The sequence below is a fragment of the Felis catus genome, chromosome F1, assembly GCF_018350175.1.
Source record: "Felis catus isolate Fca126 chromosome F1, F.catus_Fca126_mat1.0, whole genome shotgun sequence".
NCBI classification, from domain to species: domain Eukaryota; kingdom Metazoa; phylum Chordata; class Mammalia; order Carnivora; family Felidae; genus Felis; species Felis catus.
Window position 1 is genome coordinate 35,522,248 of NC_058384.1, and position 60,948 is coordinate 35,583,195.

The 60,948-nt window shown below is 47.4% G+C and overlaps 3 protein-coding genes across 5 annotated transcripts in view; 2 read left to right on the forward strand and 1 right to left on the reverse strand.

Moving 5' to 3' along the window:
* Positions 1–18,402, forward strand: part of PIGR (polymeric immunoglobulin receptor) — a 19,173-nt gene extending 771 nt beyond the window's left edge. For both annotated transcript variants that reach the window (XM_006942944.4, XM_045048915.1), the window contains exons 2-11: positions 7,897–7,993; positions 8,938–9,282; positions 10,651–11,304; positions 12,584–12,916; positions 13,482–13,805; positions 14,736–14,910; positions 15,258–15,379; positions 16,020–16,151; positions 16,275–16,333; positions 17,348–18,402. In XM_006942944.4, coding sequence (XP_006943006.3) covers positions 7,951–7,993; positions 8,938–9,282; positions 10,651–11,304; positions 12,584–12,916; positions 13,482–13,805; positions 14,736–14,910; positions 15,258–15,379; positions 16,020–16,151; positions 16,275–16,333; positions 17,348–17,443 — 2,283 coding nt within the window. In that variant the 5' untranslated portion in view covers positions 7,897–7,950 and the 3' untranslated portion in view covers positions 17,444–18,402. The remainder of the gene's footprint in view (positions 1–7,896; positions 7,994–8,937; positions 9,283–10,650; positions 11,305–12,583; positions 12,917–13,481; positions 13,806–14,735; positions 14,911–15,257; positions 15,380–16,019; positions 16,152–16,274; positions 16,334–17,347) is intronic.
* A 5,395-nt stretch (positions 18,403–23,797) lies between these two features.
* On the forward strand, positions 23,798–38,986 carry FCMR (Fc fragment of IgM receptor). 2 transcript variants are annotated; one of them, XM_023247654.2, is made up of 8 exons: positions 23,800–23,964; positions 31,175–31,510; positions 32,262–32,393; positions 33,342–33,567; positions 34,993–35,123; positions 35,499–35,654; positions 35,903–35,961; positions 38,274–38,986. In XM_023247654.2, exons 1-8 carry the CDS (start codon positions 23,928–23,930, stop codon positions 38,448–38,450), a joined length of 1,254 nt encoding a protein of 417 aa, XP_023103422.1. In that variant the 5' UTR covers positions 23,800–23,927; the 3' UTR covers positions 38,451–38,986. The 2 variants fall into 2 exon arrangements, with proteins under 2 accessions (XP_023103423.1, XP_023103422.1); XM_023247655.2 differs by lacking the exon at positions 31,175–31,510 and having other exon boundaries at positions 23,798–23,964.
* Positions 38,987–40,663: 1,677 nt separating this feature from the next.
* Positions 40,664–44,622, reverse strand: IL24 (interleukin 24). The gene is made up of 5 exons (XM_003999450.4): positions 44,444–44,622; positions 43,260–43,322; positions 42,440–42,598; positions 41,667–41,741; positions 40,664–40,747 (listed from the first exon to the last, which is right to left on the reverse strand). The coding sequence occupies exons 1-5, from the start codon at positions 44,612–44,614 to the stop codon at positions 40,664–40,666; spliced, it is 552 nt and encodes a 183-aa protein (XP_003999499.2). The 5' UTR covers positions 44,615–44,622.
* Between the last annotated feature and the right edge of the window lie 16,326 nt (positions 44,623–60,948).

Below are 60,948 nucleotides of genomic sequence, written 5' to 3' on the forward strand. Positions count from 1 at the left end.
GCTTTCCACGTCCAGCTCCCTGGGGAGGGTACGCGCAGCTCCTTTTTCGGAGAGGCTCGGGGACCCTTTCCGGGTTCAACCTAGCTTTGTTCCAGGTGATTCCTGCCACACGGAGGCATGATGTGTGTCATCCTATCACCTTGCCCTCGCCATGGTGGGGCAAATGAGGTCCCCCCGGGGTAAGTGGGCAAGGTGGGCAGAGCCGCCTTCCAGGCACAGACGGCATTCTGCGTCCTGATGGTCTTGCTGGCCCTGCAGCCAGGAGGCCCCCCTCCCCCCCGTGCTCTCCCGCTGTCCATCCTGACGGCGTCCCCAGCCGGCCACGGAACCGTCGTACGCAAGCTGCTGCACTGTGCGAGCTCCCTTCCCGGCACCCCCAGCTCCGCTTATGTAACTGCCCCCAGGACTGGGGCCGCCTGAGCTGCTGGTGCTGTTTTGCACCAGAGCCTCCGCCATCCCTCTGCCTCTTCACTGGGGGGCTTCTAGCTTCTTCCACCTCTGAAGAGGGGATGTGCCCATTCATGGGTTAGGGTAGAAGGCAGCGATCTGCCCACCGGAGCCAGCTCCGGAACCCTTCATCCATCCGTCCTTCTCCTTGGCCTTGGATGTGGAGATGTAGCAGAGAGAGCAATGAACCAGGAGTCAGGGGAGCCGGTAGCTCTGTAATCATTGCCTCTCTCTTAGCGCCTCTAGACCTCAGGGGCTGTATTTTATTGACAGCGCGAAGATAGCGGCTGGCACGTGGCAAATCCACTTTCCACGGGCTTTCGCAGCTTCCTCTCGTCCCCTCCTGAGACAAATCCGGGTGATCGGGCCACATAGGTATCACAATCCCTTTATAGTCGAGGAAACGAAGACTCCCGAGTTAATGTGAGTGGTGTAAAATCACCCAGCGAGTGTGAATGATAACATTTTGGTAACAGTCATTGTAACATGGTCACGGGGACATTTTGCCATCACCTAGAAAACAAAATACCCAACTTAAAAAAAAAAGAGAGAAATATTATGCATGCAGGTGCTCAGCAGAGACCCTCTTCACATATGTCTTGCCCTCTCTCTGGGTTGGTTGGGGTTGGGATTCCAAAGTCACCTAGAAAAAAAATTTGGGGCAATGTGTCTGGTTATCGGAAACAAACATGACATGACTTACACATAGTAGATGCTAAATAAATAGCAGCCATTATTATTTTTCAGGAAGAAATTTCTCTGTTGGCACCCACCTCTGGGTTCAAGTGTCTCTTCCCAGGAACTGTCTTTCCCGTGAAAAGTGGAGAGGAGAGAACTGGACTAACTTCTTTAAGAGTGGATTTCCTGCTCCCTCCTCTCCTGACTGCTCCCCTCAATGTCAAGACCCTCCTGGTGCAGCGTAGTGACTTAGAGCTTATGCTTTTGGTCCAGAGAACCTGAATTTGAATCCCATGGCGGTTGCTTACCGACTTTGTAACCCTGGGCAAATCTCATACTTCTCTGTGCCTCAATTGTCTCATATGTGAAATGGGTTGCCCGTTTTATTCTCCCTCCCTAGGGTGGCTGCAAAACGTTAAGTGAGGTTAACACATGTAAAGCGCTGGAGAATAACTCTATATGTGCTGGCTCTAATCATATCGCCTGCTTCTAACCTACTCTCTTCCTTCAGGCCATGCTGGTCCAATCTGGGTAGCTCGCCCCCCGTCTTCAAAGGTTGCCCAGTGAAGAGGCTTCTATTCCCCTGTCACTCTAGGACGTGAAAAAGAGAAGACTGTGCTGATTTTATTTTTATTACTTTTTTTCTTTTAGAGAGGGAAAGAGAGAGCACACGTGCCAGTGCGGGTGGGGATGGGAGAGGGAGAGAGAGAGAGAGAGAGAGAGGGAGGGAGAGAGAATCTTAAGCAAGCTCCACACTGAGTGTGGTGCCCGAGTTTGATCCCATGACCCTGGGATAGTGACCTGAGCCGAAAGCAAGGGTCGGACACTGAACTGACTGAGTCATCCGGGCACACGGACTGTTTTGATTTTAGAGAGGCGTTGGGAAAGGAACTAACATATTTTGAGCCCGACACCATGCTAAGGACTTTACATATCTATGTTGTGGCCTTTAGTCCTTATAGCGATTCTCTATACTAGGTACAATTGTCTCCAGTTTACAAATGAGGACTTGAGGCTCAAAGAGTTTAAATCCCCTACCCCCAGACCACACAGACCCCGCGTGCGAGAGCTGATAACCAAGCTGCAGAGCCCATGATCTGTGCTGCTCTCCAAGCGCCCGGCAACCATGAAAGTCAGGTGCGCAGACCCGCACTCTCTTATCCTTAAACTGACTATTGCCTCCTACAGTTGAAGGGCGCTTTGTACTATAGAAAGCACTTCCATATGCATGTCCCGTTATCCCCTCCATCGTCCTCCACCCCACAGAAGCCTTTGTCTCTAGAAGAGTTGAGGGACGGTGATGTTCATTTGACAGATGAAGGAGTTGAGCCGGCATATTTTGCCCAAGTGGTAGAGCTCTTCTGGTAGCCTGTGACAGGGCAGGACTCAGGACCTCTGGGTTCTCTTCCATCCTCCAGGCCCCTTTTCATGCAACTGTCCCTGGCGAGCCCAGAACCAAGAAGGCATTTGGGAAGGTGAAAGAAACCAACCCTGACTCTGCCCTTCCCACACAGGGGATGGCGATGTGACCATTTCCGATCCCATCGGGCTTTGCTGAGCAGCCAGGACTTGCCAGACGCTGCGATGCAAGCCCCTCTGTGTGGGGGAGGCCGATCTCAGCTGGCCCCTGCCTTGCAGAGCTAGCTATCTGAGAAAGCCTGTGAGATACGCATCTGTGCATCAAGGCAGGATGGGATGGAATCAATAATAGGGTTCTAAGTTTTTGCAAAAAGGGCATCTGGAAATCCATGAGGCTTATTCCCAGAGCTTCATGGAGCTGGTATTTCAAATGTTTAATTTCCGCTTAAATTTTGCTTTAACGACAGGGATGGGAATAGAAAGTCTTGGATCTTTCCAGCTCGCACATTCTTTGATTCCCTTGGCTGTTCTCTCCCCATCTTCTTGCCCTCTAATGGGCAAGAAGGGAATTCTTATTGCTTCCCTGAACGTTTCTTTTGCTTGGAGACTGTCCCACAGTCCGGGGCTTACATAAACTACATAAACTCTCATAAACTCCCACTTGTCATTTCAAATCCGAGGCCCTTCCAAAGCACACAGACCGCTCTCCCTCCCTCAGTGATAACGCAGTTTCCGGGATCACTCTAGTATGTGCTCAGCTCCACCACTCAAGGGAGATTAAAGGGGTGGTCCCGAATGGACTCAGGCAGTGCCTCTCCTGGAGGCAGGGGAAGGGGCCACTCAATCCAGGCCAAGGAAAGCCTCATCCCCAGCCAGGCCAGCTGGTCCCCACTTCTCTGAGCTCCAAGCTTCTTGCTTCTCCAAGTTCACACTCATGGGAAGTTGTCAGAACCTGCCAGCTTGGTTTTATGTCCCCGTAGTGCGTGCTGTCTGTCATCTCTGAAGCCCCGGGGGCTGTTATGTACTCAACAGATGAAGAGCCCTGGGGCCCTCTGTTATGTACTAAACAGATGAAGAGCTCAGAGTGACTGAAGCATGTGGTTCACCAGCAGCCACGCTAGGACTCGGTCTGGGAGATCCGTCTCCCTCTGAATAGAAAAGGAAACTATGAATTCGATGGGCAAAGGTTTGGACTCCAAGCCAGTAGAGCTGAAGTTCAGCCACTCTAACCGAAGGGGAGCCAGCCAGAGTAATTTTATAAGGAGACAAACTCTGTTCTCCGGCCCAGCTGAAAATCCTGCCCCAATCCACAACTGTGTGGGCATGTTATAAATATGTCAGAGGTAGTAACTGGGTAACATGAGAATGATTTAGAATATCCTAGCCTAGCTAGTAAAACCAAACAAAACCACTCCTCTTTAAGTGGTTTTCTCATCTTTAAGGATGAGAAAAAATGCCTTCATCGTGATATCCTAGCCTATGTAGATCCCCAAAGGACAGGTCCCTCTGTTCATCCAAGGAGTGATAATAGGGTAGTGATCCAATTCTGCTGTGGGTCTTGGGGCCAAGCATCTCTCTAACCTTTACATCTCCCATTTACAACACGACGATCTACCTCTTGAGCTGCTGTGATGATGAAGTCATATAAGAAAAGCAGTTAGCAGAGCATCTGGTGCATGGTAGGTGGCCAATAAATATTATGCTCTTTCCTTCCGCAACTGCTTTAAACCAACTCCAACCACCATGACTGGGGCATCCCTGAGACCTGATGCGCTTTGGGGGGAATGTCTGGTTTTGAGAGGCAGGGATCTCTAATGATTCTCAAAGCCCAGGACCCCTTCAGCTTCTAGCAGAGAAAGCGTGCTTCGAGTTTAGTTTTGGACAAAGACGGTTTCCTGCTTCTCCGAGTGGGGGTGCCCTTGCACGCCCGTGATCTACCCTGCAGCCAGACTGTGTGTTCCTCACCAAGGTTACTCTCGGCCAGGTTTGCCCTTCCAGCTAGCTGTGCATGCCCGATGCTTTCATCCCTGGCCCGAGGCTGTGCAAAGCGTAAAGGGTCCACTTGCATATCCTCTCTCCGGGAGGCCATTCGCAGCCATCCAAGCATGTGACAAATGAGAGGAAGCCTGGAGCAGAAGTGGGGACCCCCACTTGGGAAAACCTGGCCTCTGCCTCTCTGTGACCCAGAGCAAATCGCTTTGATCAATCCAGAGGAGAAACTGCACCCCTCAACTCAGCCCATGGGAAGACCCCTTCCTGTCTCACAGACATATTAGGGAGATTGCTTATCTAGAGATGAGAAGAGGAACCAGAACCAAGGAAAATACTGCTGGCTTAGGCTCTTAAAGCATGTGGCATTTTGTCAGTGCACCCAAAGCCGGTGCAAATGGCAGGTGGTAATTTCCCTGGGATTCTCCAGCCAGCACATTCCAAGCCTTCCAGAGGAGACAGACTTCCCAGCCTTCTGCCACCTGGTGCCACCTGGGAGTCTCTCTCATGGTGACCTGTAGTGTCCACTCCGGGTTCCCCCAGTCAGCATCTCCTGAGCATTTGGCTAAGGACCTACCCCAGAAATTAACCATTGGCCTGGTGTGGAAGGTCTGGGGCAATTAACTGGAATCAAGAGAACCTCAAGCTGTCACCTGACACCCATGTCTGTCCCCTCCTTCCCTAACCCACTCTCCTTACTCTTCCAAAGAACTGGAGAAACAGAATACCTTTGTCTCCACAAGGAAATAAAAAGGTTCCTGGCTGGGAAATTCCCCCACGGAAAAGAAATAACCAAGATAAACAACTCTATTGCCTTTGGCTCAGGCTGGTGAAGGGAGTCTCGGGGAGCGGGAACAAGGGTGAAGGTGGCAAGGGGAGCCTGAGAGATCACTCCCTGGGCTCCTAACTGCTTAGAGCTTCCTTATCTTTATGGGTGCTCATTATTGCCCTGTGCTTGTTGACATGGTTTTCTCCCTTAATGCTCCCATTGTCAAACCACTCCAAAGGTTAAACCTGTTGAAATCCTTGGGAAAGTGGGACTCCTCTGTCCACCTCTTTCCTCCTCTGGGCCTCAGTTTGGGTCCTAAGACTGAACCCTGGGACCCTCAAAGCGCACTCCCTGCCCCAACCCAGGGCTACATCCACAGATGTGGCAAGGTTTGCATGCACTGAGCCCTCCAACTGGCCTTATCTTGGATTCTCCAGCTTCATCTGTCCTGAACCACAAGGCAGGATAACGGAAGCCAAGTCCCTGGGAAATCTTGGGCCTATCACTCAGCATCTCAAGATCTTGATTCTCTTATCCATAAAATGGTTGTAATTATATCCATTCTGTTTTAGTTAAAGGGAAGTTATAAAGCCCCAGTAAAAAGATAAATGGCAATGCTTTGATAAGCAATGCGGGCTCTACGAGTGACAGGAATGAGCACGAGGATAAGCCTGCTGCCGCGTTGAGGCGCAACGCGGAGCATTGGGAAAAGTGAAGGGCTTTGACTTTGGAGTCTGATGAGGTTGCGTTCAGATCTTGCCCATTCCCCACCCCTCACCCTGCCCACCCTCACACTTAACTCCTTAGGGAAAGCACTTAAATTGCAGCTTTCATTTCTTCCTGTGTAAAATGTGGAGAAGGACATCCATTTCAGAGGGAGATATTCAGTTTATTTTTATTTATTTATTTATTGCTTATTTTCATTCTTTAATTTTTTTAAGAGCAGCTCAGCATATTTTCACAAACTTCAGGAAACTTTTAGAGATATACTAAGTGTTTCTAAATAAACAATTTTATCTGTGTTTGGAGGATGTGGCAGCCTTCGGTGTTGTGAAGTCAAATTCTATGATTTTCTTCTACCACTTAACATTTCTTTTTTGTTGTTGTTGATACAAGATAACATTTTATTTTATTTTATTTTATTTTTTGTTTTTGTTTTTTCAATATATGAAATTTATTGTCAAATTGGTTTCCACACAACACCCAGTGCTCATCCTAAAAGGTGCCCTCCTCTATACCCATCACCCACTCTCCCCTCCCTCCCACCCCCCATCAACCCTCAGTTTGTTCTCAGTTTTTAAGAGTCTCTTATGCTTTGGCTCTCTCCCACTCTAACCTCTTTTTTTTTTTCCTTCCCCTCCCCCATGGGTTTCTGTTAAGTTTCTCAGGATCCACATAAGAGTGAAACCATATGGTATCTGTCTTTCTCTGTATGGCTTATTTCACTTAGCATCACACTCTCCAGTTCCATCCACGTTGCTACAAAGGGCCATATTTCGTTCTTTCTCATTGCCATGTAGTACTCCATTGTGTATATAAACCACAATTTCTTTATCTATTCATCAGTTGATGGACATTTAGGCTCTTTCCATAATTTGGCTATTGTTGAGAGTGCTGCTATAAACATTGGGGTACAAGTGCCCCTATGCATCAGTACTCCTGTATCCCTTGGGTAAATTCCTAGCAGTGCTATTGCTGGGTCATAGGGTAGGTCTATTTTTAATTTTCTGAGGAACCTCCACACTGTTTTCCAGAGTGGCTGTACCAATTTGCATTCCCACCACCAGTGCAAGAAGGTTCCCGTTTCTCCACATCCTCTCCAGCATCTATAGTCTCCCGATTTGTTCATTTTGGCCACTCTGACTGGCGTGAGGTGATATCTGAGTGTGGTTTTGATTTGTATTTCCCTGATGAGGAGCGACGTTGAGCATCTTTTCATGTGCCTGTTGGCCATCCGGATGTCTTCTTTAGAGAAGTGTCTATTCATGTTTTCTGCCCATTTCTTCACTGGGTTATTTGTTTTTTGGGTGTGGAGTTTGGTGAGCTCTTTATAGATTTTGGATACTAGCCCTTTGTCTGATATGTCATTTGCAAATGGGAGATATTAAGTTTAAATGAGATAATACACATACATTATTTAACACAGTGCCTGGAAAGAGATCATGGTAAGACACCACCATTGTTACATTTACAACTTTAATCCTTACCAGGCCTCCTTTATGGGTCTCAGTTTACATATATGAACACACCATAAAAGATTCCAGGGATGTAGGGAGCACAGCTGAAACAGAGAGATGGGGCCACTCGGTAGTAACCAATCATCCAGCAAGTTGTTCCTGAGACCTTATGGGTCTTGCCCAGAACCATGCCTCCCAGACGGGGATATAGAAACAATGGCACCTGTGTCCCCATCCCCAAGGAGCAGGCAGCATAGTTGAGAAGACAAAAATCTACACACGACTATTAAGGAACAAAAAGTACTAGGGGATAATGGGACTTTGAGCCGTAATGGGGAAGGCGGAGCCATTCATTCCTTCAACAGAATTTATGTCAGTTACTGGAGCTACAAAACCAAACAGGTGTTACAGGAACTTTAAGGCCAACTTAGTCTTGGAAGACACAAGAGCTTCATATTTTGTGCTATTGTCTTTCAGCTTCCCACGAAAGAAGTTGGCCTGGGTGGCACAGCCCCGTGAGAGCCACCAACGATGAAGCTCTTCTTCTTCACCTGCCTGCTGGTGGTTTTCCCAGGTGCGTCTGTCAGGCCCCAGCCCACCTCTCCAGGATCCATTTCCCTGGGAGCACTAAAATCAACCCTATCCGCAGGGATGCCACTCTCAAAATTTGCACTCCCTCGAGGAGGAAGTCTCACAGATGATACAGAAAGGTCATGTCTGAACATAGATGGATGACCAAGTGTTGGGGGTGGACAGGGACAGGAATGGCAATTCCTCGCTTCAAGGCCAGGAAGTCTGGTGAAAGGTCTTCACCAGAAGGGGGAAAAAAAAATCTTGACCTTAAACCAGGCATCTCTAAGAGTTGTTATGGAGTTTGGGGGAAATGACTTAATCCTTCTTGGCTGTCAGTATCTTTGCTGGGGGAAAAAAAAAGGATCTGCCAAGTGTTGTTAGAAATATAAGAAAATAATAGATAATAAAGGCAATGGCATAGCATCCTACAAAGTGGCTTTTTTATGAAAAAGGCTATCATTAAATAAGTTTGCCGTTCCATTGTCCTTACAGTGATTAATTTTTTTTTAAAATTTTTTTCAACGTTTATTTATTTTTGGGACAGAGAGAGACAGAGCATGAACGGGCGAGGGGCAGAGAGAGAGGGAGACACAGAATCGGAAACAGGCTCCAGGCTCTGAACCATCAGCCCAGAGCCCGACGCGGGGCTCGAACTCACGGACCGTGAGATCGTGACCTGGCTGAAGTTGGACGCTCAACCGACTGCGCCACCCAGGCGCCCCCTTACAGTGATTATTTTTAATGAGTTACAGTTAGAATTTAATACTGATTAATCCATCTTTATACCCAATCACAACAATTATCCAGCTGTAGTACATAGCAAATAACCCGCTGAAGGTACATGCATCAGGAGGAAAATTTCATCTCCTCGGGGTGAGCCATCAGGATCCTTTCAGCAGGCTTTACCTCCTCGGGCCTCAGAAAACCTGTCTTCTCTCCCCACAGTGGTCTCTATGAAGAGTCCCATATTTGGTCCCCAGGAGGTGAGCAGTGTGGAAGGTGGCTCAGCATCCATCACATGCTACTATCCGGCCACCTCTGTCAATCGGCATACCCGGAAGTACTGGTGCCGGCAGGGAGCCAAGGGCCGCTGCACAACCCTCATCTCTTCGGAGGGCTACATCTCCAAGGATTATGAGGGCAGAGCCAAGCTCACCAACTTCCCCGAGAACAGCACATTTGTGGTCAACATTGGCCATCTCACCCGGAATGACTCTGGACGCTACAAGTGTGGTCTGGGCATTAGTAGCCGAGGCCTCAACTTTGATGTGAGCCTGGAGGTCGGCCAGGGTAAGAATCTAGGCTCCTTGGGCTCCTTTGGGAAAGTGAGAGGGGCTCATGTCGGGAGCAACTGGAGGGCTTCAGGAAGAATTTCCTCAGAGGGAAGCGCGTCTGGCCTGGGATGGGAAGGCTGTGTGTCCTCCTTCCAGAGGCAAGGACTTTACATAATAGAACATGGAAATGAGACCTATAGGACCTACTTGGGGGTGGTGGGGGGACTTTTTAGGTCTTCAAGGCCTATCACATTTTAGGACTTTACTAAGACTATAGCTTAGAAGAGCATCAGGAGGAAGAGATCTGTCACCGGGTTTGTGGCAGGTGGAGCAAAGGGGTTTTGAACTGAGGGAGGCAGAAAAGGCAGGGAGAGATTTGTAGAGATTCTTAAATTCCTGCCATTGTTGCACCCTTCAGATCAAGACCTTACGACACCAGAAGGCTTCTTTCAAAATGCATTTCTTACCTGGGATCCATTAGTCCATCAACACCCTCAGCGTAAATTAAATGATCAGTTCTTGCCCAGAGACCAGGGCTCTGAAGGAGTGGGCCACTGACCAAGCCTGTTCTAACTGAGAAAAGAGAAAAATAAGAAAGATCTTTCTGGCCAGGTTCAATGACCAAGGCGTATTAGATAATCAAGAAGAAATTAAGAGAGAAAGAGGTCTTAAGGGAGGAAAACTGGAGGGGTTCTCAAAGATATGTTTTGCTCCTTTGGGATGTGCCTGTTATTATCTGTGGACTAAATGAAGAGTTCATTCAGCTGGCCATGTAGAGTCATAAAATGGGAGAATTTTAAGAGCTGAGGAGAGCTTGGAGTTGACTCTATACAGGATGTCCAGAACACTGGAGACCATGAGTATACATTTCAAATGGCAAAAATTCATTCCTTTACAAAGCAGCCCATTCCATGTTTGGACTGTTATAAATTTTAGAAACTTCTATCACAACACACTGAAATCCATCACCCTCTACTTATATTTATTCTGTTTATTTCAGCACACGTTAATTTTGGCACCTATGTATAGGCAATGTGCTAGGCACTGCAGGGGAGTCAAACGTGTGTAAGGGATGTCTTTGCTCTCAAGGGACTTCCACGCTGTGGGGAACATAATTAACTATATGCAAGATCAGATGTAAAAGAGATACAGCTATAAATGTCAAGAGAGCACAAAGGAGGAAGAGAGTAGTGTCAGTTTAGGGAAGGCTTCCCGGAGGAGACAGCAATGAGGCTCAGTCTTGGAAGACATATTCTGACAGTGTCCCTCCGGGGAGGAGAGCTCTGAAGGTGAGAGGCACACCCAGGCCCTCACTGGGAATGCTGACCGGCCCTATGTTTCAAGAGAGTGAAATCACAAATTGCCACCTGTCGTTGTCTTGCAGGTCCTGGGGCCGGAGATGACACTGAAGTCTACATAGCTGACTTGGGCAGAACAGTGACCATTAACTGCCCTTTCAAGTCCGAAAATTCTGAGAAAAGGAAGTCTGTGTGCAAGAAGACAGGCCAGCTCTGTGTCCTAGTCATTGACTCCAATGGGTATGTGAACCCCAACTATAGCAACAGAGCAGTCATCGATATTGATGGTACCAGTCAAGTAACGTTCAGTTTCGTTATCAAACGAATCCGGCTCAGCGATGCTGGGATATACGTCTGCCAGGCTGGGGATGATTCCAGTAATGATAAGCACAATGTTGACCTCCAAGTGCTGAAGCCTGAGCCTGAACTGCTTTATGGAGACCTGAGGGGCTCAGTGACTTTTGGCTGTGCCCTGGGCTCTGAGGTGGCAAGTGTGTCCAAATTTCTGTGCCGAATGAGCAATGAGGAAGACTGCGACGTGGTCATCAACACCCTGGGGAAGAAGTCTAAGGATTTTGAGGGCAGGATCCTGCTCACTCCCAGGGACCAAGGCTTCTTCAGTGTGCATATCACCGGCCTGAGGAAAGAGGATGCAGGGTACTACCTGTGTGGAGCCCACTCTGATGGCCAACCTCATGAAGGCTCACCCACTCAGATATGGCAACTCTTTGTCAATGAAGGTGAGACCTGAGACTGGGAGGGTAAGAGTCATCCCAGCAGGAGGGCACCTGGCTCCCACCCTATGAGTCTATCCAGTATCGATTAGTCAGTTGACGATGTCTGCTCCCTGACAAACTCTGAACTGCATGTCCCCATGGACAGCTGGACAGAAGAGCTAGAAAACATGGCCTCTGCCTTGTGTTACCTACTACCTATTACTTGTGTAATGACAAATTAGGTTGTTAAAGGCCTTTCAATGGCTTGTCTGATTAATAGAAAGGAGAGTGAAGCACTTGACTGAGGCAAAACCTGTAGATCATTTGGGTCTCTGAGAGCCACAATAAGGACTTAGCATGGAACCCTGGGCTTGCAGGGGTCACCTGTCCCTTCTCTTTGTCTTTTGAGCAGAATGGCACCTCATCCTTCACACTCAAATGGGAGAAAGTTTGGCTTCTCTTGGTCTCAGAGCTCTCCCAGGAAGGCAATGCCCCAGCCTCTAAATTTCCTCCTCAACATCTCATAGGGTTATTTTTTATTCTGCACCATCTGGCCTACTCAGCTGTACTTTGGCAATCCAGGAGGGTGGTGAAATAATTAAATCCCTGCTCCCTTTCACCTGGGAGCATCCCGTATAAAGTTACCCTCATGAGAAACAGCAAACCAGTACTTGCAGTTCAGTGTCCCTGCTCTTGTGACCTTTCCTTAAGGGGCTCACATTCTCTGCCCATCATTTTTATACCCAGCTCAGTCCTCATCACATTCTTCAGCATCTTCATAGCTCAGCATCCCCACTGAACCTCAGCTTTGGCTTATTGGAGAATGGCCATCCTTTTCTGAGATGGCCCTCAGGGTCCTAACCAATTAAACCTTCTGTGCTACATAGTTTATATTTTAAATCATACCATTCTAAATTTATTTTCTTAATTTGGAGAAAAACCATCTGACCATTTTTATGGTATGAGCTAATAAACTGACAAATAGTTACATAGGGAGAGATTTTGTAAGAAGCCCAAGGAGTTCAAGGACTGATGGCCTCTCCTTAAACTCCTTCTATTCTCTGCCCAGAATAAGGTGGGAAAAGAAAATGAGATGCCCAGGGTAGTAGTGAAGATCACTGGAGTCTGGTTGGATGGCTCCAGCCATAGGCTCTGTGACATTAGGACAGTCTTTCTCATTTTCTAAGGAGAGTGAGGTAAATAGTCTAAACCTCACTCCCCACTCTGGCTGAGACCATGCGGAAGAGACTGCCAAGACCATGTTGCTGATGTTCTGAAATTCCATCTCTGTCTGTACTTTCAGAGACCACGATGCCCCAGAGTCCCTCTGTGGTGAAAGGTGTGGTCGGAGGCTCCGTGGCAGTGCTTTGCCCCTACAACCCTAAGGAAGCAGATAGCCTAAAGTACTGGTGTCGCTGGGAAAACACTCCAAATGGCCGCTGCCAGCAGCTGGTAGAGAGTGAGGGGCTGGTTAATGAACAGTATGAGGGCAGGCTCGCGCTATACAAAGAGCCAGGCAATGGCACCTATACAGTCCTACTCAACCAGCTTACCAATGAGGACGCTGGCTTCTACTGGTGTCTGACCAGTGGCGATACTCGCTGGAGGTCCACAGTGGAGCTCAAGATTGTCGAAGGTAAGAGCTGAACTGGGGCAAAAGAGAGGGGAGGCATCCCCAGGATCATCCAGTCAACAGCGACATCACCCGGAACCACTCTTCTTTCTATCTCATCTCATGCTGATGGGACAGACCTCGGGAGAGAGCCCCCCTGCCGAGATGTCATGTTTTCATAATTGTAACAACCACCCTTTCCTGAGAAAACCCCACACTCACCAGACCACCACACATAGAACCTTTTATTATCAAGAACGTTGGCTTCTTTCACAGTATACATGGCATCAGCTGAAGTAGAGTGCAGCTCTTTGTATGGAGTCTAGAAGAGAAGAGAGGAACAAGGAAAGCAAACTGAAGTCAAGAGTTTGTGTTTTATGATAGACTAGATTAATGTATGGGGGTCATCAACAATAATCATTACATAGGTACATGATTGCATTCTTTATGTATTCAGTATCATGTATTTACTTATAATGCTATCCAGAGAGGACACGGGCTGTGGACAAATGTCCTCACCACAGTCACTTCCCTGCAGCATTACCAATGCCAACTTGTGTGCCTATTTCTCCCTCCCTCCCTGCTCCAGGAGAACCGAGCCTCAAGGCACCCAAGAACGTCACTGCTTGGGTGGGAGAGACTTTCAAGCTCCCCTGCCACTTCCCGTGCAAATACTACTCCTATGAGAAATACTGGTGCAAGTGGAGTAACAAAGGGTGCAAGACCCTGCCCACCCAAGATGATGGCCCCAGCCAGGCCTTCGTGAACTGTGACCAGAAGAGCCAGATAATTTCCCTGACCCTGAACCCAGTTGCCAAGGAGGATGAAGGCTGGTACTGGTGCGGGGTGAAGGAAGGCCACCGATACGGGGAGACCATGGCTGTCTATGTGGCAGTCGAGGAGAGGGTAAGGGGTAAGTCTCTGAGGGCGAGGCTTACGCCCCCCCCCCCCCGGGGACATCAGAGAAAGGCTCCTGCCTACAGGCTTCTCCAACAGGGGTGGCCTTTAGGTTTGGTTATAAGAGACTAGAGGCAGGGGGAGATTTAGCCTCTATATAGTCTCATTTAACCCTCTAAAAAGAGCATCTGAAATAAACATACTAACTAAAAATAAATAAATAAATATTAATAGGTTTGCCATATGACCTCAGCTTCAAGACAAGTCCCGTAGTTGTCCCTTCAGGCCATTTTGAAGCCCTTTCTATGGGAGAGACGTTCTATATACAGAAATTTCAAAGTCACTACCACATGCAGTATGCTCTGCCAAAGCCTACTGTCAAAAGAGGACCAGATATCTTCATGTACAAGATCTGGTAAAGAAAATTAAGGCAATCCCTTCTAGAAAGTTTGCGTCTTAAGTCTCTTTTTTAAAATGTCACATAAAATGTTTTATTCCTAATGAGGGTGTGATTAGTCCCGCTAGAAATCCTACTGTGTCTGGGTGCAGCTGATCTGGTTCACTGAGGGACCCATTGCCAAGCTACCACCAGGGGGCAGCACTATTGCACCCAGTCCTGTGGTCCCTGGACCTTGGGCAGGGTTTCAAAGCTGAGAAAAACTTCCGTCTCCAAATGATAGGTTAGCCCTGAAACAGAGCCGGGTCTATGCCATGGATCCTTGTAGATGGACATGGATTTGGTGTGAACAGGACAGAGATCATCTGACAAGCTAGAGAGGACCATCACTCCTCTCTTTCTAGTGTCATCCTGGACTCCACTCTAACAGCCTTGAGATCTCACCCTGACCCTGTGATTGCTAATGAAGTCCCACTCCACGGATTCCCTAACTCCAGGGAGTGAAAACTGACAAAGAACAATCATTCAGTCCCACTCGTCTTTCTCTAGGGTCCCAAGATGTCAGCCAAGTGAGGGCTGCTCCTGGTGAAGAGGAAGTAGAGTCAAGTGTCAGGAAGACTGAGAACAAAGTGATTCAGGATCCCAGGCTTTCTGTGGAGGACAGACCAGTGAAGGATACTGGAGACCCCGCTGGTGAGAGCAGAGCATCCGCAGACACGGACAGGTGAGGACAAGGACCTCAGGTTGGGCCATGGGGACCATAGAGGAGAGCCTGTCTACCTGTCAATAGTGAAGAAGGCTTCACTGTCTTGGCTTGTGCTCAGGAGGGTCCTCTGCCCTTCTCATGTGGCTGGAGTGGCATCCACCATTCAGTTTAATTTCCCAGGCCTGGGACGCAGAGAAGGCCCAGTCTTTGCTTTTGCCGTATCTGAGAAGTATCCTTCGAAGAGTAGAGCTAGGGGGCCACGTCAAGAGAAGGGACTGAAAGAAGGAGCTAGTGAGACTCAACCTGTCAGCACATCCTGGGACCCCAGGTCTCCCTTCCAGTGACTAATTCAGTCTTTCTTCCAGCTCTGCAGAACAAGGCAGGAGCTCCAAAGTTCTTGTCTCTACCCTAGTGCCCCTGGGCCTGGTGCTGGCACTGGGGGCCGTGGTAGTGGGGGTGCTCAGAGCACGGCACAGGAAGAATGTTGGTGAGTGCCTGAGATCCCTTGCCCCCCATCTCCAACCCTGAGCCCTTGGACCTCTGTGGGGTTTTATCTGCCCTTCGTGTGTGTGGGGCGGGGTGGGGGGGTGCTACTACAGTTCCTTCTCTTTCATAGGTTCCAAGAAAGGGTTCTGGGAAAGCAGGATGGGGAAAGATAAGCTCCTACCCAAAATGTACATTAAAGTGTTGCTATCTCTGGAACATCATCTCTGATGGCTCGGGGTTCAAGTTTAGAGGCAGGATTGGCAGGGGGAGGAGCTCAGGAAGAACTACACTTCTACCCTAGTTTGAGAACTGACTGATTATATGACTTTGGGTGTCCCCATTTCATGCCTCAGTTTCCTTAGGGCTCAAGGCAGGGATAATAATAACCACCTCACTGGGCTGATGTGAGGACAGAATGAGACACTGTGCGTTGAAGGGTCAGGGTTTGTTGAGTCTTGATTATCTGTGAGAAGGGATGGAGAAGGAGACTGATCATTTCCGTTCTTTTCTGGGTCAGAGTCAGAGGTGAGCAACCTACCACACTGCCCCTTCCAGCTATCCTTTGGGGCTCCCTCAGAGGCAGCATGTCCTGCTCACATTTGTCCTCTGTCCCTACACCGACTCCTCTTTCTCCTGGACAGACCGGATTTCGGTTAGAAGCTACAGGACAGACATTAGCATGTCGGACTTCGAGAACTCCAGGGAATTTGGTGCCAATGACAACATGGGAGCCTCTCAAGTCACTCAGGAAACATCTCTTGGAGGAAAAGATGGTACGTCCCTCACTCAAGGGAATGCTCAACCCCTGGGAGGGCAAGAATTATACCTGACTCTGCCTCTGGGGTGGGAATATGAGGCTGGTGAAGGCTAATCCCCCCACCTTGCTCTTCACATAGAGTTCAGCGCCACCACTGGGAATACCATGGAGACAGAAGAACCCAAAAAACCAAAAAGGGTAAGAGTGAGGAGGGAGATGGCGGCCCCACTTGTGTGACAAGGAAGTGCAGCATGAGGGTCTGTAGTCATATCTCAGAGTTGGGGCTGATGTCAGAATAGGGAAGATAGTGTCAACTTTTTGAGAGCAAGATGTATCCTACTGGTCGTGGTGTTAATGTGGCTGAGGTGCAGGAGATGAGCTGCATTTATAGGCTGTGAACATGCAGCGGGGAGGGAGACTGGGGGTTCAGAAGGAAGTGCGCAGAAACTTCAGCCACAGAATAAGAAAGGTTAAATGTCAAATACCAGTGTCTTCCTGAGCTGTGGAACCTGTGGACTTCAGGCCACGCACCCTCCCTTGAGAGTTTGCTCTCAGGACCAGCCTTTTGCCTGAGTCTAAAAGACATTTGCTGGCAGCAGGCAATTTGATAGTCACTAGAAGCCCTTCCCCACTCCAACCACATGCCATATGACTTGAAATCCTACCAGAGGTGACTTCTGACTCTGGGTCACATATTACCCTCCTCCCACTCGCTGTGCCTCCTTAACCCCAGCGTGTAAATGCTTGCTACCGTATCTACTCTCCCTTGAAGCAGCAGAGACCCTGAATCTGGAACAATTAGGGGAATAAGCTAGTCCTGAAGACGGGCTTCCCCTCCAGCCCTGTGTCGTTGCAAAGCTCCATCTTTAAGATAGTGGTCCTGTGGCTGATATCAGCCTAGACCACCTTGCCCATGTACTGTGTGGGCAGAGCTTCCGGGGACAGGCCCAGGCAACAGGGGTGGTTCCACTCCATGTGTCGGAAGGCGGTAGTGAGACAGAGGGAGATATTTTTAGAAACTGCAACTTTCCGTTTCTCAAAATGCATCATTGGTGAGCATGGGGAGCTAGATTAAGAGCAGCAGGTCAACACAGTCTGGAGTTGCTTAAGCCAGGATTATGTACTCAATATATTTAGTGCCTACCCTCCCTCTGACCCCCACCCGCTGAGCCAACACCCCAAACACTGACTCCTGTCCTGTTGCCCCCTTAGTCCTCCAAGGAGGAAGCTGATATGGCCTACACTGCCTTCTTGCTCCAGACCAACAACATGGCTGCCGACGTCCAGGGGGCACCCAGTGAAGCCTAGGCACCAGCTGTGCCCTCCCACCATCCATGACAATCACCTTCAGAATCATGTTGATCCCCGGGGCCCTCAGATCCAGGGTGCCTCGCTGCGTGCCCCCTCACTGCATGGGATTCTCAAAGGGATTCTCCTCCTCACTCCACCCCTCCTTCTCTCCATCTCCCCCTCTCTTTCATCTTTTCTTCTTTCCTTCATTGAAAATACATAGTTGGATATTCACCAGAACCAAGGCAGCCTTCTAGACACTGGGACAGAAAGGCCGTCACCCCGGCCAGCAGCATTTTTGTAAACATCACGGAATCCTTGGAAACTGCAGCTCCTCTTGGTGCAGTTATACTCACCAAGACCTGAAATCCTCATCAGGTCTACTCACCTCTGCCCATAGTGGGAGGGAAATCATAAACTGTCTGGAGTCCTGGGGCCTTAGGGATCATGTAACGTGGGTTTACATACAAGGAATCACAAACACACGTGCAAACCTTTCACACGTGAGAGGTAAAGAGGTTTGCTCAAGGGCACCATGTAGCATAAACTAGTGTCAAAACCAGGTTTGGTACCTCTACCTGTCCTCTTGACCAGGAATCTCTCTACAAGGACCCTTGCACTCCTGATGGAGGCAGAGTTCTAGAATAAGGAGGAGGAGGAAGAGAAAAACGTAATGGAGACTAGTCTTTCGCAAGCCCCACCTCGGGGAAGAGGACTCTTTTTCTGTCACTCAAATGGACCTAACGGGATAAAAGAGTAGTCAAATACGCATAAAGCCACTTATTCGAAGAGCTCTGAACCAAAGGAAGGAAAGAGGGTGTTTGATCATGCTGGGGAGGGGCTGATCTCCAAAGAACTAAGGTTTAAGGTCTTTTTCCCTCTGAGCTCTGTACTTCAACCAGCACCTACCAGCTGAAACTTGCTTCCAAATCAAAAATGTGATTTAATTAATAATTAAAGACCATGATTGCCACCAAGGAGGCTCAGACTGCATTTGTCCCCATACCTTCTATTTCCCAGGTAACCCTTTCAGGGTGTTTTGCTTTGGTAACCACTTTCAGGCACTCTAGGCTGTGTGCCTAAACCAAAGTTCCCCCCACCTCCAACGCTAGACTGAAGGGGGCTAGGAGACTGCCTATAAGTGGGACCAAGATGATCAATAAAAGAATTGTTTGGGGTCTACACCAATCGTCAAGAACCTGAAACTCTGTGTTACAGAACTTAATTAAGACTATTTATAATGGAATAAACTGAAGGCAAGTATAACTGTGCTTCTCTTAGGCATTAAGAAAAAATCTTGGTAAGTATCCATGGAATTCTTGACCTTGGATCTTATATCTTCCTGGGGTATCCTTACAGATAGAGAGGCTATTAATCAAAACTCAAGTAACCAAATGAGTAAAATCCTTCCACAGAAATTTCAGCTAGAAGCTAGTTAAATGGTAACTTAGCTTTTAGAATAATTGACCCAAAGTCTCTTGGAGGACAGTGATTAGATAAAGGACCCCCTTGTCTGCCAAGGCCATTCCTAGGTTCTGGCACTAAACCTAATCATATCCTATCAACCCCTCACACCACACCAGACTCTTCCTCAGGGCTTCTGTGTATCAGAGTTCTCTCTGGGAGAAAGTTCTTCCCAGGCTTCTATCCTGCCTGATGTGGGGAAGAGAATTTGCTTCCACCTGGGCCTTGATCATACTGCTTCTGATGCTTTGTGCTTCCAAGCCTGCCCTTGACCAGACTCAGATTTCAGTCCTCCTTAGTCTCCCCTCCTGCTCTACATGTCCAGGCCTGATTCCTGGACCCTGACCTGGATCAGAGTCTTGGGCTGCACTCTGGCCCAGAGAGATGGTCATCAGGAATATTTATTTCTCTCTGTTCTCTGTAATGGGGATGCATATTTAGCTTCTTCTGGAATGACAGCAAATCATTCCAGGAGAACCAAAACTACAAGGTGCATCAGAACCTATGTTTTCCCCCTGGAAGCTACTCTCCGACCAAAGCATCTTTCCTGGGGCAGTAAGATTTAGATGCAGCTTCTATATTAATGCCAATAACCTGCAAGCCAATCCGGAGCTCAGGCAGCCTATCCCATCCCCTAGAATCAAAGACCAAGAAATGCCACTAAAGTCGTAGACGATCCTGTATTATTCTTAACTGATGTTATAAACTGGTGGTCAAGTATAATAATGTACTGCCCAAAGCCCACCTGAAATCCGTCTATGAATAAGGAAGCTGGTCTGTGGCTGAAATGGGATATCTAATAACTTAAAAGCAATTTTAAGGGGGAGGGTTTTAGTTTCCTAGCCTGCTATAACAAACTAGCATAAACTGGGTGACTTAAAATAACAATAACTTAGTCTTTCACAGTTCTGGAGGTTTGAAGTCTGAAACCAAGATGTCCGCAGGGTTGGTTTGTTCAGGAGGCTGAGAGGGGGAAGCTGCTCGGGCCTCTCTCCTCACGTCTGGCAGCCGCCCACAATCCTGGGTGTTCCCTGGCTCACAGCTGCATCACTCCCATCTCTGCCCCATCCTCACGTGGCCTTTTCTTGATGTGTCTGTCTGTGTCTTCACACGGCCTTTGTACAAGGACCCCTGCCATTGGATTTAGCTTCCCCCCATCCTGTTTGGCCTCATCTTAGTGAATTACACCCACAGAGTTCCCATTTCTAAATGAGGTCATATTTTAAGGTTCCAGGTAGACATAAATTTCAGAGGGACACTATTCAGCCTAGGCCTTGGGAGTAACAATCGACTGTGGGGTTAATGATAAACCAAATAGCAATGATCAGTGCCGAGCAATGACTCAGAGGACTACTTAACTGTTTCTGATGATTAAAAAAAAAAAAAAATCTTCCTCAAGTTCTTGAATTATTTTGATTTTTTTTCCTTTAAAAAATCCATTAGGTAATAATGATTACACATTACTAAGGCCCAGTAGTGGCCGAGAATCTGCTTACAGCAGTTGATTTTGGTTTGTAAAGCTATATATATACATATATACATACACATACAAACACATATACACATACATATACATATACATATACATATACATATACATATACATACATATCGTTTGTCTAAGACTTTCCCAAGAGTCAGGACAGAACATTTGTCCTAAGAGCAGTAAATGAATCTGGTCCCCAAAGCAGAGAAACAAGTACAGTCCCCTCCTCACCAACCCCACAAGCTTCTCTGAAACAATGAACTCTACTAGAGAGTCTATATAAGAAACATAATAAGAGATCATCTTAGAAAGACCACATATCTAAGGGGCCACCAAAAGAAAAGATATAAAACAGACCAATGGCTCCCAGCTAGCTAGGGTGCTGAAATAGGAAGGGAAAGAAGATGGTCAAGCTCTTAGATTCCAGGAGTTCTGAGGGCTTGGTAAGCCTCTCCTAAGGCTGATAAAGAAATGGGCAGCCGACCCACCCTCACTGGAGTCAAAAGTCTTTGATTAAATGTGTGGAGGTGAATATTCTAAACTCCAGATTTTTGCTGATAAATCTCATTAAAATTCATCCAAAATCCTACATATTTGGGTTCTAACCTTAGAATATCAATAGAAGTGTGGCCATATTTAGGTAAGAAGTCTTACCATTTCTTATAGCAGAAGGCCATGAGTAGGCTCACAGTAAAGGTTAACCTTCCCAAAGCCTTGTTCCTGTGGAGTGGCTCAGTCTGGGTCAGGCAAGCCTCTCGTCCAAGTTCTTGGAAAGTGGGAACCACAGGGTGCCTGAGCCGGGTACCTTTACCTGAGTGGGCTCCTTGGTGAATCTGGTAGGTGAGGGGATGCTCATGATCTGTCTTTGCGGAGAGTAGTGTTGGGTCCCGGGGAGGGCCACTTAGGATCTCAACCCTCAGTCTGGAAAGGCCCAGAAGATGGCTGTTTCGGAGGTCCAACAGCCTCCAGGAGGTCAAAGGAGGGTGATGTTACAACCAAGCACAATCCATAATGACAACTTTCACCTTAACGGAGACGGCTAATCTCCACTGAACTCACACTATATTCCAGGCATCGTATCAAGCCCTTTGTGATGCTTACCTCAAGCAATCTTCACGGCAACCTTATGAGAAATATTTTTCTTATCCCATCTGTAACATAGGGAGGATAATAAAAACCCAAGTCATTATGGGGACTAAATGAATTCACCTGAAGGACTTAGGACAGTTCCCAGTGTATCTGGCATTATTTATTGTATCCACTTCCCTGTCATCAGACTCTGAATTTTTTCCTATTGCGTTCATCCCTTCTGGTCAAGCGTTGGCCCCAGAGGATGTTAGGCCACTGAGTCCCCTGCCTGTCAGTGGGCTTCAGCTTTTCATATCTTTTCCCAAGTGGGAACACCAGGGCAACACAGCAGCCCTGTGAGTCAGAAAAGAGAAATAAAATTTGGTTGGTGAAAAAAGAGGGAGAAGAGAATGAAGACAGTAAACTCCTCCACTTAGCCAGGGTTCAGCCTTCCCTTGGGGACCCAGCCTACCCTGAGACCTTGGGGTAGAGACTGGAGGTAGAGACTGGATCGCCCAGGTCTGGGAGTTTTGATTCCTCAGATTTCAAGCGTTCACTTCTGACCCAGGAGTTCTGAGACCCCCCAATTCCCGCTCGTAACAACCCCAGTGTGATGTTACTAAGGGTTTCATCTGGGCCACCCGCGATGTGAAAATATCTCATTCCACACATTCCCAACACTGCAGCCACAGCACATCCAGCCCACGTCTCCATAGACGCACGTGTGCACGCACACAGCATGTTCACACTCACAAGCCACACACACACACCTACCCATCTTACTCCCACATTCTTACACCCACAGTCACACACCCACCCACCACAGTCATTTATTCTCTCTCTCGCCAAGGCAGTCCCAGGTCTTGAGCCGAGCAGATGGCAGAGCCCAGCTGTGGAACAGCTGTGAGGAATTGGGACGAGCCCTCCAAGTAGGAAGGGTGGAGGCTGACCAGAACCGAGGCCTCTGGGAGTCACTCACTCTAACCAGAGGCCTGAGGCTGCCCCCTGACACCTTGGCCCAGTTGGTGGTTGGAGGAAATCAGAACTGCAGCGGCCCTGAGCTGATGGAAACCCAGATAGGGGTGGGCAGGACAGGCTGCCTGCCCCCCACACACACTTCCTCTGCACCTGCCCTGAGCCTCGCGTTTGACTTCTACTGCGGATGTTGTCGTTTTGTGTTTTGGAGAGCATGTGACCAGTCTGGTAAGAAAGGGGGTGGAAATGGCCTGAGTCCTCGGTGCCCCCGAGAGGCTGCAGCCCCTGGAAATGAGGAGGCTGGCCAGGTGCCTACAATGTAACCACCGGGAATGAAGCCCTGGGGATCCTCTGATTAAGTAACCGCTCCATGCTGCACCTCCACATTTAAAAGCCCTTCAAGCCCTTCCATGGCCATGGTTTCTGCTGGGCCTCATGAAAGCCCTGTGATGTAGGCAGGGCAGGGACCACCCCTATTTATTAATGAGGAAACTGAGGCCCGAAGCTAAGAAGCACCAAACCAGGACCAGAAGCCATGTCTTCGGACGGGAACCCAGAGCTCTTTCTGTGATACCTTGTGATTGATGGCCTCAGCATATCTCCCGTCTCCATCAGTCACTGGCCCTTTCCCATAGACCCTCGGGGGGCTTGGAGCCTAGCTCTGCCAGGCTGCTGTGACTTCAGACACTGTCACGTGATCGTCTGGCATGCCTCTGTGGCCACTGGAAGGTTGCCTGGGCCCCGGCCAGAGGGCAGCACCTTCAGGGGCAGAGCTGGGAGAGATGAAGGGTGGTTGATCTGAGGTTCTGGGCAAACTGTGGTTAATTAAGACTCCAGGAACAGTAACCTACAGAAGGGAATGCCAGGCTCATTGAGTCCCACCCTCCTTTTCTAGATAAGGAGATCTAGGCTCAGAGAAAGGGAGTGAATTCCTCAAAATCAATGGTTAGTATTCCCATATGGTAGGTGCACAAAATTATTTGCCAAGTAAATTCAAGGGCTACAACCAGTATCTTCTGACTTCAGGACTAAGTTTCTACCCATGCAGTCCTCCTCAGATGGAGAAAATTGGTGACAAGTCTCTTTTATCCTGAAGACAGGGATAAGGCAAGTGACTCTGTCTCAGAAGTCAATGAATATTCATAATGCATGGGAGGCCCTTCCAAGAAAACATGCCCAAGGCTAAGAAACATCATGCCTGAGAGCTTCTAATAGCTTTTTGGAGCTACCTACCTAGAGGCCCTTTGAACCCTGGTGACCCATTCGTGCTCAACATAACATATTTTCTCAATTCCTAACTTCCGCTGTGGTTTGCTGGTATTTTCTTTTTTAGTCTAAAACTAGTTAGCAAACAAAACAAGTTGTCATTTCCTCATTTTCAAGTCTTGCTCCTCGTGGGGGCCAGAAATCTCTTTCAAGCTCCAGATTGTAAAGGGTTCCTGGGTGAGCAGTGGGTCCCTGTCCCCATCTCCAGGGGCTTTTGGATGGGACGTTGCTCTGGAAGGAGCCATGGACCTCTGGCTTTGGTCACTTTGCTTCCTGCCAGGTAAGTGCCCTGGGAAAACACCTTGGACATTTTATGAGGTTGAATTGTCCACAGGTAGGGGAGTTGCTGGCCATCTCTAGCCCTGATGTTCCTGGATGGATTTGTTTGCAGATAAGTACCCAGGGCAGGATAAGGATAGAGACCATGTGAAGTTCTGGACGTCCTCCCCACTCTCTGTGAGTGCCCCGCTCTCCGCTCCAGACACATCTCCTGTGAGGCTCAGGTGTTGACCCACTAGTGTTGAAGGCATTACCTCTCCTAGGCATATTAGTTTGATAATATGGGATCATAAAGCAAGTGCCTCCAAATTTCTTTCTTCTTACCTCCACATTCTCTTTCTTTGGATCTCTTTCACTGCTGATTTTCAACTTTCAGCTTTAAACGAGGACTCCTTCATCAGTTCAGTAACCCTAATCCATTCCTCAAGTTTAATATCTTCAGCCCTGTCTTCTGAATCCCAATAGCTGCCTTCTGGGAACCCTCACTTTAGCCTCCCACCAAGAGCTGAAATGCAACATACCTAGCACCATAATTCAAGTTCCTTTTTGGCCCCCATCCAAACAAGCTATTCTATCCATCTTAACTATCTCTGATATCAGGTGCAAATGCCAGAATGATTTTTTTTTACCACCTCTTACCACTTATTCCCACCCCGACTTTGACCCAATTAATGGCCAGTTCATGTAATTTCTGGATTAGCATGACCGGGATAAGCAGCCTCTACTAGAGAGGTAACAGAGGGAATGGAAAGGAACAGAACTCAAAGTCATCTCATAACTATCCCACTTCCTCCAAACTGACCCACTGGTGAATCCAGATTACTCTCTCTAATGCTTGACTCTAATCATAGGATCGCCCTTCCTAGAAACCTTCAATGGCTCCCACTGCCTACAAACTCCTACCTTGTGCTCCTCTTTTACCCTCTGAGCTTACCACACTCCCCTGCGCTTCCCTAACCTCCAGCCAAAGAGGACTCCTCCTTAAACATGTGCTGGACATTCCTGTCACCATGTTCTTACTCATGCCATTCCTTCTGCTGATAACATCCTTCCTCTCCTCTCCACCTTTTATGAGCCCTTCAGAATTCACTTCAACCTCCACCTCCTTGTACGCTTTCCAGAGCCCTGTGTTCTGAATCCCAAGAGCTGACTTCATTCTGCCTTATATTGTGACTTGGCATGTATTCACTTTATTTTGTTGATTAATTGGTGAGCTCCTTGAAGGTCAAAATGATTTTTTATTCATATTTACTTTATTTCTAATGGCTTGAATATGGAAGAAAGTCAAATATTTGTTGAGTCAAAGATTGAAACACCCTAAAAGTCCAAGGAAATGCAATTTTAATTAAATGTCAGACTCTGTGAGAGGACTTATGTCAACACAGTGGATGGTTAACTAAACTTAGGCTTGAGAAGAAAGAGTGGTTCAGTGGGGGTAGAAGATCTCTAAGAGTTAAGGGTACTTGAACTGCAGCACTGTAGTCTGTCCTGAGCAATACCACCGTTCTAGCTGGGCCAGAGGGGTCCCTGCTCTGGATCCAGTCCATCTCCCTTTGTGCCCATCCTCAGAGAGTGAGGAGTTCACAGGCCCAAGGGGATTGTCCTCCTCAAGCCCACACTCATATTCCCTCTTCTAGACCTCGAGCTCCTTGTCCAGATGACTCTGGGCCCACTTTCAATGACCATATAAGCCTCCATACTGGGTCTTCTATCCTAAAATTCTATCTTATTCTATAAAAGACTGTTTGGAATGAGATGGGTGGAACTAATACATGAAACCTGGATTATCTGCTATACATATACTAGGACCCTTGTGGTGTTGGCAGGAGTTGGGATGAGAAAAGAAGGGGAGATAGGACAGATGCTAGGAGTAGGAAACTTGGAGACATTCTTCCCACATAGAAGTGTTTTATTTATTTTTATTTTTATTAAAAATTTTTTTAATGTTTATTTATTTTTGAGAGACAGAAAGACAGAGCATGAGGGGGAGCCGGGCAGAGAGAGAGGAAGACACAGAATCCAAAGCAGGCTCCAGGTTCTGAGCTGTCAGCAGAGAGCCTGACACAGGGATGAAACTCATGAACCATGAGATCATGACCTGGGCTAAAGTCGGACGCTTAACCTACTAAGCCACCCAGGTGCCCCCAACACAGAAGTATTTCTGAGTGGACATCTAAGGTGTGTGAATTTGTCAAGATGGGTCATAGGACATACTTTACTCATCGGTTTATTATCTTGATTTATGATTTTAAAATATTTAGACATATGATATTGGGGTCTTTATTGGTATTTCTGCCCCAGGTTGTACAAATATTGGAATAGTCCTTGTTCCAAGAGCCCAGTGCATGGGGCACAAACCATAGACCACATGGCCCTATGGGAAGTTCCACAATAAAGCAAAAAAGTATTACATGATGTAGGCTTTTTCACCTTGACCCATAAAAGTAATAATACATATGCGTGATGTTGTGACCCAGTACATACACACACACACACACACACACACACACACACACCCCTAAAATTTATTCTTTTTTTTTTATTATTTAAAAAAAAATTTTTTTTCAACGTTTATTTATTTTTCGGACAGAGAGAGACAGAGCATGAACGGGGGAGGGGCAGAGAGAGAGGGAGACACAGAATCGGAAACAGGCTCCAGGCTCTGAGCGGTCAGCACAGAGCCCGACGCGGGGCTCGAACTCACGGACCGCGAGATCGTGACCTGGCTGAAGTCGGACGCTTAACCGACTGCGCCACCCAGGCGCCCCTATTCTTGATTATTTAATATAATATGGGAATGAGTTTTGGGTTTCAGCAGTTGGGTGGATGCCGGTACTCTCTTCTGAAACAGGAAGAGCTTAGACAGAACAGGTTTTGGAAGAGAAATCAAGAATTCTTTTTTTGTTCGTCTATTTGTTTTGCCATGGTAAGTTTGAAATACATCTTAGATATTCAAGTAGAGTCCAAGTGGCGGTATCAGAAAGGTGATTCTAGAGTTTAGAGGTAAAAAAAGACAAGACTAGAGATGAATGTTCTGGAAAAAACTACATACAGTTGGCATTACAAGCCATGGGAGTAAATGAACTAATGTGGGGAGAGGAAGGGAAGACTGAGAAGAGACCAGGCATAAGTACCAGGCCTTAGGGCAACCCAATACTGACAGGTGGATAGAGAAGGAGGGGAAAGTAAGGAGATTGAAAATGAGCAGTCATTGTGAGTGTGGTGTTAGGGAAGCCACGAAAAGTAAGCATTTCAAGGTGGGAGGGCTCAATTCCCTTACAGGCTGCCAAGAGGGCAAGTAAATGAAGACAAAGACATCGAATGTGGAAGCTAGGAAATGTTTGCTGACCTTGACTAGCAGTTCTAGTGGAATGTTGGAGACACAATTCTGACAGGCATAGGTGGAAGAAAAAGTGGGAGGTATGAAAGTGGATTCTGTGACCTTGATGACTCATCTGAGAAAGAGAACAGAAGAGGGGTGGCATCTGAAGGGGAGGCAAAAGGTAGATGGAGGAGTTTTTCAATATGGCCAATATCAGAGCAAGTGTGTAAGCCATGGCAATGATAGCAGAGAAGAAACCAAACGACACGGCGAGGAGAGAGGGATCAGGGTGGAAGAGAAGTTCTAAAGAAGGTGAGCAGGTTGGACTCAGGACACAGGAAGAAGAACTGGCTTTGGGGAGGAGGGGGGACACTCTATTCATTGCGACAGGACAAAAAGCAGACAGTCTGCCTGGACACACATGTTGGTGTATGTGGGAGTAGGAAGTTGAGTAGAACGTTTCTCATCTTTTAGAAAAGTTCACACTCCATCTGGTAAACATAAAAGTCTCAGGGGCGCCTGGATGGCTCAGTCAGTTAAACGTCCGTCCCTTGGTTTGGGCTCAGGTCATGATCTCACGGTTCATGAGTTTGAGCCCCGCATTGGCCTCTGTGCTGACAGTGTGGATCCTGCTTGGGATTCTCTCTCTCTGCCCCTCCCTCATGCTCTCTCCCTCAAAAATAAATAAACACTAAAAAAAAGTTGCAGGCCAGCTTCCTTCTTCCAGAAAGAATTCTGCTGTGACTTGAGTTGCGAGGGTTCTCATCAGCCGGAAAACCACTGCTCAACAGAATCCAAAGTCCATCTTCAAGGCACCACCCCCGCCAAGGCCTTTGGAGCATTTACCATAATTTCCATCATGGAAATGATGTATTTTTCTCCCATGTTCCAAACGTATGTATTTATATCTAACTATATATCGAGAGTGACCTTTTAAATCACCTATACCCCTGTCCTTTACCATCGCCACTGAAAATCAAGTCACCAAGTTAGAGATTAATGTCACTTACTAAGTAGCCTCTTTAAAACACCAATATTAAAGGGGTTGGGTCCCTTAGACACCTACTTCCACCCCTCCTTTTATTCCCCAGAATCATATGGAAATATAGTTATGTAGTTCAGAATTGCAAAAATTCAAGGACACCCGGGAAGCTTATTTTAAAATGCAGATTCATAGGCCCCACCCTAGACAGATGTAATCACCATGCCAAAGGGTAAGATCAGGTCACCAGCATCCTACTAAGTTCCTCCAACATGCCTCATATGCACACTGGGCATAAATTCGAAACCAGGAAATTACATCTATCTTTTCTCTCTTTGGGAAATCTGCTTTTCTAAACCCTGGTTGCGGGTTAGAAGCTACTGTGAACTCCAAGGAGAGCTGGGGTCTTGTCCTTTCATCTCACCAACTAGTGCTTCCTTGGGAGCAGAGCTCAGTGTACCCAGCAGCTTTTCTTGTGCTTCGTCTGTCCAGGGTTTACACAATAAGGATGCCTTGCTTTGTCTCTTCTGGCTGCTTTAATAAAACATCATACATAGTGTGGCTTAAACAATAGAGTTCATTTCTCACAGTTCTGGAAACTAGAAGCCCAAGATCAAGGTGCCGACAAATACCGTCCTTGGTAAGGGTCCTCTTCCTGGCTTACAGACAGCCACCATCTCCCTGGGTCCTTACATGGCTTCTTCTTGTGTACATGGAGAGAAGAGGGACACTAATCCCATTATGAGGGCTCTACTAACCTCATCTAACCCTAATTACTTCCCAAAGGACTCATCTCCTACTACCATCACATTGAAGGTTAGGGCTTCAACACGCGAATACTAGGGGAACACAAACATGCAGCCCACTGCAGGGGATCTGGGTAAGCCAAGGGTTTACCAGAAGCTCATTCCTGAGCAGAGTGAGGTCACTCGAAGTGTCTGCATAGGTGATGACCTCTCTTTGCTCTGTCTTGCTCCTGCCCATATTGTAGCATCTTGCTCTTGGGAAAGCAGCATTCATGCCCCTTGCTGGCTGGGTTGGTCCAAAAATACATGCTCACTCTCAGATGCTGGGCTTTACACACAGGTGTGGGCTGTCTGGACACACAGGGTAATTCCCCCACCCCCTTGATTGGGTCTTTGTCTTTTGAATGGGTCACCCTTCCATTGCCACGTTCCAGTCATGAGACTGCCTCACACACCTAGGGTTCCAGCAGATTTGAAACAGCATTGGATTATTTGTGTGAAAGTTTCCATGTTAGATGTTACATGTTCTGGCTGGACCCTCCTCTTATCCCTACCATGTTAACACCAGTTACACTCTTAGACTTGAACACGCTCCTGGAAACGTTCCCCCTTCCAGCCCCTATCCCCCATTCTCATACTCCCATGGTTGTTTCTACCTCTTCACTGGTGTCCGCACTCTCTGCTCCCCCCGGAATGTCCTCTTCAGCTCTCTCTGCTTGTCCAGAAACCTCAAGCCCTGCTTCTTTCTTTGACTTTCCTTATCTTACTAAACTCCTTGGAGCTATTCTTAATGTGTGGTCAGGGGATGAATTTCAAGAAGTCTGTCAACTTCTCTCCATGAACATGCCATGTTCTCTCTCATATCCCAGCCTCTTTGAGCGCTGTGCTCATTGCCTGGAAGAGTCTTTTCTTCCTCTACCCAAGTTCCCTGGCCCCACTCCCACACACGTACTTCACCCTCTGCCCCTCTTTCCAGAAATATGCAGACACTTACCGGGACCCATTTAGTTGATAATTAATCATATTTGGACTTACCTTCCTTTTCCATCTGACTCAACTGTGTTAGATCTGCCTTCTCTCGGCCAAAGCATAAACATATTGTATTGTATTGTATTGTATTGTATTGTATTGTATTGTATTCTGTTCTATTCTATTCCTCCCTGCTCCCACCCTCCCCAACACACATACAATGTGTATACACCTGTGCACACGTGCACACACACACACACACACACACACACACCCTTGCATTCCATCTGCGTTCCCTCATTCAGTGAAGACCATCATTCTCTCAGTTGCCCTCCACACTCAGTCTTTCAGGTCACAACTTAGACTTCACTTCTTCCAGAAACCCTTCCTCAAACTACACCATCCCTTGGCAGCAGCCTGGATCCAGTTTCTCTGCTCACTGCTTCCAAGCCTCCCTGTATATCTCGGTTGTGGGGTGTATCGTATGACTCTGTAGTGAGTGTCCATTTGTGGACCACAAGAATGTGTCCACAGAATGATTCATTCTGTGCAGGGAGGGATGCCAGCCATCTTCCTGCCACACAAAAGGCATTCAACAAATGCTTTAAAAAAAATGATTTAACAAACAAAACCGAGGGTGAGCAGTCGTTTTGGCTGAATGGGTCTGAGCAAAACAAAACTAGACAGGAAAGCTGTTGCAGCAAAATCGCACTGTGCCTCCCAACACCGCCCTGAAATCAGTTGGGTGCTATGTGCTGATTGGGGTTGCTATGGCATATCATCTCTCCGGCGTGGGACAGAAGTTTTGATAGTAGTTTTGACTTCTTAGGGGTTTGGTAACTGAGATCTTAGGGGTTTGGGTTCGAATGAGGGTGAGGGTTATGTTAAGGTTTGGGCTGAGAGAGGTCCAGCTGGGAGTCAGGCTTGGGCAAAGGGCTAGGGAAGAACATGGAGCCAGACTGAGGAGGTACATAGGGTTAGGGATAGGAGGAGGTTGAGGATGAGGCTAGGGCTAGAGATCAGGAGAAGGTCGAGGCTAAGGTGATCTGAGGCTTGGGCTGATGACGGGGATAAGGCTGAAGCTAGAGAGATGAGTGTGAGACTGGGCCAGGGCCTGGGTTGGAAATAGGGCTGCAGTTGGGGATGTGGTTGGAAATGGGGCTTCCTGTACATTAACTCCCTCTCCCTGCAGTGGCTGGGGCTCTGAGGAACCTCCCAGAAGTAAAGCTGGAGGGAATTCTGGGTAGCTCCATTACCATTGAGTGCCCGCTTCCTCAAAAGCATGTGAGGTTGTATCTGTGCCGGGAAGTGGCTGAATCTGGAGTATGTTCCACCGTCGTGTCCAGCAAGAATTTCGTCAAGGAAGAATACAAGCACCGAGTCACCCTGAAGCCATATCCAGATCAGAATGTGTTCCTAGTGGAGGTGACAGAGCTGACCAAGAGTGACAGCGGAGTCTATGCCTGTGGGACAGGCATGAACACAGACCGGGGCAAGACCCAGCAGGTCACCCTGAGTGTCCACAGTGGTAGGTGCCCCCCCATGGAGGCTCAGTGCACCTAGCAAATGTCACCACCCGGGAAGGCTGGGAGAACCACTGAACTACAGAAGTCCTACAGACTGTCATGCTATTACCATGCTAGCCAGTCCAAAGATAATTGGGATTTGCATAGTTGAAACCTCATACAGTGAATTAACTTCACAGTCCCCCAAATTTCCGACCCAAACCATTTGAAAGGAACAAATAAACGCTCTCCTTGCGTTGTATTCTATCCGCACTCCCCAAAGTCTGAGGGGAATGAGGGTTTAAGGTAGAGGAGAGGCTCTGAGATGGGAGGAAATTGGAAGCAAAAGGACATAACTGCCTTACATAGCTGTCCCATGAGACATAGCAGGGATAACTATCAAGGAAAGACAGTCATTTTTCAAGTCACATTTGTAGGTCACACTTGGTATTTTATGAACTGATCCTTTCCATATGTCTCCCAAATCCCACCTTTCTCCATTCCTCTACTGACTTCTTAACTCCTATGCAACCACTAATTCAACAGCCACTCTAAAATCCCAGTGGCCAGTGAGCAAGGGTGGAAGAGCATTTCTTTCAGGGAACTCTCCAGCCCATTCTTTTTCTGCTCTTCCTGGTGGACTCTGGCCTCGTCCTCCCACTGCCATCCACCCTGGCTGAGTCAGCTTCAACTCATACCAACATTCCTTCCTGGGGTCTCAGTCTCTTCCGAGAGCCCCCCCCTCCAGTGTATTTATTCCCTTTGCCTCGATAGAGTATGACCCATTCTGGGAAGACGAGCTGATGCCTGAGCCTCCAAGATGGTTTCATAAATTTTTACATAGACCGATGCCCCCTTGGTTCAAGATGCCTGCACATGCTGATTCTCTTGAATTCATACCTAAAGGTCAGTTCACCAAAGCTGAGGTAGGAGAGGTGGGGGCGATGATGTGGGGGCATTGTGACAGTGGAGGGGGGAATATGTGTTCAGTTCATGGAATGGTTGGCAAAGCACAGCTGAGTCTCAGATGTGTATTTCCTTGTCGTGGGAGACGGTACTTCCCGGAGATTAGCATCCTATGTCCTTCAAGCCCATCCCAAAGCCTGGTCACTTGGCACGAATTGCAGAACTTACACATCACCACCAGGTGGCACCACAAGTAATGCTCCATTCACAAAACCCACCTCTTTTATGAATGACTTGGGGAACCAAGACTGGGCAGATCTTTTCCAGCCAGAGATGGTCATGCCTCCTGTTCCCCACAGGGCTGTCTTCATTTTCTGGCATACAGTGATTTTAACAACTCTCTTTTGCAATAAAAAGTCGGATGATTATACTAATGGTACTTTTACATTTCCATACCTTTTCCTTGTTTTAAATGCATCTTTAACATGCAATTATCTACATGATATCTTCGCATCTATCTTGTGAGGTAGATACATCAATTGAACATTGTGACACTACAGGACTTTTCTGCGTGCCAAGAGGGATCATTTAACTGAGCATATCTTATACCCAAGGTTGTGGGATGGAAGAGACCAGGCAAGCACGCAACTACAGCATAAAGCAGAGTGGGGATGGAACTGCAAACAGGCCTTTTCCCAGGATCAGAGGAGAGCAAGCTCTTCTGCCTGGAAAGTCAGGGAAGGCTTCCTGTAGGAAATGACATTTGAAGCAAATATACATAGAAGGTACTAGGTGGAGAGGCCATGCTAAGAAGGCATTTCAGGCCATGAGGACTGCAATAGAGGGAGTCTAGGGGAAAGGAGAGTATGTTCAAGAAAGGGTGACCCCATCCTACTGGTGACTAGAATGTATATATGGAAGGTCACTCTTTCCCGCCATCTCCTGCAGCTACCCCACCAGCTCAAAGGACTGAGGCTCCTCCAGCAACCCACCCCTCCCCCACCACCCGAATCTCTCACCACCTTCAAGTTTCCAGAGCATCTTCAGTAGCAGTTACCAAGCCCCCAACCTTCCTGCCATCTACCACCACAACCTCAAAGACCTCAACTCCGGGGGTGCTTCGTAGGCTCCAGACGGCCAGCTACAACTACCACAGCAGGCTTCACAGGCAGAGGTAAGAGGTCTCCACCATCCAGGATGGGCTAGAGGTCAGGCAAAGTAGCCTAGAGTTAGGAGATCCATTGAAATCTTCCTGCAGTGTCCACCAACAGAGACCCTTCTTGTGTCTAGGCTACCTATGAGTGTAGCGCATTAACTTAGTCCAATAACAAGAACGCACTTGTCAATGCCCCAGCAGGACACCCTGTAGAAATGAGACCCAAATCTTTTAGTCATTCAGCGTTCATTCAAATCTATTTTGATGGGGAACTAAATAAGAATAAAATTAACAATAAAACTGATAACTACTAAATTCAGCTTCACTGTTTTACTTTTTCAGTGTGGCTTCTAGAATATTTAAAATTACATATGTGACCACATTGTATTTCTATAGGACAGCGCGGGTCTAAAGCCTAGGGAGCACCTAGGAAAGTGCGACAATGGACCACTAGGGGGCAGCATTAGAGCAGACGCCAAAGAAAACCTATAATAATTGGAATTATTTTGCCTAACCAAAGACAAACATGTTAGTGAGAAAAGGGACCTCGAGCATCATTTGGGCTTTACAGATGAGGCAACTGAAGTCATGAGAACATTGTGGTTTCAAATAGAACCAGGACTCCTGATTCCTGGCTCAGTAAACTACACCAGCCTACCAGTGGAGAATTCAAGTCAATTCAACCAACATTCTCTTACTTTCTACCATGTGTTGGGCATTGAAAATGTAAGAAAGATGAAAACATGCAATATCCAGGTCTTATCTTACTAACTAATACAAGTCTGACTGTGAAAAGGGTTGTAACCAGTATAAACACAAGAATTGAGGACAGACAGAAAAAGTTGACTCTAGTTTGCCATGACTGGAGAAGAAAAGAGAACTTATGTGCTGACCCTTTAAGGAAAGTAAGGATTCAATTTGTAGAGGAAACGGAGGAAAGACCTTATAAGCAAGAGGGAGCATTATGAGAACAGTGTCTCTTCCACTTACAAGAAATTTAACTCGTTTAGTATTTGCAATAATCTTGTGAGGAAACAGAGGTGCAAAAGCTTAGAAGGGAACTGACATTTACTAACTGCTGCTTAGACCAGGTGTTCTAACTTCTTTATATCTACAATTTTGTTTCAGCCTTAAACACTTCTGTGAAATAGGCTTTACTGTACCCATTTCCCAGGAAATGGGAGGCTCAGAGAGGTTGGGAGACTGGTTCAAGATCACACAGCCAGTGGAAAGCTGAACCTGAATTTGAATCCAAATTTCTGGACTCCGTAGACAAGACTCTTTGGGGCAGATGGCGGGGCGGGGGGGGGGGTGTTTAAAAAAAGGGACAAACCTGTGAGACATCTCCCCAAAAGTTGGCTACTGAGGAGCACTGCCTTAAACCTCTCTCCCTCCCAGACTCCCAGACCTCTACTGTCTCTCTCCCTCTCCTTCCTTCCTCAGAGCCTTCCACCAAGGCCCGGTGTCTGGGATGGAAGACCAAGGATTTCACATCCTGGTGCCCACCGCCCTGAGCCTCATCCTGCTGGCGCTTGTTGGACTGTTGGTGAAAAGGGCCATTCAAAGGAGGAAAGGTGAGCGGCTCGGGGCTCGGTTAGGGCGAGGTGAGTTTCCCGAAGGGCGCTGAGCTTCAGATTCTGCTGGAACCCCGCCCCCTACGCCCTGCCCCCGGCCTGGAAACGCAGGAGCTTTAGTTGAGCAGCCAGGGGCGTGAGGAATGTGGGATGAGGGGTCAATGTCTGGAAATGAGAACGAGGAGGGTGGCCTGGGCCCTTTGGTCTTCAGTGGGGGACAAGGCTGTGCCCAAGCACTCAGAGCATCTCCGCGTCAGACACGGCCAAGCACCGCGGAGAGAGACCGCCTTTAGTTTCCTGAGACCCGAGGGCCGGGAGGGGTGGCCACGGGCCTCTGACGCCTTTCTCCTCTTTCCCCGCGGCTCTGCCGGGCAGTCCTCTCCAGGCGGGTCCGCCGAGTGGCGGTGAGGATGCGCGCCCTGGAGGCGTCCCAGCGGCCCCCGCAGCAGCGGCGCCGCGCGTCGCAGCCGCCACGCTCCCAGAACATCTACAGCGCCTGCCCGCGGCGTGCTCGGGCGGCGGACGCTGCAGGTGAGCCGGCGGCTGGGCGAGCTGGGGACGGCGACCGCCGGGTGGGGCAGGTGCCGGGCAGAGCGGGACCCGCGGGCGCGGTGCAGGGGCGGAAACCGCCCGGATGCAGAGTTTGCGCCCCGAGGGCCGCGCCTCCGGGAACGCCCCACGCCCGGGGTTTCCGGCGGGCCTGGGGGCGGGGCGGGGGCGGGGCGGGGGCGGGCCGGACCCGCGGCCACGCCCTCACCTCTGTCTCCCTGGGTCCTTAGGTGTGCCGGAGGCTCCTCTCGCAGGCCTTGGAGCGTCAGCATCCCCGGCCGCGCCGCAGGTAAGCTCCGCCCCCCACCCCTGATTGGCAGCCGCTGCCCTGAGGGCGGCCCCAGACCCGGGTCTGGCCCGGGGAGGAGGAGGGGGGCGGTTCCTCGAGCTGCCTGTTAGCTGAAGGGCGTGGCTTTCCCAGCAGCAACTGGGCCCCCAGTCTGGGAAGACTTTCGTCCTTTGGTGGTGTGAGTAGACTGACTGCCCAACAACGGTCGTGGACTTCGTTACCTGGCTTATCTAGCCAAGCATGGCCGTGGGGGTATAAATGGATGCTTAGTAGAGGTGACAGATGGCAACTCCTGCAGAGGAGGGCTTTGGTGTGGAAGAGCTCCGATTTCCAAGAGGTCTTAAGGGAGTGGGATCTATCCAGTTTTACCTTAATATGAGGGAGAGCTTTCTAGTAAACTCTCTAGGATGAGAGGACGTAGTTTGCCCATCACTGGAGGCAGGAAGCCTGGCCTCGAGGATGACTTGGCAGATGTCAAGACGTACACAGGGTTCAACCCTTGGGTGAGGAGGATTCCTGTGGAAATCTAGGAAGGGACGTAGGGAACTGCTGTTTTCTATTGATGGCCATTGGCAGATGGGTAAAAGGTGTTTAAACTGTCTACTCATCTTTGTTTATCCAAATTAAGAAGAGAAAATATTTTCTTCTCTGGAGTAGCCCGTAGTAGTCAAAAATACTACTGCCTCAGGAACCAGGAAAAAAATAAGTGTGGCAAATGTTCCTGTTTTAATTAGGGTGTAGACTAAGCCAATGCAACAGACCCTAACCCCCAGGGCTCACAAGATGGAAGGCTATTTTCCTCCCAAGTTAAGGCAGGGGCCAGGAAGAGGTGGCCAGAGCCACCGGGTCATCCAGGGACTCCAACATCTTCTGTCTTGTTGCTCTGCCATCCTCTGGAGTCTTGACTGGTCCGTAGTCAATGCTCAATCACCAGCATTATGTCTACATTCCAGCCCATAGGAGGCAGAAAGAGAAAGGTGCTTCCCTAAGACCATGGCCCTGAGGTTTCACACATCACTTCCAGTCATATCCCATTGGGCATAACTTAGTCATGTAGCCACACCTGTCTTCAAGGGAGACCGAGAAATAGAGTCCCTAATTGAGCAATTGTGTGCTTTGCTAAGAAGGGACAGTGATACCCAGCAACAAGCAACTGCTCTGCCACAGTTACCTCTAGCTTCTTGCCCTTGCCCTTGCCCTTGCCCTTACCCACTCCTAGAGAAGGTTCTCAGTAGTTTAGGTATGATCCAGCAGCACCCATCTTCCCTTACATTAGCCCTTTTCCTTGAACTTCCCTGTGGCCACACACACCCTTACCTGGGTCTGTATTTTGCTCCAATCGTATCCTTCCTCCCTGCTTGGGACTCTCAGTCCCACTATTAGGGACAAAATCTTGACCAAACAAGTCCACAATGAGGTGTGTAGGGTTAATGGCTCAATATTTCAGCTTTCAGAAGGAGTATCTTAATTTTTCAAGCAGAATAAATTAATCTCGAACGGTGAACTGTAACACACCTTAGGAGACAAATTTTTGAAGCACATTGCAGCTCATCGCCTCTCTGGTAAAGTATGCAAAGTTATAGTTCCTTCCCATTAGAACTTCCTGGGCGCCTCCTATGTTCATGGGGCCGGACTCCTGGTTCTAGGACTTGTATTGCAATAGGTGACTCCCCCTACTGAAGCCTTCGTGGGTGGATGCTACAATAATGGCACAGTGCGGGGTCATGGCACAACCCTGTCCTCCCAAGAACTGACCCATCCTGAAGGCAGAGGATCCTGAAGTTTCTGTCCGGGGAAGAGGAGCAGCACTGTGCCCAGGTGGCACGCTTCCTTCTTCCTCTTCAGTACCCAGCCCTTTCCTGGAATGCACTGTTAGGCCACATCACGGCTCCTCCGAGTCCTTACGGAGCTGCAGGGGATGACTCACCCTACTCTTGAATAACTCCCTAAGAAGATGCATATTTATTCCACAAGTCACACCGTCTAATCCTAGAAGGGAAACTCCTCTGGCAGCTGAGTCTCCTTCAGCCCCAGGCTTAACCGTGTGATTTTAGCCTGAGCCCCATTTAAGGCATTTCTTGCCCATATCAGAGCTAAGTGTTTTCCAGTTACCTGAGGTGAGACGCCACCCTGAAACTCCCCAAGGTTAAGCCACTTGGCGAAGCTCAGCCACTTCTGTGTCTTTGTCTTTGAGAAATCAGCAACCATGTACATACTCCGCCCCTCCCCCATTGCCCACTGTGGAAATCTGTCTGGAGAGATACCAAAATCACCCTACCCAGATTCAGTGATGCTTCTTTGGTTGTTCCCAGGTAATGGAAACTGTCTGGCTCCATGCCCCATCTCTGAAGACCAGCTGTGAATATGTGAGCCTCTACTACAAGCCTGTTGCCAAAGCAGAGGACACTGATTCAGATGACTATGTCAATATTCCCTGCCTGACTCACCTGTCCCACTGTCCCCCTGGGCCCAGACCTTGGTGCCAATGAGTCTTGTCTATCTGCTGGTTTCCAATACCTCCTCTGTTTTTGGAGCCCTTATTACCTCCCACACTAACCTTAAGTCTTGTTCCTGTCTCTCCTGCACATAGCTCTGTACCTGTTTCTTCTTGCACACCTCTACAGCCCTCTGTGGTTTTCAGGTGGGCTCTGGGCAGGCAGAGTATTTGTCCCCGTGCTACCTGCTTCCCTTCCAAGCCAATGGGATTTGCAGAGTGTCTTTGATCACAGGGTCTTTGCTGCCCTGGCTCCAGACACATGGCATCAGACTGGAGGATAGACATAAATGTTGCTTCGGGGGACTTTCTCAGTCTTGGGCCTCATACCAGCCAAAGGCCCCCAGACCGCCTCATGAGGGCATGCCTCAGGCCTGTGAGCTAGGAAGGGGCCTGGTATGAAATGCCCCTGGCAACATCTTTGCCCTGATCGTAGGGCTGGCTCTTACTAGTAAGCTTCTATTCATCTTGAGTCCTATGATAAGGACATTTCATTTTGAGATGACAATAAAGGGTTCTAAATTTTCAGAACCATGCTTGTTAGTGTTAGTGACCATCCATCTATCTATCCATCTATCTATCCATCTATCTATCTATCTATCCATCCATCCATCCATCTACCTACCTACCTACCTACCTATCTATCCTCTTTACTGTCTCCTTCCTTTGATGCCCATAAGTACCCTGATCAGTGTCTTTCCTCTTTTGAAAATAGGATAGTTTGTGTCATCATCTCCTTATCTTTCTTCCATGGCCTAGCACTGATATTTGTGCACTTTCTTTAGTGCCGGGCTAGTTTTGGCCATCCCAAACCATTACATCTCTCTGCTTTCAGAAACGCACCTCATTTCTTTGCCAGGTAGCTTATAGCAAGGTGGGTCAGGAGAGTGGATTCTTAAGGGGCCAGGCGCTGTGTAATAGCACTTAATGTCGTGAAAGAAGACATATCTCCCCTCCTATATATACTTTCTCCTAAGTTTTTCTGGCAAGGGCATAGGCAGACATTGTATCTTTGGATTAAAGTCCACTACAAAGTTCAGCTAGAGTTTGAGGCTAGAGAACACACAGTCTTGCTAGTAAGAAGAGTTTTCCTGGATGCATAACACAGCCTCACTGGGCACTTGCCCACAGTTAGAAAGAAGAGGCTGCTAGAATTGAGTTCCCTGCTTTTTAATCAACAGGGAGTGTCATCAAAGATTGGGCAGTATATTCAGGTGTGATGACGCCATCAGCATCTAAGCAAGGTCAGCTTGATAATGGCACCCTCTCAAGCGGTGGATAAGAATGAGTAGGATATGGAAGGAGGGTCCCCAAAGAGAAGGGATGGGTGGGGGTGAAATTGGGAGAACTGAAATGTTTAGGGAGAGCCTACTTTGTGCGGGGCACTTAGCCTGCCTTATACCTTTCATCATTGACATTTCAAACTGGTGCTCCTCACCACTCCCCAGTGCCGTGTTCCTGCACATATCATGACAATATGATTTCCAGGGTGTCTGGGTGGCTCAGCGGTTAAACCTGCAATTTCAGCTCAGGTCATGATCTCAAGGTTTGTGTACTTGAACCCTGCTGTATCAGCACAGAGCCCCTGCGAATCCTCTGTCTCCCTCTCTGACCCTCTCTCTCCCCCATGTGCGCGCGCGCGCACACACACGCACACACACACACACACACACTCTCTCTCTCTCTCTCTCTCTGTCTCTCTTTCTCAAAAATAAAGAAACATTTAAAAAAATATATGATTTCCATGCCCTGAAGTTCAACTTCATATCCCAGCTCCCCTCATTGCTCTTCAACAATTCAAAGACAGACAAAATATCCAGTTTATTAAGCATTTACTGAGCACTCATCTACTGCTCCACAGTGTCAAGGATCGTGGGGGATAAAAAAGAAGCATGGGACACAGTCCCTGCTGCCTACACAGAACTTATAGTCTGACAAATAAATATGGCATCAGTTAAAACACTGACTGGAATTAAATAGAGTTGTAATAAATATAGGAGTCTACTTTGTAGATTACTCATAGCATCCAAGGGAACCTTCCATGGCTATCTTTGGGGCCACTTAAAGAATGAAGTATTTGAAGATAAGCCTGGCCAAGAATGCAACCCGTCATCAAGGGTACGATGTGCCCAGAGAATATTATCACACGAAGGGACATGGAACGTTTGAAATGACATGGAGAACAAGGCGCCTTCCTGGTCTCGGCATTCAGAGCTGGTAGAATTTTTCCATCCAGGTCAAGAGGATGTCCACTTCTCCAAAGGCTTTGGTCTGGGCCGCTTCTATGTCCAACTAAAGAGAAAGGACATTTGAAGATCTACCATATTAGCCACAAGAATAAATTTCTTTCCCACACACCACTCCTGGAGCTGGCCTGACCCCGAGTCATGGGCTGTATCACCTTTGGGATAGCCTCTGCTGAGCTCACTCCCTGCCCCGTCATTTGTTCCTTGGCAGGGGTGGGGTGGGGGAGGCAGTGAGTACCAACGGACCAGTGCGTAGCAATGGGTAAGGAACGAGGGAGAAACACTGGAGTTCCTGATAATAAGAACTCTAGAACCCCAGTGCAGGGCGGATCTCGATACCCTCCTGAGTCTAACTGCAGATGAAGAAACTGAGGCCCTGGTGGCCCCTTTCCTCTCTATGTTATTCCTCTTCACCATTTATTTTTAGGCTGATATACCTGTTCCTCAAAAAAGTGATCAAAATCATATTTTGGGAGCAGGGGTCTGGGGATGAAACTTGGATTTTCTTTGTAGTCTTTATTTGGGTGACAGGAATAGGTTTTCCCATGCCTTTTTTTTTTCCCTCACAAACTAGACCTTTTGAGCATTATGGAAAATACTGGAGATTGGAAGTCTGTGTTTGGGGGGATAGGGGGCCTCCTTCCGACTCCAATTGCCTAGCTCAGGTATTCATAAAACGCACAGGGAGAGTCCTTGATAATGAAATCATCTTGTAGGGTGATAGAAAAGCATGTTAACGTGACAAGTGGCACAAACATGGACCAGGTAGCTTGTGGAGCTTGGGCAAAGTACGTGATAACTAATGCAAATACGCCTGTGCTTGTGCTAAATTAGGCAGATTTCGGGCACGGCGGGTGGAGACACCTGCAGTGAATTCCGCATTAGGCCTCTGAGGCACCCTCGTGTGACGGTTCTGTCTAGTCTACTCGTGGATAGGCAGGCTCTCACATTCTGGCGTCGATTACCTGTTTAAATGCTCTCTGGAACAGCAGAAACCGCCTGCGCGCACTGTCACTGACAGAAAACCTCTCATTTTCCTGCTAGATAATAGAAAACAAATTGTGTCAAGTTCAAGTGTTGGATAGCAGCAGAGGCAAGCCCCTCCCACTCCTTCCCAGTGATGCCAGAGGGGTTCCCAAGGCAGGCCCTGAGTCCCACATTCTCAAGGTAGCCACTGCCGAACTCCCACCCGTGGTGGGGGCTGACTCCTCTCTTTTTCACAGCCATCTTGCCATGTAGGGGTGATCATCTACATTTTATAGGTAAGAAAAGTGAAACTCAGAGAGGTTGACTTCTTTGCAAAGAGTCATCCAACTGGTTAGAAGCAGATCTGAACTGGAACCCAGAACTAGTAGTGTCCAGAGCCTGCACCCTTTTCCACCACAGCACTCAATCCCTGTTATGGCATAAACAGGACTAGGTGCGGGGAGGGAGGGGTGCCTGGGTGGCTCAATCAGATAAGTGCCTTTGGCTCAGGCCGTGATCTCACGGTTCTGTGAGTTTGAGCCCCGCGTCAGGCTCTGTGCTGACAGCCCAGAGCCTGGATCCTGCTTCGGATTCTGTCTTCTTCTCTGTCTGCTTCTCCCCTGCTCTCTCTCTCTCTCTCTCTCTCTCTCTGTCTCTTTCAAAAATAAATAAACATTTAAAAATTAAAAAAAAAAAGATGAGGGGAGGGAGGGCATCTTTTCAAAATACACCATTTCCTCTGGGCACCGGGTCCCAGCTTTGTTCTACTCACACTGGGCTGTAGTTTTGACACGATGACAACGAAGTTGTTGGCCAGAGTGGAGAATGACTTCCGGACCCTGAAGTCAACTGCCTTATCCTGGTAGTTTTTGAAAACGGTATTCAAGTAGAACTTCAGCAGGGCACGGATAAGGTAACAGCTCTCAGCGTTCTGGGGAGGGTCTCAGTCACTAAGAGCCCTCTGCACACACCCCGCCCCCCCCCCCCCCCCCCGGGCCCTGGATGCACGACCCACGTGCCACATGAGGCAAGGTAAGCACAGAGAGAAAGAGATCTTCTAGGAGATGTTAGTAAACATTAGATCTGAAGGAGTCTTCGGGGGCATGCAGAGTGGTGCCTTTGATTTACAGCAGGAACCACAGACCCAGACCTAGGTCCCAGGACCGCTGACTCCCCATCTGGTTAATATTCTTTCCTCTACACCACATGGCCTCTCTAATGCTGTAGCGGGGAGTGATGGACCCTGAAAGACACGTGGTGGTTCAGTGTTGAGAGTCCAGGGAAAGGACTGGAAAGAGAAGTGAGAAAACAAAACTGACACCCTGGAACACGGGAATTGCACTCCAGCCCCCGTGAGCTCCAGAGTGGAGCTCAACACCTCGCAGGGATCAGGACTCAGTACATGTGCTCACTGACCCCCCAGTCGGGTGAGGGGAAGAAAGTGGGGGAGAAGGATGGGAACCAAAGAGACCTAAGCAGATGCCCAGGCAGAAGAGAAGTTTCTGTCAGCCTCCCCTAGGCCACCCCTCACCACTACCTATAGAAGACAAGTCATGAGACAGAGGCATCGTCTTTCCCCAGCGTCTGATTACCGAGACGTTCTGCAGAACCTCCTTCCGTAGTAGCCGGACATTCGTGATGTTATCCTTAGCTTGCTTTGGGAATAGAAAGAAAAGATGTGTCCAGCTTCGGGGGCAGCACAGACACCAACCTTGCGAATGCACGCTGACCCCCCAAATCTATCCAGTCTGAAATCTCAGAGGCCAGAAGGACCACGGGAGGACCGAAGAAGGGCTATGCTGAGTTGGCCCCTGGGGTGAGGGTACAAATTTCTAGCCACAAAAATCACTATGCTTAATCCCCAGGGGCGGATGGAATCCCAGGAGCTCTCACAGCCCAGGAACCTGTTGGATTCCTTTGGTCAGGAAGAAATAAGCCTCTTTGGTTTACGAATGACTTAGGGGCAGGGTTTTGCCTCCATATTCCATAGGGGTTGGCATGGGTGGGGGCTGCACCTTCGAGCTGCCTCTTGCCCTTGGAGCTTCCTCTGAAGCCCCGCCTCCCACTCCAGATCTTGGATTATAATCAAATCATCCTTGCGAGAAAGGAGTTTTAGAGCTCATCTTCCCGCCTCCTCAATGTGCAAACAAGGACCCTGATGGGGGAGGGGCACTGTGCCCAGTTTCAAGGTCAAGATCACACCTAGGTGTTCTGTCCCCAGTCCTCACTCTCCCCTCCCCCAGGCTGCCTCATCGAGCTCCCTCTTTCTACCTGGAATCCAAATCATTGTTTAAGGAGCACATTTGCCAGTGTGAGTACTGGGTCACTTTTGGGTCTTGGTGAAATTCACAGTCGCATTTCACAAGCCACCCCCTCCCGTCTCAGCATTTGCCATTCTTTCTACCTTTAGCCAAAGCCTTGGCAGGTGGGAACAGACTAGCCTGGCAGATAAAAACTTCAGTGGGTCTCAAAGAATTTCCCACGACTGCTGGTTGATGAAGTCCCCTGTCCCCCTGGGCCGTAGATGACGCCCAGGTGAATCCGGCTCCCTTCCCTATCCCCCTTGGGCTGTGTTTATTTTCGTAGACATTGACCACATCTTTCTGAGCCTCTGTTTCCTTATGTGCAAGAGCGAATGTGGGCTTGCAATGCATCTGACTTTGAGTTATCATATAGGAAAATAATAAGTGAGTTACAAAGGGCTCCATAGTCATAAGATATCATCCGACGCTCACGGCAACCCCTGTGGCTGGGTCCAGAACAACACTTCACTCACCACAATGTCCTTCATGGCCCAGAAGGCCTCCCACAGTTCCTGGAGGACGACTCCCTCCACCCGGCAGGGTCCGAATTGGAACTCTTGGCCCTGGATGCCTGGCCCCTGGCTCCAAAGATGTAGGATCAGACTCAGGCAGAGGAGGGAAGTCCTCAGCCCTGGAAAGCCCATCTGCAGTGAAGGAGGGACCAGGTGTGGATCCTGCTGGAAGAAAGGGAGGCATCCCACTGAGGAAGGACTTCTGCCCAGCAGCGGCATTCCCAGAGTAATGCCCCTTGGCTCTACCTTGGCCAGCTTCGGGGACACACAGATGTGAAATCTGAGACCAGGGTAAGTTCCTAGTGTTAGAATATTCTAAACATGTGGCCTTGCTGTGCGCTGGGGTGGGGAGAGGGTCTTTCTGTCCCTCCATCTCGTACCCTCTGGTCTCACTCTCTCTCTCTCTCTCTCTCTCTCTGCCCTCCCCCACCATGCCCACCCATGTCACACACACACCCAGCACCTCCTTCCTCACCCCATGACAGTTCTCTCCAGCCAACAACCAGCCCGTCAGAATTTGACCAAGTGGTGGTGGCATTTAATGTGCCAAAGAAGGTGTGAGCCTGAACTCTGAAGGAAAGGGACCTTAACTAGGCATTTGTTTGTCTGAGCTCTGCCCAAAGTCACGAGGCACACTTGGGCAGGTCTTACTCCTCCCCCAGGAGAAGGTCATCCTTGCTCCCCATGATGGGGGGAGTCCAGGGATTGACCCTGGCCTGTAGGAAGGGGCACAGACAGCAGGTTAGGGGCACACGTTCACTCTGCCACCTCGAATGTGTGACTCAGCCCTGACTCTAAGAATTAACTTTTCAGGTAACTGAACGAGAGGGAGGAATCAGATCTCCAGGTGAATCACCGTTAAAACCTCCCGCTGAAGCTCCATTTGGGATGACTGTGTAGAGGCCCCAAGCTAGACGATGGTGACCCATTATCTGTTTATCATAACCGAGTGCACGGAGTTTCTTCTCCCTGCTTCCTTTGCCTTTTGCTTTTCTTCCTTCCTTCTTTCCTCCCCGCTTTTTCCCTCCCTCCCTTCCTTCCTGCTTTTTCTTTTCTTTTCTTTTCTTTTCTTCTTTTCTTCCTTCTTCCTTCCTTCCTTCCTTCCTTCCTTTCTTCTTTCTTTCCCTTTCTTTCTTTCTTTCTTTCTTTCTTTCTTTCTTTCTTTCTTTCTTTCTTTCTTTCTTTCTTTCTTTCTCACTTCCTTCCACAAACATTTAAGAACCTATCTTACTCTGGGCACTGGTCTCAAACCTGAAGCCACTCAGTTCTAGCCCTAGACTGCGCAGGAAGGTGAGAGCCGACCTGTGTCTGGAATGACGACTAACACATGCCCAGGACGAATGCCCGATATCCTCCGCCATGCAGGTCGGTGCCTCAGTGTCTCCCTCAAAGTCTGTTCCTTCAAACACCGCAGGTTTTGCAGCCTCTCTTGACAGTTCATCTCTGGACCTCACAATCCTCCCGGCCTTCCTTCCATCCAGCTCAGATCCTTCTTGGTGTTAAAGCAGGAGAACGCAGCTCCTCACCATCCCCCAGGACCCATTCCCAGTGAGGCAGCGGTCTAATGCTTCGAAGCGAAGTACTCAGGAACCCCCCCCACCCCCCCCATCACTCACCCCAGGTCCTGGAAGTTTGAGGGCTTGCTGTTTGGGGGTGGCTGGCTCCTGTTATGGAGGGGCAAGCTGGACAGGCACGCTCACTGTTCACCGACCGGGGTGTAACTGTGGGTGGAAGGTTCTTCTCCCAGCCCCGAAAGCCGTTTCAAAAGTAAAGATGTGCAGGCTAGCAAGGCTTGGTGGAGATCATATATATGGGGGCTGGGGGGAGGGGCAGAGGAAAAAGGGGAGGTGGAGACAGGGAAATTGGTCATGCTCTCCTAGAGAATTACTTCACCGCCTACTCACCTTTCATTTGAAGACAATGGGGAGGTGGGGAAAAACAGCCCCTGAGGTGAGATGAGACCTCGGGCTGAGTTCTGGCTGTGCCACCAGCTCTGTGACCAGGGGCAAGTCTCCCAACTACCCTGAACCTCAGTTTCTGCATCTATAAAATTAAAACACACAAACAAAAACCTGTCCCATCTCTCCTAGAGGGCAGGTGCAAGGAGGAAACGGGGAAAATGACAGGATGCTTTGTAAATTCCATACACATGTAAATACGTTATTGCTACGCAGAGTACCCCAGTCTCCTTACTCCAAACTCTTTTGGGAATTATGCCTTATTAATGATGAGATAGTAACCTAGAGACTCAGGATAGCTCAGGGCCTCAAACACTCAGGGCCAGAGTGTTTCCTGACATGTGGCCGCCGATGGTCCCTTCTCCGGTGCAGGAAGAATAAAGAAGTGTGTATAATAAATAAAGCACGGCCAGGTCTGGAAAGCTGAGGGGCCCTGGTGTCCTGGTGGGTTAGCGTCGGCCTGTGCTGCTTGGCCGGGGATCACCCAGGGCATGTGACAGTGTGGGATGTCCGGAACACCAGCACAGTCAAGAAACCCAACCTTGGGACGCCTGGGTGGCGCAGTCGGTTAAGCGTCCAACTTCAGCCAGGTCATGATCTCGCAGTCTGTGAGTTCGAGCCCCGCGTCGGGCTCTGGGCTGATGGCTCAGAGCCTGGAGCCTGTTTCTGATTCTGTGTCTCCCTCTCTCTCTGCCCTTCCCCCGTTCATGCTCTGTCTCTCTCTGTCCCAAAAATAAATAAATGTTGAAAAAAAAATTAAAAAAAAAAAAAGAAACCCAACCTTATGTCCAGCTAGCAAGGCGTTCAGACATCAGTTAGTCCGTGTTTAAGTGATGGGTAGACTGGAGCGGTGTTCCCAAAGCATGTTGCACCGAATCTGGTCCTGAGGGACAAGAGACTTCATAGTGAGTAAGTTAGAGAAGGCAGGCACTTGCCAGCCCCTCTCAGAAACGTGGCTCGCTCCTGAGAGTAGTGCACACTGAGAGCTCCCGTGAGGGCTGGGAGGGGTGGGGGCAGGCAGGGACCCGCGCTGAACTTTGTTTTATGCAGCAGTTCCCATGGGTATTTGACCATGTCCTTGGGACACGTTGTAGGCAACACTGGACCCTGCATCAGGGAATGACAAACTGCAGACAAAGAATGAGCCTAGAACAGCTGACCTGTGACCTAAGAATGGTTTTTACATTTTTTAATGATTGAAAAAAATACTGAGCAATGAAAAGAATGTGAAATTCAAATTTCAGTGTCCATGAATAACGAAGTTTTGTTGGGACACGGCCACACCCAATTTGCTTACATATTTTCTATGGCTGCTTTCGTGCTCAGTGACAGAGACCAACAGTTGTGGCTGAGATCCTATGGCCCACAAAGCCCAACATATTTACGCTCTCGCCCTTTGCAGAGAGAGGCTGCCGAGCCCTGCTCTAAATTGCCTTCCCACACAAACCGCTTTATCTGTTTTTTTTTTCTTCTCAAATTTTTATTTAAATTAGTTCACATACAGTGCAAAATTGGTTTCAGGAGTAACTTGAGTTCAGAATTTAGTGATTCATCGCTTGCATACAACACCCGGCTGCACAAACAGCTTTAAACCCGGGTTCAGGCAAGAGACATGGGCATAGGATGTGACATGAGGGGCGGGAAAATTTTCCACAGCTCAGTGGAGAAGGAAGAAGAGGGGGCCCTGGGGGACTTGGCCCTTCCCCATCTCTCCAGTTGGCAGACCCTTCCCGATCTCTCCGGCACCGGCACCCCTTCCCTTCATCACACGTGCAACGGTGTTTATTTCCTTAAGCAGACAAAATCCTTTCTGCAATCCCTGGTCTGCTGCTGCTGCCTGTAGGAGGACCAAGCTTGAGTCCTTTGCTCCTGGAGGACCTACATCTTGCCCTCTGGTCCTGGGCAGGAGCCCACACCACGCCCTTTCCTCCCCTTCCAGGATCCAGAGCATTACTAAAAATTCCTCCCTACTACGGTAAGAAGATGCCCAGGGGCGTTCAAGAGACAGCAAAGAACACAAAGTTAAAGTGCAGCAACGGTAGACAAGGGGGGAGACAGGAGAGGACTGGAGAGACAGACAGCTGAGCAGGAAGCGGAGAGAGAAAGTGAGCCCCGGGGCTCACTAGACAGCGCTAGCCGACTGTCTGCTGAGAGGCAGGGGGGCAGGAGGGATGAGCTGTTAGCAGGGCAGGCTAGAACAGAGGCGTGAGGTCATGGAATATACCGTGCTAGGTTCCAGGATATCCACCTGGGGTCATGAGTAGCTAATTCTGTCTAAGGAAGGAATCGTATAATATGGACATTCCAGGCAAACACGTGCCAGAGCTTAACATAGCGTGATTACCTGGGCAGAGAGGACAAAGAGAGAACTCAGGGACCTTGGTCCAATGTCAACTCAGGTTGCTGGTTATAAGCACAAGCTTTGCACACAGACACACTCGGGTTCAAAACATGATTGAGTCGCCTCCGAGCTGTCTGTGTTTCAGTTTCCTCATCTATAAAGTCAAGTCCTATCTAGGGCCACAAAGACACAATGACGTACAGCCTGTTAAGTGTGGTCTGTGGACCAACAGCAACAGCGGTATCTGGAAGCTCATTAGAAATGCAAAATATTGGGTGCCTGGGTGGCTCAGTGGGTTAAGAATCTGACTCTTAATTTTGGCTCAGGTCATGATCTGAGTCATGGGATCAAGCCCCCTGTCAGGCTCCACGCTGATAGGTTGGAGCCTGCTTGAGATTCTCTCTCTCCCTCTCTCTCTGCCCTTCCCCTGCTCATGCTCTCTCTCTCTCTCTCCCCCCACTAAAAAAAAAAAAAAAGAAAAGAAAAGAAAGAAATGCAGAATCTCAAACCCTTCCCCCCCAGACTACTGAACCAAAATGTGCATTTTAAGAAACTCCGAGGTGATTCTTTAATATTTTTTTAATGTTTATTTATTTTTGACAGAGAGAGACAGAGCATGAGATGGGGAGGGGAAGAGAGAGAGGGAGACACAGAATCGGAAGCAGGCTCCAGGCTCCAAGCTGTCAGGAGAGAGTCCGACGCGGGCTCGAACTCACAGACCGTGAGATCATGACCTGAGCCGAAGTCGGATGCTCAACCGACTGAGCCACCCAGGCACCCCTCCGAGGTGATTCTTAAATATATTAAAATAGATTAAAATAAATATATACTTCCATGTAGTAAATGCATAACAAACAAGTGTTTTCAAGTGAAAGCAGAAGGATTAGAGCAGTGATTCTCAATGGTACAATTTTGTCCCTAGGGGACATTTGACAATGTCTGGAGACATTTTTAGGGTGTCCTAACCAGGAAGTATGGGATGTGGAGGTGCTACAGACATGGAGTAGAATGGGCCAGGGATGCTGCTGAACATCCTACGGCCCCTCACCACAAAGAATTATGTGGCCCTAAATGCCAACAATGCTGAGGCTAAGAAATCTGGATCAGAGGAAAGTAGTGGCTGTGTGGGAAACAGCTGAAATAACACCAAAGAAGGATAAGAAGGGAGCCCTTACTGGAGCAGGGGGAGTGGAGAGATAACATGGTCAGGGATGTGGAGAAAGCAAGATGGCGACTTGGATGGCAGAGCCCCAAGGCTCCTGGGAAGGAGCAGATGGGCAAGGGCTGGCCCACTGGCTTACCCCTGGGGAAGCTCCAAGTGTCAGACTTCAAAAGGTTGGAGAAAGTGGGACTGGTCCTTTGATCTAGATCCATGTATTTTTACCCAAACTCCATCCTGGACCCGACTAGGACTGGAGGTTCTTCTAATCTCTCTAACCTCTATACTCTCTGGAACTTGGGGAATTTCTTCTACAAAAACATTGGGTGGGAGAAAAGGTCCTTTGAGAATAAACTTTGACTTACAAGGCCACTCCCCCGCCCCAAAAAATTCTTTATTAGATTTAGAGGGTGTATTCTGTTTGTCTCATATCACCTCTGTCATGTATATCTCTCCGCAGAGTTTCAATTTTATGTTTGAGAAATAAATTTACGCCTACCGCACATCTCCCATAAATTCCTCTACATCCATAGGGAGAGAAAGGGACTGAACTGGGATGGAGAAGGGTCCCATCAACACTCCCAAGTGAAGCAATAAAGAACTCACTCTTACACCTGAATAACCCCTCTTTCTGATCGGTAGAAATGCCCTGCAGGAGAGAAGTGATGAGCCCATGGACTAGGATTTCTTGATAACCAGGAGCTAAAAGAAAGTTACATCACCATTTTTCTTCCAGTGAATTTAGTTTAATCTTTGCTCTTAAGATGATTCTTATCTCCCTATTTGGCTGGGAAACTTATGCAGTAATACATGTGGTATACCTGGGCACTTTGTCAGCTCTTTCTCTGTCTCAGCTGCTACCATTCCAGACACAGAGATGAAACATGGATGTCTACGGGTTAATCCCCTTAGACTGGCACTCTGCCATTCTACCTTCTCCTCTTTAGTTGATGGAGTAAATGATTTATTATTATAGACATTTCAAGAGGTTAAAGTAAAAGCAAACAAATTCTTTTTACATCTATACAGCATGCATAGATCTACAAAATACTGCCAAATGAATGTTCTCATCTGACATTCACCGTAACCTTTTGAGATAAGGAGGACAGGTATTATTTCTCTGTGGATTAGAAAACTGAGAGTCAGAGGGTGCCTGGGTGGCTCAGTCGGTTACACATCTGACTTTTGATTGCAGCTCAGGTCATGATCTCACGGGTTCATGAGATGGAGCCCCATATTGGGCTCTGCACTGACAGCACAGAGCCTTCTTGGGATTCTCTCTCTCCCTCTCTCTCTGCTCTTCCACTGCTCATGTGCTCTCTCTCTCTCAAAATAAATAAATAGACATAAGAAAAAAAAGAAAACTGAGAGTCAGAGAGTCAAATGATTTTCCCTAGGACATGTAAATAAACAACAGAACCAGACTGGATTAGAGGTCTTCTGGCTTTTAGTGTACAACTCCTTGCCTTGTACCACCCTTCCGTGCAACTTCTCAATCACACAGTCGTGCATTCATTTACCGAACAAACATTTCCTAACCACTACTGAGTGCCAGAAGAGGCTATACCAAAAAAAAAAAAAAAAAAAAAAAAAAAGAATTACCATAACAATATTTCTATAAAAATGTCCAGAAGAGACAAATCTATAGAGACAGTAAAGAGAGTTGTGGTTGCCTAGGGTTTGGATTTGGCTTCTGGGTGGATAGGAGGAATGGATGTGACTGCTAACGAGTTCGAGGTTTCTTTTGGGCGGTAAAGAAAATATTCTAAAGTTTGATTATGGAGTTACGCTCTACAAGCTACTAAATTGTACACTTTCAATAGGTGAACTCTAGGGTGTATAAATTATATCTCAATAAAGCTGCTAAAAAATAAATTCAGATGAAGTCCTCTGGACTCTAATGTATCAGTAAAGTGGAGATACACTACCAAACAGAATAACTGTCACACTGTGTCTTGGGTGCCCTGAACAGAAGGATGGACCTCATGGACACATCATGTCACATGAGGCAGAATCTCTCACAGTCTTGGAACAGTGCTGGAAGGGGTGGAGACTCTTTCCAGTAGGGGTGATGTTTCATCTGAGGCTTGAAGCTTGAGCAGGAGTTTATCAGCAAAAACAAAGGGAAGGTACCTGCCTGAGACCATTGTGACCTTCACAAATCCCATGGCCATACAACTACTGTAGGGGACCAAGGAAAAGAAGGATCTGGAAGCTGCTAGAAGAGGTACCACCACAGATAGTTCTTTTGGTTAATGATTCATGGAAATCAATGGGGAACAGCAATCTCAATACCACTTAAGAGCATGAAAAGGGGCCTGGGGTGCTGCTGATCCCTCAGAGCTTCAGGCAAGAATGGACAAGTGGGAGGAAGAGGGAGGTCCTCACTTTCTAAGCCAAGGTTTTTGGCCAACCACAGGAAACAGAACCACAGGAGACATCCAATCCTGAGAACTGCCCCTGCTTCCCAGAAGCCAGACTCCTGTACCCTCCCACAGCCTGCAAAACATCAGCTTTGAGTCCCAAAGATGTGAACACTTTAAAGACATGACAGTACACAGGTTGGGAAAAATGATAGTTATGGTCTCTTGAATAGATCCAGGTGTAGGATTATCCTTTCTCCTGTGTCACTCTGTCTTTCACATATCCCCAGTGGCTTTTCCAAATGGAGGTGTTTTTTGTTTTTTTTTTTTTGTGTTTTAAGAAAGGAAAGAAAGGAGGGAAGCAGGAAGGAGGGAGGAAGGGAAGGGAAAAAGAAAGTGAGGAAAAAGGGAGTCTTACAGACTTTTCCTGTCTCCTTCCTCTTTAAAACAGACTGCTTGCTACTCTAGGAGCTCCTTCTAAATGCACAAGTTGATTGTATTCCTCCTCAAACCCCAAATCATCTTTGGTTTCTGGTAAGAACGCTCTCCCTTCCCCACTCTCACCCATCACTCTTCTTTTCCATTTCTGTATCCCATCAGGTGCCTAGCACTTCCACTTACTGAGCGTCCAGTAAATGTGATTGTTCTATAATCAATTATTAATTTCAAAATCAGGTAAATGGAATGCATTTAAGGGGGGGATAAATTAAATTAAATTGATTTTTTTACTTCTGTGTGATTCTCAACTGATTATTTATGGGTAAAAGTCCATGTAATGGAATACTTGTTCAGCCGCTAATAATTTATATTCACCATCTTAAAAATTTTTATAACATTTTAGGTTTAAAAACAGAATGATATATGCAGTATGATCCCATTTTTTAACAAAAAAGTGGGCATATATGTTGAAAATGACCAAGAGCTATAAATACAAAGATGTTAACAGAATTATCTTTGAGTGGTGAGATAATGGGTGCTTTTCTTCTCTATAGCTTTTCTGTATTTTCCAAGTTTATACAAGCTGAATATAAGTGCAAGGTTCTTTAAGAGTTATTTTGGGGGTTCCTGGGTGGTTTAGTCGGTTGAGCATCTGACTTCGTTCAGCTCAGGTCATGATCTTACGGTTCGTGAGTTTGAGCCCCACGTTGGGCTCTGTGCTGACAGCTCAGAGCCTGGAGTCTGCTTCGGATTCTGTGTCTCCCTCTCTCTGCCCCTCCCCTGCTCGTGCTCTGTCTCTTTCAAAAATAAATATTAAAGAAACTTTAAAGTTATTTTTAATTTAAATGAATCATTAGTTTCACCATTGCTCACTGAAAATTACTGAAATTCCCTGACCTGGAAATGTACAATCTCTGAGACCTGGTCCATTCGTTTTCCCACACCTCTGCACCCTGTGATCCCAGCCCAACTGAGCTGCTCATCCCTACCTCTGGCTTCCGCCCTTCTGTTCACAATCAGGGATGTCCTTATCACCTGCCAAACCCTAACCACCACCTATCACCTTGACATAGAAAGATGATAGAAAGATGGCCATGATATATTGTTGATTGTCAAAAGCAGATTGCACATGTATATGCATATATATACACGTATATAATACACACACACACATCCTGTTAAGGACACTTATTTTGAAATAAGTTTCTCTCTCTGTCTCTCTCCTGAACTAAGGTCTTGGGAGGGCAAAGCGATAGATCTTGTATCCTTCTCTTTTCCTTACACTGCTCAGCAAAGAAGAATAGGTTACTGAATAAATAAAGAGTGACTATGATACTCAATACGAAACTGTTCAGAATGATTTGAAATCGGCATTTGGTTGGGTTAACTCAGCACATGAATTAAGATTTTAAATCTCTGAATGCACTCTAAATTGGATACCCACCTTAATGTATGGCAGAAAAGGGGCGCCTGGGTGACTTAGCCAGTTAGGCATCTGACTTCAGCTCAGATCACGATCTCATGGTTCATAGGTTCAAGTTCCACGCCTGCTTCAGATTCTGTGTCTCCCTCTCTCTCTTCCCCTCCCCCCAACTCTCTCTCTTTCAAAAATAAATACATATTAAAAAATTTAAAAAGTAAAGTATGGCAGACATTCCAGTCGTTCCTCGTAGTTACAGCTTCCCTCTTCCTAGAACACGGGAAAATCACACTTCCCTGCTCCATTGAAGTTAGATGGGCCATGTGACTGTTTTGAAGTGGAAGAAACGTGTCATTTTGGGCGTGTGCATACTGCTCCATACTCTCTCATGTCCTGCTTGTGTTGAAACGGCAGCATTACAGGGTAGAAGCATTTTCTTTCTTGAGCCTGGACCCCTGAGTATTCATGATGGGCAGAGCTTCGTGCTAACATGTACTGAATGTGCAAAGTAAGTGAGAAATCACTTCTGTTGTAATAAGACACTGAGAGAAATGAAGGCGTTGTTTATCACTGCAGCATAACTTAGCCTAACCTGGTTAGCCCCACCTGGTTAATGTAAGAGAACTGAAATGTTTTAAAGACCCTTCCAACCCACAGAAAATGAATTTAGACCCTGAGCTAGGAAAAACTGGTAGTCTATAAGCTATTTAGACAACTCATTATAAGTCAGAGGTTCTCAAAAATCCTTTGATGGAAAACACTGCTTTCTCCTAAAGCACGACGCAAGCGATGCATTCAGCAGGATGAGGTCAGGTTGTGGCATGACGCTGACTACTTTGGGCTCCAGGAACCGACTGCTCAGTCATTCGGGAGTCACATGATGGGACAACAGCTCCAGAATGCAAGATGGATAGAAGTGTGAAAGCCTCCCTGCAAGAGAGAGCCTTGCACTCCTGGCAGGGGCGGTGGAGAGGACCCTTCTACTTGTAGGTGCCAGTAAAAAGTTTTGGACGAGCCAACAACAGACAGACACACAGACAGACAGACACACACACGTATACACTTCTACCCACATACTCACTTACCGCTTGGATTTTAAACCTGGCAAAGAAAGGCAGGCTAAGGCCTGGCAGGTCTGAACTTGCCCCGGAATATGAGAAACTAGAGACTGTGTCCCTGAAAGAGCTTGCATATGGTGCTTGAAAAGCAAAATGACTCGGGTTCTTAAACCAAAAAAAATGTTTGTGTGTGTGGCTCCTTATCTCCAGCCTTTCCCTACTGGATAAACAGTCAAATCCAAGGAATCATCAAAAGCCAAAGGACTGATGAAGAGTAGAAGCTGCTTCCAGCTACAGTGGGTGGGGCTCATTGTCCATTCTGCCATCAACTTCCGAAAAATATCCTCATGTATGACTCATGAAAATGAAGAGAGGGTATTTCCCTCTGGGGAGTATTTCCTGCCTTGAAAAGTCACCATTCCTTTTCCCAGGCCAGAGAGATAGCCCTACAAAAAAAGAGATGTAATGGATCTAACGGCTTAATCCTGGTTGAGTGAATGCCTCTTTCCCACAATAAATAGTAATAAAAATAACCTGGGGAATAGCAAAACCTGAATGTTCATGTTCAGTAACTGTGATTACAAATTAGAAATTAGGGGCTCCTGGGTGGCTCAGCTGGTTGAGCGTCCAACTTCAGCTCAGGTCACGATCTCACAGTTCGTAGGTTCGAGCCCCACATGGGGCTCTGTGCCGACAGCTCAGAGCCTGGAGCCTGCCTCGGATGCTGTGTCTCCCTCTCTCTCTCCCCCTCCCCCACTCATGCTCTGTTTTTGTCTCGAAAAAATGAATAAACATTAAAAAAAATTAAAAAATTAGAAATGAAATATCGCGACGTTCTGTGGTCCCAAATACTCCCGTAAACATCGGAGGTTCTTACACAGTCCCACTCTCCAGAAGGTCTTGAGAATTCCCAACGGAGTATGTCTCCTAAGCACATCCATGCGCCCGTGTGTACCATCTGGGCTGGCCAAGCCAGCTATCATAAGCTCTGGCTGCTGCCCCAGTGATGGTGACAATGGGATTTTCCTCCCCAGGTTCTCAGTGCCAATTTGCCCCAGCCAAAAAATGTCGAAAGCTCTCACTCACCACTAATGGGATTGTTGGCCCAAAGTGTTACAGAGTTCAGTGAAACAGCTTTCCCAATTTGTACTGAAAGCCATTCTTGGCCACACCCCAGGGTGCCTGTGGAGATTTGTTTGGGGGCAACTTCTGGTAGCCTGGAACTGGAATTCATTATTTCTTTGGGGAGGCAGGGGTTGGGGTTAGGTCACAACTCTAGTCCAACAAGCCAGCCTGTTGCACTGTAGTTTACAAAGTTCTTCCACAATTGGATATTCACGAAAACCCCGCGGGACAGAGCAGACATCATTCTCTCCATTTTATGGATTAGAAAGCCAAGGCAGGGGCGCCTGGGTGGCTCAGTTAGTGGAGCATCCGACTCTTGATTTGGGCTCAGGTCATGATCTCCTAGCTAGTGAGACAGAGCCCCGCGTCGGGCTCCACGTTGGCGGCATGGAGTCTGCTTAGGATTCTCTCTCTCTCTGCACTCCCCACCGCCTCAAGGTAAATTTTAAAACTTAAAAAACAAAAGAAGAAAGCCAAGGCAAAGAGAAGTTTAATGATTTGCCTAAGCTCATAAGGCTAGTAAACGGAGCTGCCTAGACTTGACCCCAGGACTCTGACTCCAAGCCTGAGTGTATGAAAGCCAGTGACACAGTGCACCTGAAGACATGCAGCCATGGAGTCGCACTTTGTGTTTGCATTCCTGGCTCTGTAATTTACTAGCTGTGTGACCTTGGCTAAGTCCCTTAATTCCCCTATGCTTCAGTTTCTTCATCTATGAAGTGAGAATAAAAAGGAGCTACCCCGGGGCGCCTGGGTGGCGCAGTCGGTTAAGCGTCCGACTTCAACCAGGTCACGATCTCGCGGTCCGTGAGTTCGAGCCCCGCGTCGGGCTCTGGGCTGATGGCTCGGAGCCTGGAGCCTGTTTCCGATTCTGTGTCTCCCTCTCTCTCTGCCCCTCGCCCATTCATGCTCTGTCTCTCTCTGTGCCAAAAATAAATAAACGTTGAAAAAAAATTTAAAAAAAAAAAAAAAAAAAAAAAAAAAAAAAAAAAAGGAGCTACCCACATCACAGGTTTTTGTGAAGGTTAAATGAGAACATACATGCAAAACACGTAGAAGACAGAGCTCGACATGTATGTATAAGAGAGAGTTAGGGGCCCCTGGGTGGCTCAGTCAGTTAAGCGTCCAACTTCAGCTCAGGTCATGATCTCGCGGTTCTTGGGTTCGAGTCCCACGTTGGGCTCTGTACTGACAGCTCAGAGCCTGGAGCCTGCTTCAGATTCTGTGTCTTCCTCTCTCTTTGCCCCTCCCCCCCACATTTTGTCTCTCAAAAATGAATAAATGGTAAAAAGAGTTGAAAAAGTTAGCTACTATTAAGGTATTACTAATATTTTTATTATCATGACATATTTAATACATTTTATTAATAAAAAAAGCTTGAGATTGATACAAATAAGTTCTTATTCTTTATCTATATGCTCTTCCACTTAGGAGGAATAAAAATAGTGTTTATAATAGTACCCCATATAGAAACAATAGAATATACTGTGGTTAATCCCAGTTTCTATCGTCTGTTTACAATGCCTGCAAAATTGCTTTAAAAAATGATAAATAGTTCAGCCCCAAGAGAAATCATGTGAGAATATGATATGGAAACCTCAAGACCAGAATTCATTGAGTGGGCTGGTTTTTTTTAATTAACACTTATAATGAAAGTAAATGAGAACTAAATCATTTCCTAATAAGCCTGATCATTTTGTGCTGAAATCATACCTTAAGCAGCTATTCTTGCTTTCTGCTAGCATTTGTTGACCTGAAATGTTTTTATTTTTATTTTTGTCTTCATGTAATAGCTTTATTGAGATGTAACTCATGTCCCATAAAATTCACCCTTTAAAAGTGGTGTTGGGTATATTCCCAGAGTTGTGCAACCAGCACTGGTATCTAATTCCAAAACATCTTTATCACCCCCCAAAGAAACGTCCTACTCATTCTCAGTCATTCCCCATTCCCCCTGCCCTTTGTGCCTGGAAACCACTGATTTATTTTCCGTTCTTATGTGTTTGCCTATTCTGAACATTTCCAGTCATTGTATTTGAAAAACTATAAAGATAATTTCAAGCTTAGAATATCATTTTCCTCTGAGGTGTAAGGGATTGGTTACCTCAGATTACTTCAATTACTCAGAATGCTTTGGTAGATTGAGATGATTCAAAGCTGATTTCTCCCTGGGATCTCAGCAGGGAGTTAGGAAGGCGCTTCTTCGGCAGGCTCTGAGCACCTATTTTGTGGCCCCCATCCTGTAAATTTGTATTGAATTCCACACACCTTCTCAGTCTCCCAACCTTTCATTAACGTTTCTCAATTTAGATGAACTCCCTGCGGGGAAAGTCATGTCCAGTGTGGAGCCCAGCACTGAGTGGATTGCCATTACCCAGACCCCGACTCTGTAATTATGTCTGTCCTATTAACTCTCCAACACCTTCCGATACCTTGTCGGATTTCCTGATTTTTCCAATTTTTCTTGGAGTCTTCTCAGTGAGAAGTTTCATTTAAAGGCCAACAGCTAGTTCCTTCTTCATGTAGAACGGATGAGGAGGAAGAAACTTCCACATATTCATCAGCTCCCAACAGCTTCGGAAAAATCTCTGTCCTCTGTCGTGGGGAGGAGGGACACACCCACCGTACAGGGTCTGTGAGGGTTCAATGAGATAACCTAGACCAAGTGCTTAGTGAGTCTGTAATAATCATTTCCCAATTTGTTCCAGCCTGTATAAAGCACGGAGCCAAATTTAGAGCCTTCTAGCAACTTATGATTCAGAAACTTATGATCCATCTTTTGTGGAAAAAGTCCTAGTTCAACTTCATTATGTGGTCCGTGTTCCAAGGATTTCATCTACTTTCTTTCAATCTTGTATTGGAAGTATCTTTATAAGCCACTCTAAATCGCTTCAATAGGAGGTGGGAGATAAATAAGTAAATAAAATAAGTTAAACAAGGGTGTTTTAAACTGCCATATACTATACCAGCAAAAAGAAATGTGGATATTAGCACAAGATCCAACCACTTCCCTGGAGTAGCAGGACTTCAAGGTCCTTTGTCTTCTCATGCCACTTGCTGGCATCCTTGCTTATCCTTCAAGGTCTAATCCAAGGATCCCTCTGTTGGAAAGCCTTCTCTGGTCCCTCCACACAAGTGTCTTTCCTTAATCATATTGGGTTATGTATTGCTGGACAGTGTCTTGCCCTGCCTCCCTCATTCTCCCTATATGCCTGTAACCTCCACAGTGTCTAGAAAGAGAAACTGCCTTAAATTGAATTATTTTGTCACAGCTTCACTGATGTATTATTGTCATACAATAAACTGCATATGTACAAAGTACAGTTTGATCAGCTTTGCTTATGTGTACAGCCGTAAAACCATCACCACCATCACGATAATAAACACATCCACACACTAGCCATTCATTTATTGGTGGACATTTAGGTTGTTTCAAGATTTTATTTTTTAAAAAAAGCTGCTATGAGCATTCACGTCCAAGTCTTTGTATGGACATATGCTTTCTTTGGGATAAATTCATAAAAGTAGATTGGCTGGGTCATACGGCGGATGTTTGCTTACTTTTTACAAACCGGTTTCAAAGTGGTTTTTATCATTTTACAATCCCTACAGCTGTATATGATAGTTTCAGTTCCTCCACATCCTCTCCAACACCTAGTATGGCCAATCTTTTGACGTTTAGCCATTCTAATTGGTAGGTGGTAGTATCTCATTGTGGTTTTAATTTGCCTTTACCTAATGACAAATGACGGTGAGCATCTTTTCATGCGTTTCGTATGTTTGTTTGTGTATCTTCTTCGGTGTCTCATCATATATCTTGGTTAATTTTTTTATAGATTGTGTGTTTAGATCTATGGTCCATTTTGGGTTAATTAAAAAAATTTTTTTTTACATTTATTTCTTTTTGAGAGGCAGAGGGAGACAAAGCACGAGTGGGGGAGGGGAAGAGAGAGAATGAGACACAGAATCCGAAGCAGGCTCCAGGTTCTGAGCTGTCAGCACAGAGCCCGACGCGGGGCTCGAACTTACGGATGGTGAGATCATGACCTGAGCCGAAGTCAGACGCTCAACTGACTGAGCCACCCAGGCACCCCTGGGTTAATTTTTTTATGTGGAGTAAGGTATGGGTCCAAGTTCATTTTTCTCCATAAGATACCCAATTATTTTAGGACTCTATTTCTTAAAAAAGTCTGTTCTATCTCCACTGAATTGTCTCTATAATTTTGTTAAAAATCAATTGCCCATAAATGTGTGGGTCTTTTTCTAGTCTTTCTTTTCTGTTCCATTGATCTACTTTTATACTAATACCACATGGTCTTAATGGCCATAGCTTTATATAAGTCTGGAGATTAGATAATGTTAATCATTCAATTTTGTTCTTCTCTTTCAGAAGACTATTTTCAGTCTGTTGTATTTTAGTAGGAATTTTAAAGTGAATTTATCAATTTCTACCTTAAAAGAAAGGCTGCTGAAAATTTTATAGTGATTTCACTGAATTTGTAGATCAACACAAATATTAATAATAATATTGAGACTTCCAGTCCTTGAATATGATGTCTTTCCATTATTTCGATCATCTTTTCTTGTTCCCTGCAATGGTTTGT

What these genes read in the sequence shown, in the direction of transcription:
- FCMR (XM_023247654.2), top strand. Translation starts at nt 23,928, where the DNA reads ATGGACCTCTGGCTTTGGTCACTTTGCTTCCTGCCAG. An exon ending in CACCCTGAGTGTCCACAGTG is followed by an intron (nt 31,511 to 32,261) that starts GTAGGTGCCCCC and finishes TTGCCTCGATAG; the next exon opens with AGTATGACCCATTCTGGGAA. An exon ending in TCTTGAATTCATACCTAAAG is followed by an intron (nt 32,394 to 33,341) that starts GTCAGTTCACCA and finishes CATCTCCTGCAG; the next exon opens with CTACCCCACCAGCTCAAAGG.
- IL24 (XM_003999450.4), bottom strand. Translation starts at nt 44,614, where the DNA reads ATGGGCTTTCCAGGGCTGAGGACTTCCCTCCTCTGCCTGAGTCTGATC. An exon ending in AGGTTCTGCAGAACGTCTCG is followed by an intron (nt 42,599 to 43,259) that starts GTAATCAGACGC and finishes GACCCTCCCCAG; the next exon opens with AACGCTGAGAGCTGTTACCT. An exon ending in TCCAGAGAGCATTTAAACAG is followed by an intron (nt 40,748 to 41,666) that starts GTAATCGACGCC and finishes CTTTCTCTTTAG; the next exon opens with TTGGACATAGAAGCGGCCCA.